This window comes from Symphalangus syndactylus, chromosome Y (genome assembly GCF_028878055.3).
Source record: "Symphalangus syndactylus isolate Jambi chromosome Y, NHGRI_mSymSyn1-v2.1_pri, whole genome shotgun sequence".
Lineage (NCBI taxonomy): Eukaryota > Metazoa > Chordata > Mammalia > Primates > Hylobatidae > Symphalangus > Symphalangus syndactylus.
Window position 1 is genome coordinate 19,973,342 of NC_072448.2, and position 72,089 is coordinate 20,045,430.

General features: G+C 41.3%; 2 protein-coding genes and 1 pseudogene across 4 annotated transcripts in view; all 3 read left to right on the forward strand.

Annotated features, from left to right (window-relative positions):
* Nucleotides 1–19,815: 19,815 nt before the first annotated feature.
* LOC129476754 (testis-specific Y-encoded protein 3-like) lies at nucleotides 19,816–22,505 on the forward strand. The gene is given in 7 exon segments (XM_055269613.1): nucleotides 19,816–19,858; nucleotides 19,861–20,291; nucleotides 20,897–20,974; nucleotides 21,103–21,214; nucleotides 21,315–21,460; nucleotides 21,568–21,649; nucleotides 22,345–22,505. Coding segments are annotated over 7 exon segments (915 nt in total). The 3' UTR covers nucleotides 22,368–22,505.
* Nucleotides 22,506–39,476: 16,971 nt separating this feature from the next.
* On the forward strand, nucleotides 39,477–42,038 carry LOC129476756 (testis-specific Y-encoded protein 3-like; annotated as a pseudogene).
* A 29,825-nt stretch (nucleotides 42,039–71,863) lies between these two features.
* LOC129476753 (heat shock transcription factor, Y-linked) overlaps nucleotides 71,864–72,089 on the forward strand; it is a 1,878-nt gene continuing 1,652 nt past the window's right edge. The window contains exon 1 of one of the 3 annotated variants that reach the window (XM_063635500.1): nucleotides 71,864–72,089. This exon is cut by the window's right edge and continues 358 nt beyond it. In XM_063635500.1, the coding sequence (XP_063491570.1) occupies nucleotides 71,935–72,089 (155 nt within the window). In that variant the 5' untranslated portion in view covers nucleotides 71,864–71,934. The other 2 variants (XM_055269612.2, XM_063635499.1) reach the window with 2 other exon arrangements.

Genomic DNA, 72,089 nt, shown 5'->3' on the forward strand with positions numbered 1-72,089 from the left:
TAGCCAGTTTTCCCAACATCATTTATTAAATAGGAAATCATTTCCCCATTGCTTGTTTTTGTCAGACTTGCCAAAGATCACATGGTTGTAGAGGTGTGGTATTATGTCAGAGAACTCTGTTCTGTTTCATTGGTCTATATATCTGTTTTGGTACCCGTACCATGCTGTTTTGCTTACTGTAGTCTTGTGTTGTTACAGTTTGAAGATAGGTAGCATGATGCCTCCAGCTTTGTTCTTTTTGCTTAGGACTGTCTTGGCTATGCCAGCTCTTTTTTGGCTCCATATGAAGTTTAATATTGTTTTTAACAATTCTGTGAAGAAAGTCAATCAGACCTTTAATGGGGATAGCATTGAATCTATAAATTACTTTGGGCAGTGTGGCCATTTTCACAATACTGATCCTCCTATAATAAACATGGACTGTTTCTCCATGTATTTGTGTCCTCTCTGATTTCCTTGAGCAGTGTTTTGTAGTTCTCCTTGAAGAGGTCTTTTACATTCCTTGTAAGTTATATTCCTAGGTATTTTATTCTGTTTGTAGCAACTGGGTATGTGAGTTCACTCAGGATTTGGCTCGCTGTTTGTCTGCTATTGGTGTATAGGAATGCTTGTGATTTTTGCCCATTGATTTTGTATCTTGAGACTTTGCTGAAGTTGCTTATCAGCTTAAGGATATTTTGAGCTGAGACAGTGGGGTTTTCTAAATATACAATCTTGTAATCTGCAAACAGAGACAATTTGACTTCCTCTTTTCCTACTTCAATACCCTTTACTTCTTTCAATTGCCTGAATGTCCTGGTCAGAACTTCCAATACTGTGGTGAATAGGAGTGGTGAGAGAGGGGGCATCCTTGTCTTGTGCAGATTTTCAAAGGGAAAGAAAGCTTCCAGATTCTGCCATTCAGTATGATATTGACTGTGGATTTGTCATAAGTAGCTCTTATTATTTTGGAATACATTCTATCAATATCTAGTTTATTGAGTTTTTATCATGAAGGGGTTTTGAATTTTGTTGAAGGGGTTTTCTGGATCTATTGAGATAATCATGTGGTTTTTGTCATTAGTTCTGCTTATGTGATGGATTGCATTTATTGATTTGTGCATGTTGAATCAGCCTTGCAACCAGGTATGAACCTGACTCGATCATAGTTGATACATTTTTTGATATGCTGCTGGATTCGGTTTGCCAGTATTTCATTGAGGATTTTTGCATCAATGTTCATCAGGAATATTGGCCTGAAATTTTATCTTTTTTTGCTGTGTCTCTGCCAGGTTTGGATATCAGGATGATTCTGGCCTCATAAAATGAGTTCAGGAGGATTCTCTCTTTTTCTATTGTTTGGAATAGTTTCAGAAGGAATGCTACCAGCATTCCTCTTTGTATGTCTGCTGGAATTTGTCTGTGAATCTGTTTAGTCCTGGATTTTTTTGTTTATTTGTTTTATAGGTTATGAATTACTGCCTCAATTTCAGAACTTGTTATTGGTCTGTTCAGGGATTTGACTTCTTCCTGGTTTAGAATTGGGCGGGTGTGTGCCTCCACGAATTTATCCATTTCTTCTAGATTTTCTACTCTATTTTGTTAGAGGTGTTTATAGTATTCCCTGATGGTTGTTTGTATTTCTGTGGGATCAGCGGTGATCTCTCCTTTATCATTTTGTATTGTGTCTATTTGATTCTTCTCTCTTTTCTTCTTTATTACTCTGGCTAGTGGTCGAACTATTTTGTTGATGTTTTCAAAAAACCAGATCCTGGATTCATTGATTTTCTTGAAGGGTTTTTTACGTGTCTGTCTCCTTCAGTTCTGCTCTTATCTTAGTTATTTCTTGTCTTCTGCTAGCTTTTGAATTTGTTTGTTCTTGCTTTTCTTGTTCTCTAGTTCTTTTAGTTGTGATGTTAGTGTGCTGATTTTAGATCTTTCCTACCTTCTCTTGTGGATATTAAGTGATATAAATTTCCCTCAAAACCCTCCTTTAAATGTTTTCCAGAGATTCTGGTATGTTGTGCCTTTGTTCTCATTGGTTTCAAAGAATATCTTTATTCTGCCTTCATTTCATTATTTACCCAGTAGACATTCAGCAGCCAGTTGTTCAGTTTCCATGTAGTTGTGCAGCTTTCAGTGAGTTTTTTAATCTTGGGGATTGCACTGTATCCTGAGAGACTGTTTGTTATGATTTCTGTTCTTTTGCATTTGCTGAGGAGTGTTTTACTTCCAATTACGTAGTCAATTTTAGAATAAGTACTTTTACTCTGAGTGTAGTTCTGGCTACTGGGAGAACAAACTGTAAGCTGCAAGTAGGTATCAGAATCAAGCAGAGAGACCAAAGAAATGATGATGGCTTCAACAAACGTAATGGCAGAGGAGGTGATACAAACAATCATTTCCTATGACTGTATAAGTTGTGCTTTCCTAACTTTACTTGGCTAAAGGCGTAAGTAATATTCAGATAATGATTTTGAGTATGTAGGTGATCTTTTATGGTATAGAACTTTCCTCTAATTTCCCTCTAGTATTTAATTTTACTATTTTAACCAGAGTTAGAATTATTTATTCCTAAGTGTTATATGGAACTTGGAGTATGGACCATGTAATATTTATTATTGCCCATCAAGTAATATGAAATTTACATGTTATAGAAAAGTATAACTTATATTTACAATTTAATATCTTATAATTTAATATATGTATAAACCACATAACTATTTAACTAATTTATACATGTAAGTATTGATAAACATACAATATATGTATCTGTGTATTTTATAATTAATATACATGTATTACTATATATGTAATTTAGGCATTCTATATTTTAATACTGTATAGTATATGTCTATATTTATTTCTAATATACAGGGTTATCTTTGTTTCCAATGTTTCAGGTACAGCAAGGTATTCCTGTTCTTTGCCTCTTTGGAAGTCACTGGGAACTGGTAGGCCTGGTCAGTGATACCTTAGAAGCCTGTTATGACCCTGTTCTTGTCATCAGGACAGCCCCATACATATGGATGAGATGGCTTATCACGGCATCCCAGAAGACACTGGGTCCTACTTTTTTCTCTACCCTGAAACTTTCCTCCTGGAGTAGAAGACAGTCCACAAAACACACTTTGCTCTAACACAGGCTCTGCCACTTTGGTCTTCCATGGATTCTCAGTACAAACATGGAGGAGAAGACTAAGCACTTTCCCAGTGAACAGAAAGCACTGGAATCCTCATTCAATATCTTTTGGTTCAAATAATAGAGACTTTTTTCATGCCGATAGACTATTACACTTTCAAAGCAGTCACCTCTCCTCTGCTAGCAAATTCCCAATGGTATAATCCTGGATATCTCCTGTTGCCAAACCACGGGATCATCCCAATACAGCTGAACACTGGCGTACTCCTGAAATGGACACTTTTCAATATTTCTTTTTTTCTAGACCCCAGAACTCCCAAACAGCTATTATACCTATATCCTGGAATCTTCCTCAGAAAAATGCAATGAATTATAAGTATCAAACTGTGACTGATTCAGCAAGATCCTGGATAATACATTAGCTAGTATAATTAGGCTTCATACTCTACCACTAGTTAATGCTGGTGGATTCTGGTTTCTCCTTTCTTCCTTTCTTTCTTTCTTTCTTTCTTTCTCTCTTTCTTTCTTTCTTTCTTCTTTCTTTCTTTTTCTTTTTCTTTCTTTCTTTTTTTTTTTTTTTTGACAGAGTCTCACTCTGTTGCCCAGGCTGGAGTGTAGCGGTACAATCTCAGCTCACTGCAAGCTCTGCCTCCCGGGTTCACGCCATTCTCCTGCCTCATCCTCTGAAGTAGCTGGGACTACAGGTGCCCGCCACCACGTAAACTTTTTTTGTATTTTTAGTAGAGACGGGGTTTCACCGTGTTAGCCAGGATGGTCTCGATCTCCTGACCTCATGATCTGCCCACCTTGGCCATCCAAAATGCTTGGATTACAGGTGTGAGCCACCGTGCCCTGCCCCTCGTTTCTCTTTTCAAGTGGGATAGATGGATCTCAAGTTTCTTCTAAGATGGATATTGGTCAGTCTCAGGTTCAATCTATTTATGTTCCATCTCTTGGACAACTTGTAGCTATACCTTGGCTAGAAATTACTCCTAAAGTTGAAACTTGGAAATAGTTTGTGTCTTATAAAACAGGAACAGTGATGCAGATTCAAACACCAAATGTATCATGTAGCTCATAGAGTCAAACCTGGTGCTCAACCAGTAACTTACAACCAGATTCCACCAGTACCTTTCAGAGTTAATAAAATTGAACTATGGGCTTATTCCTCCCTCAATGAAGATGGATCTCAGTATCCTACAGTAATCCATAACTTTGAACCATGGTGTCAGTCAGTCTTAAATATATTTCGATCCCAAGAAATTATAGAAAGTACAGATGGATCCCAAGAAACTATAGAAAGGACTGGATTCTGACAGAAGCTGAGTCAATCAGTTCTGGATTTCTTCCATACTGCATACTCCATGTTCATGTGCTAAGCCAAAAGATGACAATATTAGGTCTTGTATGCAACAGAAAACAAGTATGATCAGGCCTTCACATCAAATGAATATATTTAGTACACTGAATAAACATGAGGCTGTTATACTCAAACCCCAAATGCAGACATAGATCTTAATAAATCCTACCATGAACATAATTGAGCCCCTAATTCACTCTAAAGTTGACACGATGAGACCCTGGAATCAGCCTGAAACCACCATATTCCAAACCCGGACCCAGCCAGAAACTCAATCAGGAAGACTCTTGACTCACCTGAAAGCTGATACAATTAAACCATGGTTACAAACTGAAACTGAAAGAATGAGACCCTGGATTCGGCATAAATATTAAATATTGTGGCCCAGAACACAGACTGAAGAATAGAAAGAAAAACATTGGACCCAACCAGAAACAGATCCAGTTAGGTATTGGGCCCAAACTGGGATGGAAACAGTGGTACCTGGGTCCCAACCTGAAACTGATAAATGCAGACCCTGAATCACACTGAAGCTGATATCATCAAACTTTCATTTCAGTCTCAAGCAGAGACAGTCACATAGTGGAGAGAACCAGTAACTCTGACAGATCACCATTGGATACAGTCTGACACTGAAATAGTGAGGTTTTGGAACCAACCTGTGGCTGATAAGTTGAGACTGGATACATCACGAAACATATGCATTTAGACACTGGCGTGAGGTTGAAAGTGATAAAGTCAGATCATGGACCCAAACTGAAGATGACACTCTGTGACCCTGGATTCAGAAAGACCTTGGTGTAATCAACTCCTGGGTACAAAATGAAACTATTATGTAAACACCATGGATGCAGGGATAGTCTCAAGAATTAAATCCCTGGACACAATCTGAAACTCACACAGTCCCACTGTGGACCCAGACTGAAACTCCAACAGTAAACTATTGGATAAAGATGTTAGCAGATATAGTCACAACATGGACAAAGGCTGAATTTCAAGGATTAACATCCTGGGGACAGTCTGAAACTGATCCAATCATACTGTGGACTATTGCTGAATCTCCAGCAGTGAATCTCTGGATATGTTTTGTATCTGATAAAGTCACACGTTGGAATCAAGGTGAATTTCCAGCCTTATTTCCCATGACAGAGCCTATAGCTAAGACAGTCACACCATGGATCCAGGATAGATTCCCAACAATGAATCCCTGGGCAAAAGCTATAGCTGAAACTGCCACACAATTGACCCTTGATGAAATGCCAACAATAAATCCTTGGACAAAATTGCAACCTGAATATCTAGAAGGAAACAACTGGCTCCCATCTGAATTTAATTCAGTCTAATTGTGGACCACAGCTTATTTGCCAGCAGTAAACTACTAGATATGATTTGATACTGAAACAATAACACTGTGAACCCACGTTGAGTCTCCAGCAGTACATTCCTGGAAACAGTTGGAAACTGATATAATCATGCTAGGGACCCATGCTGAATCGCTAGTGATGAATTCATGGATATATTCTCCTATATCAGATACAGTCATAATAATGTGTATCCAGGCTGAATTACTATTATTACATCATTGGACACAGTCTGAAACTGATATACTCACAAGATGGATTCTGGCTGAAACTCTAGGAGTAGGTCCCTGGGCACATGATATATTACTATCATGGGCCCATGCTGAACATCCACCAGTATCTTGTCAACCATGGATTCCAGGTAAAACTCCAGCAATTAATCCCTGAAGAAAGGTTATCACTGATATGGTCCTACTATGGAATGAGGCTTAATTTATAGAAGGAAATGCCTGGACACAGTCTGAAACTTACATAGTCACACACGGAATCCTGAATGATTCTCCAACAATAAGTTCAGGGACACAGATAATAGCTGATGGAGACAAGCTGTGGACCAAGCCTGAATTTCCAGCCATAAATCCCTGGACATAGTAGTAGGTTTAGTACTATACCATGGATTCAGAGTGAGTCTCCACCAATAAATCCACTTACACAGGATCTATCTTATACAATCAAACTGAAAGGTGAAACCAGCTGAGCTTTACCTCAGTTTGAGGATGGGATGGGGACTTGGAGAACTTTCCTGTCTAGCTAAATGATTGTAAATGCAGCAATCAGCACTCTGTAAAAACACACCAATCAGCACTCTGTAAAATGGACCAATCAGCACTCTATAAAATGGGCCAATCAGTGCTCTGTAAAATGGACCAATCAACAGGATACGCATGGGGCCAAATAAGGGAATAAAAGCTGGCTACACTAGCCCACAGCAGCAACCTGCTTGGGTCGTCTTCCACGCCATGGAAGCTTTGTTCTTTTGCTCTTCACAATAAAGCTTGCTGCTGCTCACTGTTTGGGTCTGCACTACTTTATGAGCTGTAACACTCCTCTCAGGGCCTGTGGCTTCACTCCTGAAGTCAGTGAGACCAAGAACCCAGCAGGAGGAACAAACAACTCAGGAGGCCCCACCTTTAAGAGCTGTAACATTCACTGGGAAGGTCTATGGCTTCACTCTTGAAGTCAGCAAGACCATAAACCCACCAGAAGGAAGAAACTCTGGACACATCTGAACATCTGAAGAAATAACCTCCAGACACACCATGTTTAATGGCTGTAACACTCACAGTGAGGGTCCGTGAATTCATTCTTGAAGGTAGTGAGACCAAGAACCCACCAGAAGGAATAAATTCTGGACACAAAACCTTGGGTCCAAGATGAATCTTCTGCAGTAAATCTCTATACACTACCTGAATCTGATAACATTATTCTGTGGACACAAGCTGAGTCTGCAACAGTAAATCCGTGCACAGATGCTGTAACTTCCAGAGTCACAACATGGCCCTAGGCTGTATCTCCAGTAGTAATTCCATGGACACAGCCTATATCTTCCATAGTTGTACCTTGGACCCACGTCGAATGTCCATCAGTAAATACCTGGACAACATTCATAGCTGATACCATCACACTATGGAAAGGGGCTGAATTAACAACAGAATATACATGAATACTGCTCTGGACTGCTACTGTCCCACTATGGACACAGTCTGAATCTCCAGCAGGAAATCTTTGGACAAAGCCTACAAATGGCACAGACACACCATGGCCTCAGGCTGAATCTCCAGCAGTAGTTTATTGGACAGAACCTATACGTGATATTACACAACCCTTGATCCAATATTAAAATCAAGCATCTATTTTGTGGACACATCATGACATTGAATATACCAATGAATGGGCCTTGCCTGAATTTGGAACACTTATATCCTTGGTAGTGCCCCTGCACTATCAAGCAGCAAAACTATGCTCCCACCCTAAAGCTCTAGCTAGCAGAACTTCGTTTAAAACGGGAGCAGAAAAAAATTAAACCTTGGGCTCAGCCAGAATTTCAAACACTGAGCACATTTACTCTCTTTGGACATGGTAAAATAGAATCCTGGGCTAAACATAGAACTACAGCATTTATAACATGGATCCAATCCAAAACTAATGTGTTCTTCCTGTGTACCCAATCTGAAGTAGGTACAATGAGATCCCAGACCATTTGTGAAGCTGATACAGTAAAACTATAGATCCAGACTGAAGCAGGCACAATCCACCCCTGGACTAGAGCTAAAACTAATACTATCAAACCTTTGACTCATGGTAAATTTCAAGCAGTCAGACCCTGGACCCTTTTCTTGTCTGATCCACTGTTGTATGAGTCTGATACACTATTGTATCAGGTTTGACCATGCCTTACTTTAATACACTGAGTGATTGGTTTCAGACCTAAAAGCATGTAAGAAGAAATGGTACTCAACTTTATTCTCAAACAGTTACTACCTGGATGAAGCCAGAGAGAATGGCAAATAATCCACCCATGGAACCAATCTGAAAAGAATGCAGTCAGACCCTGGACACAATCTGAATGTGATGTTATTCCACCTTGGACCTGTGCTGAAATCAGTACAGTCAGATGCTGGACACATTCTGAAATTGATAAAATAGAACAATGGACTGAGCCTGAATCTCAAGAAATTAGGACCTGGCCTGAGGTGGAATGTTGGTACGTTGGTCCCCAGCCCAAAATGATGCAGTTTGGCCCTAGACCCAACGTGAATACCAAATGGCACACTCCTGGACCCAGAATCAAGTTAGCATAAATTACTCCTGGACTCAGCATGTACCTGCTACTATCAGACCATGGACATATACTCTGAAATTCATCCCTGCCCCCACCCTGAAGCCAGTACAGTGATGAGATACTAGTTCCAGACTCAAATGAATTCAGTAAGATCTTGGAACCAACCTGAAACTGAAGTATTCCAAATTTGGACTGTAAGCCAAGGAATAAAGCCCTGAAACTTGACTGAAATTGATACAGTCACATCTTGCTTACAGACTCAATGTGATACAGCTAGACCCTGGATTCATCCTGATAATCAACCACTCTCTCCCTGGTCCAAACTGAAGTTGGTATATTTTGGCCCTGGACTCAGCAAAGAGCTGCTACATACCGAACCCACGCTGAAACCCAAGCAGTGAGACCCTAGATCAAGCAGGAAACTGATATAGTCAGATCTTCATTTAATATTCAAATGAATAAAGGCAGATTGTGGGCTTATGTAAAATCTCAAGTAGTCATTCATTCCCTGGATCCAGCATAAAGTTGATATAATTCATGCTTTTACCCGGTCTGAAACCTTCCTACTCAGTTTCTGGCCCAAGGTTCTATCTCCAGTAGTCAAACCGTGGATGTTCCTTATAGGAAGAACACTCATATCTTGGATACTGCCTATAACCAAAGCAGACATGCACTGGATCCAGTCTGAAGCTGATATTATTGAATCCTTTGCTGTTTTTAAAGCTTGTAAAGTGAGAACCTGGACCCAACCTGAAACAGAAATACTAAGACGCAGAACCCATTTTAAGTCTGATATAATTGTATCATTTTCTCCTCCTGAAATTGAGCTGAATGAAGAAACACTATTAACTAGTCATTTTGGCTCCTTGTCTAAACATGTACCCTTTTTGCCAGTAAAAACTGTTTCTTTCCCAGATCAGTATTTTATCACTTTGTTAACTGAGATAACTGTCACAGAAAGCCAAGATAAATCATTTCTCTCCAACCAAGCCAGCTTATAAGCATTTGGCTTCCTAGAAGATTTGTTTACAAGCACTATGGCAGGAAATTAAAAATTATCCAGATAAAAGAAAGCCCTGATGTCCTAGGTACCTCTCTTATCTCTCTTTGTTTCTCCTTTTTCTTTTTCTGTTCTGTTCTCTTCTATCTCCATGTACACTGTGTTCTTATTTAATCTTTTCTTCTTGTACATTCCCTTCATTTTGCATTTTCCTATCTTTCTCAGTTATTTTTCCTCTGTTCTCCTCTCATGTTCTCCTATCCATAGCCTCTTCTGCTAATCTTCTTTAGAAAATATCTTTCTTAACATTTATTGAATAGTCCATTCTTTTTCATTCTTGCATGCTGCTTTAGCCATGCTAGAGCATGACTCTTTTAACTTCTGCTGATGCCTGGATCTCAATCTGGACCCAAGCCTAGACAACAACCTCTTAGGCACTCAGAACTCAATGTCTCCCTGGTTGAGTGTCAACTAGCTGTGATGTAGAAAGAAAGTTTCCAGGCTTTCTGGCTCTTCAAGACAGCTGATATTTCTCATGAAAACACAGGCACTTTTGGTCTAGCCAAAGGTTTGGGTTAATATACTTGGTATGAAGACTCTTGCTGAACCCTAAAACCACAGATTGTAAGATAAGAGGTTATGTACTAGATCTTTGCAAAACCAAAATTTAGGTTATTCTATGAATCAGCAGAGATGTCTAAATATTGAGCTTATATCTTATTTTTGCCAAACAGGATTTATGGGCTATGTTTTATAAGTACAATTCTATTCAGAGAGCAGTATTTTAAAGATAGTCTTACTTCTTAGAAATGGTTTATTATTCCACTTAAGGTATATTAATATATCCACACACTATTGGATGAGAGTATAATATATTGGATATAAATAAGATATATATATGTTTATATATATATACTTTAAATTATTATTTAAAAGGAAAGTATGCAGATAACCTCTGTAGTGTATCTGAAATTGTAGGGTGATTAATGTATATTTTGAAGCATTTCCTCAGAATTGAAGATACTGAATTTCTCAAGCATATTCCTAAAAACCTATAATTAGATTTTAGAAATGGGAAAGTAGCAACACTAATCTCACTGTATTCCACATGTGTATTCACTAAACACTAAAATAATTTTTAAAATATGAGCTCTTTCCTGAACCTCAATCTTGAATTTTCTGTTTGAACTATTGGTTTGATATCTCACTAAAATTATATGTTTCAGAAGAAAAGCCCCCTCCAATTTAGAGACAGGTGCTTTATCTCCAAATTTTTCATTATTTATTAATATATTCAAATTATTACATTTTTTGTTGCCTATCTACTTCAGTGATTTCTGGGTAACTAAAATCATAGATATATAAATGTTGCAATGGGGGAGAAAGCTGGGATGATTCTAAATATTTTGATTAAAGAAATTTAAGCTAGGACATAAAGAAACTATGAACTTGGAAAGATAATAAGAGGAACACTTCAAGAAAAATGCATGAGCACAAAATAGGTAGAAGTTTGTCTTTGCTGGTCATATTTAACAATGCTGACTGGGTTAGCACAAATAGGAGGTATTTAAAACTTTAAAAAATGGGCCGGGCGCGATGGCTCACGCCTGTAATCCCAGAACTTTGGGAGGCCGAGGCGGGCAGATCACGAGGTCAGAAGATCAAGACCATCCTGGCTAACATGGTGAAACCCCGTCTCTACTAAAAAATACAAAAAAATTAGCCGGGTGCAGTGGTGGGCATCTGTAGTCCCAGCTACTCAGGAGGCTCAGGCAGGAGAATGGTAGGAACCCAGGAGGCAGAGTTTGCAGTGAGCAGAGAGCGTGCCACTGCACTCCAGCCTGGGAAACAGAGTGAGACTCTGTCTCACAAAAAAAAAAAAAAGAAAAGAAAAGAAAAAAGGTCTACAGATGGTAATTCTATTCAAATTAGCACAATTAGCTTATTTTTCTCCTCAGCTTCAGCAGATCAGATTTCTCTGTGATATGGCAGGCTGGGATCATCAGCTGTGGCAGTCAGGTCTGCAGTGGTTCTATATTTAGCAGCTTGTGGGTTCTCATAGCTGCCCACTGTGTCAGGAACACGTAAGTTTGTGCCTGCCTCTTCCCATGCCCTATAATGTATTATCCCATAATTACACTGCTGAAGGTTTCCCTGTCCAAATTCACTTCTAAAATACAAGACCATCTCACTTGTACAGATAACATTTTTGTTTAGGCTAAAAAGAAATTGTCTCGCAGTGTTTGGCTTATTAGTACCTCTGTTAGTCAATTCCTCTGCAATCCCATTGTCTATGAACTCTTTATCCATAGATTCCTGATTTCTCTGAAGATGAGCTAGGGACCTTATAAATAAAGAAATATGGTAGAAAGCCTGATGTAGGTTTAAGGTACAGGTTTTCTAATGAATGTACTGTAATAAATCTTTGCCTATGCACACGGGAATCCTGAAGACACTGCTGTGATACTGGGTCTGAGGCACCCTGGGACACCAGTGAGAGTGGTGAAGTTGTCTACCATTCTACTGCATCAGAGAGTCCGGTTGGTGAGTGGAGCAGCAAGAAATAACCTGGCATTGCTACCCCTCCAAGATGTCCAGACTCCCATTCGGCTCTTAGCACTCTTAGGCTATCTGAAGAATCTGAATAGTTCAGAATGCTGGCTCTCTGGGGCACAAATTATTACACCAGGTCAGCTTTTTTTTTTCGCATTGGGGTAGCAGTTGTAAAAAAATGAGGTTCACATTTTTAATATTATGTTTCAAGGAGTAACTATAATCACAATTATATACATTACTAATTATGAGATATTTAATCCACACAAGAGACTCACTAGGAGATTTGTTTTTGTTTTATAAGATGATGGTTCTGATGATAACTTCACAGGATTTTAGATCTGAAAACATTTATATGAGTATCTTTCTCTGTACAGTCAATTTTGCAAACCAAAGTAGACATGATTTGTTTTCCAACTCTTTGCCAACTTCAAAACAAAGGAAAAAGAAGGTTTTTTTGATTTGTTTTCTTTTTACCTCTTTATGAAAATGAAGCTGAACTTGATTTGGCATTTGGAATTTCATAAGTAAAATTTACTTGTTACTTTTGAAGAGTGGCATTTAAAAAGTGATTAAAGAATGACGATATTTTCCACAGTGGCTCACTCCTGTATTTCCAGCACTTTGAGAGCTTGAACCAGGAGAAACTTTTAGGCCCAGCAATTTGATACCCACTTGGGCAATAGATCAAGATTTCATCACTAAACTACAACAACAACAAATAGCTTGACATGGTGTTGCACACATGTAGTCCCAGCCATGTGGGAGGCTGAGACAGGAAGATAGCTTGAGCCCAGGAGGTTGAGGCTGCAGTGTGTGAAGATGGCGCCAATGCACTCCAGCCTGGGTGACCAAGAAAGAACTTGTCTCCAAAAAACGGGGGCGGGGGGGTGGGGGGCGGTGCTGGCATGGTGGCTCATGCCTGTAATCCCAGCACTTTGGGAGGCTGAGACTAGTAAATCACCTGAAGTCAGGAGTTTAAGTCTGACCAACATGGGGAAAACCCATCTCTACTAAAAATATGAAATTAGCCAGGAGTAGTGATGTGTGCCTGTAATCCCAGTTATTTAGGAGGCTGAGGCAGGAGAATTCCTTGAACCCAAGAGACAGAGGTTGCAGTGAGCTGAGATCAGGCCACTGCATTCCAGACTGAGTGACAGAGCGGAACTGCATCTCAAAATAAAAAAAGTCACTAGAAAGATAATAAAATACATAAATGTGTGATGTAAAATGTTAATGGTGATAAAATAAACTGAATTTCTTTGTATAAGTTACACATACAAATGTAACGATGAGATAGTGATAAAACAAATCATGGTCTTATCTCAATACTTAGTGTCTACATGTAGCATATATTCTTTAGGATAGTTATAGTCGATTTTCTTTGTAGGAGAGACTGATGAGAATGCAGAAATGTTAAAGTGCAAGTGATGTAACCTTCAGCTGTGCCCACCTGTACTCTGACATAAGCAGTTCCGTTGTTTGTTTCATTACTCAGGCCAAAGACTCTAATGCAAATGTGGTACACGGTCGATTTTTTTTCTATCTACATGATAGAAACTATAACTTTGTCCCTATATAAAAGGATACACAGCATATGCCTAAATGATAAATATAAGTGAATCATTGATCAGTAGGAAACCGTTTTAAAAGTCTTTAATTACAGAACAAAATCTCTGAAAAAATTTTATTGTCAATCTCTGAGTTTTCTTACATGGGTTATTAATCTCTACCCATACTAAAGAGCTAGTATGCTGCTCTTCAAACAAATTAGACATTTTATATAATTCCCATATTCTAAAAATAGTAATTTCACACCTCACAGTTTAAAACGATTCCAACCTTCTTCTATTTCTCCAATTAAAATAACTTGTTTAAGGTTTACACTTCAGGGATTTTTTTTGTAGTAACATTTTTGAAGGTATTTGACCAGGATGATTTACTTATGTACTTATCTGATGTCTCCCTTTCTTCTGAATACATATTTTATTACCCACTTATTAGATCTAAGTTTAAGAAGCTGGAATAGGGATTTAAATCCAAATGCTACATTTGAATTTACAGGAGTCAGTGAGTCCAGGAAGTGTCATTATGTGCAGATGAATATCTGGCAATGGCAGCTGGAGACAAATAGGCTTCACCAATCTCAAAACCCTAGCTACTACAGTGTGTCCACACTTCTACTGGATCTTAACTGCTTCATTAAAAGAAGGCCACCAACTAAACCAGGCCCTTGTGGCTTGGGTGGAAACTCCAAAGTCCTCTAGTCTCCTTAAACAGCCAACCACACTGCCACTTTCCTCAATGATAATTACTGCAGCCCTGAGACTTTGGTAGCCTAGTAACTGTAACTATTGATGCTACAGTCTGGTCACAGTATGATAAAACACCAAAACAACAAAAAAAAATTGACTTAAGCCTTCTACAATCTCTCTAAATATACCTTCAATAAATATGCTTTTTTTCTACATAACAACTGCTTTCTACTTGAACTAATGCTTGGCCTTGTATTGCTTTCATTCTTGAAATTGATTCAAAAGTGTATATTTAACATGAAGGTGAATACAGAAATTCATGTATCAGCAAATAAAATTTTCAAAATAATGCAAAATACAAATGTGAAATTGTATTTATGAACTTTATTATTCTTTCAAATTACATTTTCATAATTACCCACTCACACAATTTTTTATAACTATCTGCATATTCTCAGGTTGGGGAAAAACAGTATCGGAGTTCTGGAATAATTTATGAAAGACAGAATGACAATACTATACAAGGTTAACCTATGTACAATACCATATTTAGTGAGTGAAAACATTACTTTTAAAATGCTACAAAACTATTAAGTAAATAAAATATATTGTGTCAATAATTCTAAATACATGTACATGAAGAAAATAGAATAATGATTAAAATACATAAACAAACAAATGAGGCTGGGCGTGATGACTCACACCTGAAAGTCCAGCATTTTGGGAGGCCAGTGCAGGCAGATCACAGCAGTACAAGACCAGCCTGACAAATACGGTGAAACTAGTCTTGACTAAAAATAGAAAAATTAGCAGGACATGGTGGCATGTACCTGTAATCCCAGCCCCTCAGAAGGCTAAGGCAGGGGAATTGTTTGAAGCCGGGAGGCAGATGTTGCAGTGAGAGGAGATTTTGCCAATTCACTTCAGCCTGGATGACAGATCAAGACTTCATCTGAAAACAAACACACACACTCCCCCAAAAAACTAATGATTAATAGAAAAAAATGTATACTAGAAAAAGTGCTCACAGGCAAACTCACATATCTAACAGAAAAAAAAAAATCCTTGAAAACAAAAGTTCCAGAAGGGGCAAATAAGAAAACAAATTTAACAGCTCACATATAAAGTACAAATAGTGAACTGAAAAGAACCACAGGGGAAAAAACTTCAAAATTTACGACTAAGTACGCTAAAAGAAGCTGAAAGTCCTTCAAAAACTTTCTAGAGTCCATGTCCCTGTATTGCAAAAACGATCATAAAAATTGCCAGGAGTAGAACAATAAAAATGTATCTTAAAACTTGATAAACACTTCAAGCCTCTCCTAACATTCGTAATGGATAATGGATCCTTCTGCAGTTTCTCCATACAATTATGAAGAAATTATTTTTTCCTCAAAATTAAATTAGCTTTTTCATATTCTAAGAAATTAACTTTTATATTAATAGTAGGTGATGTAAGAAAGCAGGTCTCTATCAAGATAACTGACACCAGATGTCCACACCATTACTCAGGTGGGCCTTAATTCCCAGCCAGGTTCCCTCCCTGGACACACACTAAAGGTCACCAGCCATTTTGTAATCTCTTCACATTCCCAGCCCTGGAGGAAGCTCTAAAATACATGTACATGGAGAAAATAGAACATTTCCTCACGCTGGAGCCCAGTGTGGTCTTCCAGATTCCCTGTGAGGTGGACTACCTTATATGGGAAGGCAGGGCAGTGGCAGTGAGGATGGCAGAGAAGATAACATGTCAGGGCAGCCCAGGGTCATCAAAACAGAACATGACAGACCTGGGAGAAACATTCTTAAAGAACATAGACCTAGACGGGCCTCAGGTGGATATCTGCGTGGAGAGGGAGAGGGTCCTGGTTGAGCTCAAACTGAGCCCCAGGTGGTAGCAGATCTCAGGGCAGGAGAGGGAGCTGGCGAGTGATGATGAGACAGCTATCCCTTAAGCTCTGCTTCTCACCCACTGATCTTAGTCACATATGCATTGTAGTGGTTTAAAGTTCCCCAATCCTGAAATGTGGGTGTTGCAGTTCCCTGATGGTCCTTTCTCCCCCAACCCATGGATGGCCTGAGATTGATCACTGCAGTCTCCTGCGTGATCCTTGGGTTCTCCATGTGGGGCACAGATACAGGACTCAAAGGCCTCTCAGTTCCCAGTCCTAGACTGCTTGCCTGGCCTCTGTTCCCTCTCTAATGCTGTCCCTCCCTCCATGGAATAGAACTGCAATGGACTGAGCCATAGGCCCTGGCTGATGATCAAGGGGACTGCAGAAGTGGGTCCAGGACAGTTCATGTCACGGTTCAAGGTGAAATTCCCCAGAGGTAAAGGAATGACCAGTGAGGTCCTTTCCCATGATGCTCCACCTTGGACCCTACCTCAGCAACCTGCCAAAACCCAGGCAGTCATGTTCAGCCAAACAGCTGAATAAGCTCCGGTAGGAGGTATACTGCCTGCAGCTGGAGGCTTGACCTTCATGATCCCAGAACCACTAGATTGCAGTGGAATGAGATGCCGATGCCATGTACCCTGGAGAGAGAGGAGTCAGGAAGGTTCATGCTAGACCTACCCTCCCACATACCAGCTCCCCTACCGTGCTGTGGGGCACTCCTTACAGAGGATGCCAACGCAGTACTACTTACTGATCACTTCAATGTGGAAATAAAGGTTGTGACAAAAGGAAATCTTCATCTTGCAGCCAGTAACAGGGATGCCTGAGTTCCTCCACCTGCCTGACCAAGAAGGAGAAAGAGGATGGATTCAATGGGACCATTTCATCTAGCTGGGCTGAGGTGGCCTGCTAGCTGGAGTAAAGCATGAATTTCCGATTCCCAGCTTTGCAACTGAGACAACCCTGGTCTCCAGGGGGACCTCAAACTGACTCAGACAAAAGACCCCTCCCGTGGACCCAGGCTCCAAAGCCGAGCCTGACCTGCAAATCCATCACTTCATCATGGTTTCTGACCCAGGCCAACATCTCCTGTGGCAAACAATCTACCTCTGGTCAAGGAGTCTCCAGATGATTGGGTGGGCAAGCCTCGTGACGCCCTGCAATTTTGCAAGAGAACAGAGAATGTGGAGCAGGGCTATCTCCCAGAAATTTAGCCTGTCACCCTCCGTTGTTGACCCTCTGTCCCTCTCTGGCGAGGAGGCAACGCCACAATGGTGGTGGTTTCTTGGGTGGTTGGACCCCGGCCAAGACGGCCTGGGCTGACGACAAAAGGGAAGCAGAAGAAGTGGGCAGGTGGTTACACCTGAGGGACGGAGGGGCGGGGGGGGCAGTGGTGGTGTGAGGCAGCTGCTTCTCCGGGTTCATGAGCTGCAGGAGGCCTTTGTGTGCTGGGTGCTGGACATGTTCTTCTGATGTCCGGGTGTGTGGTGTCTTCTTACCCTAGTCTCCCTGAGGGGTGGGCCTGTCCACTTGAGGGAAGCCCTGTAGTTAGAAGTGGCTGCGGGGTTGTGCCTGGCGCTCCCCATGGGAATTGCCTGGGTGCAAAGGAGGTTATGTAGGCTCAGGGTCTACACGCCTTTGGGTGTGGCGCCGGCAGGGGGAAGAAAGTGTATCTGGGGAGCTGGTGCCTGCCTTGAGCTGGTCGGCAGACCCATGCACCACGAACTCGTCTTCAGTTCCTTGCGTTTCTGGGCTGAGCCTGTTGGAAACAGGCATCGACAGCAGGGGTGGTTTAATGGCTGCCAATGGCATACAGCCTCTCTGTCCTCCAGGGACGTTCCCAGGCAAACGTATCCTCCGACTGTCTGCTGTGCGGGAAGGGACCTTGGCGCCACGATTCCCCCTTGTGAGTGCTGTGGTTGGCTCCCCTTCCCTACCACGTGGTCCCAGGACTGCTACAAGCAAGCTGTTCTCACAGCTGCAGGAATGTGGCCTGGGCTCCCACCCTGTCCCCCATCGCCTGCCTCCTGCCTGACCACTTGCGCCTCCCACTTGGCTCCTCCCCCTACAAAGCCCTCCTGCCCCCCTGAAGCCCGATGACTATCCCCTGCTGCCAGCCATCCTAAATTGGTAGCTCCCAGGATATGGCTCTGGCCCAGAAGGCGGAGATGCCCTGTGGCCTGGGGCATTCACGGAGCCCAGCTCCGAGTGAAGGACCTCCAGCGAGTCCATTGACGACCCAAGTGTGCTGGGTCCAGGGCTAGGCTGTGCCGGCTGGCCCTCCTTCTGCCACCCTACGTTGTTCTCCTACGCAACCACCACCTCCACCTCAGCCATTATGTCTTCTTCCACCGTCAGCACCGCCTCCTCTTCCAAGGCCGCCTCCCTGCTCTGTACCCTGGCCGTCCTCTCCAGCAGAGCCTCCAGCCTGAACACAGGGCCATCTGCGATGCTCCCACAGAAACCGGCCTGCGCGGCCCAGCCCATGCCCTGCAAACCCTGGGCGCTGGGGGCCGGATCCCCAACACACCCGCTCCCTGAAAGCCCCACGGACGTCGCCCTGCTGAGAACCTATTCCCACACCTACGAGGAACCAGGTTTCCTGAGGAGCCCCGCTGGGCCCGCAGATCCCGCACTGGCCATAGGGCTCGGGTCCCCAGCAGGCTCAACTGCGAACAGGAACTCAGGAGCCAGAGGCCCAGGCCCTGGGCCTGCAGAGCCCCATCAGCAGTCACCGCAGCCGCTGGGTGTGCAAGGCAGTGCACAACAGCGTGCGTGCAGGCCCTCAATGGCCAACCCTGGCGGCTGGCCTCAAGTGTGCCCAGGGCATAGGACAAGAGGCCCTTTGGAATGCTCGTTGGAGTACAGCATGCTCAGGGAGGAAGCATGGTACTCGGAGCCTGTATTGGCCTCGACCTCCGAGAGTACGTGCCAAGGTTCTGGCCGCTAGAGCAGATCATTTCCACCTCAGCACAAGCAGGCGACTTTCCTCCAACGTCCCCGCCCCTACTCGCTTTCCCCAGACCACCCCTGCGACCCTCGCCCCAGCAACCAGAGAGAGTTCTCTGGATCTGCAGTATTACTTCCGTAGCATCTACCTGGCCTGCCTAACGAAGACAGATGTTGCATGTGTTAATGACACATCGACATGTTCATGGCTTGCACACTCAGGATGTCAGGGCACAGGGCTGCCATGCCCACACTTCCACAGGCCACGCAGCACGCCTGTGCCCGGACGCCGAGCTACCTACCCGGCACAAGCTCCAAGGGCTTCCCGGAGGAGGCTTGGGGAGGCGAGGCGGCGGGGGGGAAGGGTATGGGCGGAGCGGGGCTGGAGATGCAGTCCCGCCAGTGGCTGTGCCGCCCAGGGAGACACCCACCGCCCTCCCATTGATTGGCCACGATGGCAGGAAGGCGGTCACATCGGGGCGGCTCCCTGCGCCCTTCGCGCGCAGTCCCTTAGGGGGCGCCTGGAAGCCCCGCGCATGCGTCCTGAGGGCCCGCTGACCCACGGGTGCAATAAAGCCCGTGGCAGGGTTCCTGTGGCTTGGGTCCGGCAGCACAGGCCTCGGTCAGTGGGAGTGCGGAGGAGGGCACCGTCTTCAGGATGGAGGCTCTACAGGAGGGGGCGGCCGGGGTGGAGAGTGAGCAGGCGGCTTTGGGGGAGGAGGCGGTGCTGGTGTTGGACGACATCATGGCGGAGGTGGAGGTGGTGGCCCAGGAGGAGGGCCTCGTGGAGCGGCAGGAGGAGGCCCAGCGGGCACAGCCTGGCGCTGGGCCCATGACCCCAGCGTCTGCACTGGAGGAGCTGCTGGCCGTTCAGGTGGAGCTGGAGCCGGTTAATGCCCAAGCCGGGAAGGCCTTTTCTCGGCAGAGGGAAAAGATGGAGCGGAGGCGCAAGCCCCACCTCGACCGCAGAGGCGCTATCATCCAGAGCGTCCCTGGCTTCTGGGCCAATGTTGTATCCTTCTCAGTGTTTCTTCTGCCTTTCCGGTGGAGAGGTGCTCTAGGGGAGGTGTCAGTAACTTATGGGCAGCTCGGCGTCGATGTGACTATTTGGGAAACAGAGGTGAGTTGCCCCGAACAAATGTGGCTGTGGAAAGCCGGAGCAGGCTTGGGTACTCTTTTCCTGCATGCGGCAGAGAAACCCTTGGTGATGCCGAGCAGCAGACGTTTGGGGCATCTTTTTGAAGAGCAGAAGCGAGTTCAGACCAGAATAGGTTTTTGTGTGAATCAAGCTACTTTGAAGGGAGTGTGATTGCTCCCCCTTGCTAGTCTGCTCTGGGACTGGGCGTCTTCGGCTATAAGCAGATTCTGCCACTCCTCAGACACCAGCAACTCTGCACATCACGCCTCCCCACGTCAGTGCAGTCACCCTCATAATTATACCTGCTCTGCGAACCCAAGAGGCCTTAGTTTAGGGGGAGGGGGAGGCGAAAGGAGGTCATACGTGGATGCAGATCTGAGAAATCCCGTACCCCAGCCTCTGGGTGCTCTTAGGCCTTCTTCCCTGTTGCTCGTAGCTTTTCCTTCCATGGCATGTAAAGGCTCTTTGACCTAAATCAGATTGCAAACCACCCCCAGATGTCAGCCCTGATCACTGAGCAAGATGAAGACATGCTGAGCTACATGATCAACTTGGAGGTGAGGCCAGGAAGACTGAGGTTAGAGGGTTTAGCGGGGGAGGGTAAGGGAAATAATTCATTCCTGTAAGCAACAGTGGGCACCTCACCCAAAAAGGTATTTAAGCTTTCTGCACCTTGTCCTGACAGGTGGAAGAAGTGAAGCATCCCGTTCATCTCTGCAAGATCATGTTGTTCTTTCAGAGTAACCCCTATTTCCAGAATAAAGTGATTACCAAGGAATATCTCGTGAACATCACAGGTGCCAGGTGGCTCCCAGGATGGGTAGTGTAAGGAAGATGTGGGTGGATCATTGCCAAGGTGATCCAGCCCCCTTCCCACAAAACCTCCTGTCTCTGTAGAATACAGGGCTTCTCATTCCACTCCAATTCAGTGGTATCCGGATTATGAAGTTGAGGCCTATCGCCGCAGACACCACGACAGCAGCCTTAACTTCTTCAACTGGCTTTCTGACCACAACTTCGCAGGGTCTAATAGGATTGCTGAGGTGGGTCCTCACTGGGAAACATCAGGAATGACCCCGGTGTGTTCCCAGCTGCTTGGGTCACCAGTCTGAGCCCTGATGAGGCCTTTCCCGATTGATTCCCCTGACAGATCCTATGTAAGGACGTGTGGCGCAATCCCCTGCAATACTACCAGAGGATGAAGCCACCTGAAGAGGGAACAGAGATTTCAGGTGAGCCGTTCAGTTGGAACTGGAGCTGTTTGATGCCCAGGAGAAGGGGTGGACACACCTGCCTATTCAGGGAGCCTGGGCGCTCATTTCAGAAATGTAGACGTTGAGGCTCCTTTCATACATGTAGAAATTCCTTGAGAGGAAGACAGAGAGCGACAGAATCCAGGACATTCATGGCATTGGGCTGCAAAAGGCACATTTAGAGACTGCACTGCAAAGCAGGTTATAGCTGTGGAGTCTTAAGCCCAGGGGAGCATAGTCCATTTCCAGAATCACTGAGAAGTAAAGCTGAAAATCATTCACTTCAATATGTGGCCCTTGATTCCATGGCCATCAACCCCACCAGCACTCATCCAACAAACCCCATAAGATTGGGCTCCCTCAGTGTGCCTCGTGGTCATCCTTGCCCCAGACCACAAAGGACTCTTTAGATTGATGGATTTCCTTAAGCTATTGCCCCATGAGATTTCTGTGTGCTTTTAGTGTACAATGCATCTTGTTAGCCGACTCCCCTCACAGAGAATACTGGGAAAGGGAAAGGTATTGCAGAGAACAATTCGTAACACATGGTAGGAGGAAGTTTAAGCGATCACAAATAGGGAAGGGATATCCTTTTCTCAGCGGGCCCTACAATTGAAACATTTCAAAGTATGGCTCAGAGAAGTGCGTTTTGACATGCATTTGTGTTTCTCTAGGGGACTCCCAGATGCTGAGTTGAATATGATGGAGCATCGGACTTTACCTAAAACAGCAGAACTCCTGAAAACTTACTACAGTATGCAGGATGTCAGTACTCACGGTCTTATGCGCGGGAACTAAAGGAAAAACAGATCCAGTCACAAAAAATCAGACAGGCAGGGGGGTAAACTTGGATTGTATGGAGTGAAAAATAAACATTCTCAAGGATGTGTGACTCTGTGTTTGTGTGTGTGTGTGTGTGTGTGTGTTTGTGTGTGTGTGTGTTTTTCCCCTGGATTCAGGTGTCATAAGGAATTGATCAATCAGTATGCTTTATTTTCTTCATGGAAATGACCAGTGTGTGTTGGAGCTTGGCCTCTAAATTTGTAGAGTGAGTGGGTGTGGAATGTGTTGGGATTCTTTCTACAGGACATAGTTCGGGAGGTAAAAGCAAAAGACAGCTTGGTTGGAGGCTTGCTTCGTCCTGTAGAGGCAGAGGTAATTCAAGGAAAGGGGTTAATGGGCACTAAGGTTTCCAGGGCCCGGTTTGCTGGGATCTCCAAAATCCTTCATTTTGGGTATCATCATACAGAATAGATAAGCAGAGGATGATGGAAATCTTAAAGTTCACTTTCGTGTTGAACCGACATGTTCTTTTAAAGGTGAACGCATAATCCTTTTCTGGGACAATGAGCCTCTCAGGACTTCTCACGCCTCATGGTGAAAAGAAATGGGCATGTAAGGTGTATGGATGGACTGTGGGAAAGGTGACGGAGGCATGTGGGAAGGCATTCAGGATATGCTTTTTGGCATAGATGACTAAGGGAAAAGAGAATCTTGCAGAAGTGAGGGGAAAGGGGTTGGATTTGCGGAATATAAGATTGCTGGAGAATCCACGCATGGACTGTCTTGTCACTTGATGACCCAGGATATGGACACTCTTGTTGATGTTTACATCTTTATTTGGGTTAAGCTTTCCTCCAAGATTTTGTGTTAGGTGAAGATCCAATAGTGTATGTTGCTAACAACATTACAAGTGCATTTTGTGCTCTTGCAAACTCTAGTGAGGCTCTATTCTCCCCAGTGATTGGCACTGCAGATTGTTTCTGTAGCCCACGGCCCTTTAATTTTCTGTGGCCTTTGCAGCACACTTTGCCTAAGGTTAATAATGTAAAGTAATATAATTTTAGAGTATGTGTTGCAAGCTTCACACAGGAGGACAAAACATTACCGTTTTCATTCACGAGTGGGTGCCTGCTTCCCAGGAAGACCCACTTGTGTGTATCTGTGCACAAGACGAGGGGTCGCCTCTGTCACGGATGGGGGAGTAGGATTTTGGTGTCGGGGGCAGCACTTTCTTCCCTGTTCCCAAATAAAACAGTTCCAACATAAGCATCCATGTTGGGCACACACTAATAGAGTGCTAACATTCCTGTCCCGTATGGACAGTGGTCAGCACGGCTTCTGTGAGAAGAGCTGTGTTGTTTCAGGGAAGAGGGTTCGGCAGTCAAAGTTCATGAATCTCTTGTGCTGCCTTCAATACGCATTCCACACCTCCTGCTCGGTATCAGCAGTGGAGCTTTGAAAATCTATAGGCCAGTTTTGCCCCTGCTCCTATGGGGACAGCTGAAGCTCTGGAGCGGGAGTCCTGTCTTTCTCTGACTACTGTCCCCATGACCCACAAACAGGAGAAACAGGTTTTCTCAGCAAATTATTCTGAAAACAGTGGGAACCCTTTGGCCCCCTCAAGCTGCCCTCTACCTTACTGTGTGCCGGTCAAAGGCACTGTGGTCCAGTACAGTATCCCTATAGTGGGAATGGGGCAACAGATTGCTGTGTGCACTCAGGGCAACTCATATTAGGAAATGTCTGCGGACTTGCCTATAATCAGTTCCTCTGAAATGGTCTTGCCCGAAATTTAGGGCATAGGAAAAAGTTGAGGAAAGGGTCTTGCAATGATTTCTGTAGGAGGTAAATGGATCAGAAAAACACTGTATATAGATGCCAGGGCTAATTTTGGAGCCAGCCTGTTTTAAAGTGGTGATAGGGGAAGAGCTTTTTCCAAGGCAGGCAGCAAACCGGGAACTGTCTACAATGGTTGGGCGTGACATGGGTTCGTGGCTCAGCCATATTGCCACCCCACTGAGTGAAGGCAGCAGACTGGGCTTCTTCCTCGAATCTTACATGCAATTCCGTCTGGTGATTTCACAGGAGATCCATTGTTTTGGTATTATCAGAGAGCGTGCTGAATTATACAGGCTGTCTAACGCTTCTTCCACTCAATATCCGTGCACATGGGCCACAGATGCTAAGGGCACTGACAAATTTGCAATCTGCCTCAGTAACAGAAACACCTCTGTGATTTCTACTGTCAGGGTCTAGGTGTTTTTTCATGTTTAAACTAACAATTGTGTGTTTGTGGTTGTGTACATTCATTACTCTGCGTGGGTTTGTAGCTTTTCTCTGACTCCACCTATGTCTATGTCTGTCCCATAATTTTCCTCACTTCCTGCGGTAATTTGTACATGCCTATCTCTACAACCATGCTAGACATTGTACCTGTGTCTTTGAACATCTATCGCTCTCTCTCCCTTCCTATTTTCCTTTCTTTCCTTTACTCCCCTCCTTTCTTCCTTCGCTTCCTTCCCCACCACACTCTCTCCGTCTGTATCATCTGTCTTTCTATTCTCTACCTGAATTTAGTTTGTGATTCTGAGTCTGCTGGCAGGGGCATCAGATGATCGTTTTCATGTCTGGATGAAATTCCTCTTTTAAAGACTCTCATCTGAAAGAGATGTGTTCTTTTTGTGGGCCATAATGAATGGTTTATTTCAGGCCGATTTAGCAATGACAGTGTTAAAAAAAGATACTGGGCATTGCCGCAAAGCCAAAAGTCACATGGGTTCCACTCATCCCACTCAGTGAACCTAAAAGGTGGAAAAGTGAAAAAGTGCGTTATGCAAAAGGAGAACTTTCAAGTGATTGTGTCAGATCATTTTCCGGGAGGCATCTATAGTTCATAGATCCATGCCGCGTAAACACAAGCGCAGTAATGAAATGTAGATAATGTTCTTCTTTGTCCGTTTCAGTTTTTTATTATTTTTAAGAAACATCTTGCATACAGAATTTCTTCATGACTTGTCATAAAACTGTTGTTTAGTGAACTCACACCTGAGTTCTTCATTGTGTCAAACAATGTCAAAAATCATGATTCCTTGTGACCTGCTGCAGATAAGTGATACGAAATAACAAATGAGACCATATAGAAAGGGCAAATCATGGTCTGGAAACTTCACCAAGAGGTTCAACCTGGCTGAATGCTTGTCAGGGATTCAGAAAAAGACACTTGCACTTGTTATGAAGGGCTTTGAGTGGAAAAGAAGCACTCTTTGTACATTTGTGTCTTTTAACTCGTTTGGGGAGTTTGGTGTATTATTTACAGGGTTCTCTCTGCCTTTTCTCATTCTTCACCCCATCTGGGGCTGTTACTATGTGAAAGCTGGCTTCCTTCATCGGATCTCGTAGGCTCGAATGAAGTTTCGTTGATTTTGATTCTCCTCACACTACATAGTTTTAATTTACCTAAAATGACGCTTTTTTTGTTGGTTATCTGAGAATGGGTCTTCCTCCATCTTCTAGGTTGGACAGCAGCTCCAGTGTCTCAGCCCACTGCAGCGCAGACAACACACACCCATGTGATCCTCTCAACTGAGACTCTCACACAGCTGGCACTAAATGTGCATGCCACTCCTCACAGCTATGCATTAATTAACTAATTGATTACCTTTTGGATGTGGGCCCATGTTGCCCCAGGCTCCTCTGGATCTCGTGAGTGCAGGCAATCCTCCCACCTCAGCCTATCAAAGTGCTGGGATTACAGGAGTGACCCATGGCCCTGGCATGGCTTTGAGGTTTCTGCTTTTTTCTTCTTCCTCCTCAGGTCTTCTTTGGAGACATGCAGTGAAGATTTCAATTCATGGACTATAGCCTCCACACCTGTAATTTCTATCTTTCAACTCATCATCAGCATTCATTGGGATTTTCATTTTCTTTTCCTGTGTCGTGAGAAAGACTTTGATAGAAAAGAAAAGCACTGCTGTATAATAAAATATTTTATGGACATTTATTCTCTTAAGGCATTTTAAAAATTGTATGTTTAGGAATGTCATATGAAATGATACATATTTATAACTTAAGGGGTGATGTTTCAAAGGTCATATACACTATGCATTGGATACATCCAGCTAATCAACACATGCGTGACCTTACATACTTGTCATTTTTGTTGTGGAAAAACTTGACCTGCACTGTCTTAGGATTATTTTACAGAAAGAATTTGTTATCACTAGTTACAGTCAGCATGCTGAACACAATATTTTTAACCTATCACTCCTTTTTAACTAGAAATATGAATTCTTGACCCAGCATTTCCTCAGTGCAACCTCTCAACCCCAGCCATCAGAGTCAGTACCTCTGTGAAGTCCGCTTGTTTGATTTCATATAAACATGAGGTCATGTGCTATTCGCCTTTCTGATACCTGGCTGATGTCACTTAACAAAATGGCACACACACATTCAGCAGATTGACATGCATTGTCACAACTGGCAGGATTTCCTTATTTGTTATTGCAGCACATTTTTCCATTGTGCCTGTGTGTATTTGCCCCAGTTTTTAATCCACTCATCAATGGAGGTACACTCAGGTTGTTTCCGGATTTTGGCTACAGCCAAAATGTAATGAGAGCAGCAATAGTGATCTGTGTACCTGTGGGCGTGCCTGGGTATTCGGAGTTGCTGGGTCATATGATGGGTGGTTCTACTTATAGATTTCTGAAGACTGTTGATACTTAAATAAAAGCCGTAAAGCTTCTTGAAAAGCCTGCACTAATTTACCTTCTCACCAAAAGTTAGCAAAGAATTCTTTTTCGCAGTATCCTCACCAGAAATGAGGGGGGTTTTGTTTTGTTTTGTTTTATGTTTTTGTCTTTTGGATAACAGGCATTCTGACTGAAGTGAGAAGAAATCCCATTGTGTTTTTGATTTGCATTTTCCTGATGGATTAGGGATAATGAGGACATTTTAGGGTGTCTTCTGGGCAACCGTATGTCTTAGTTTCAGAAATGAGTATTCGCAGCCTTCACCCATTTGATTTCATGCCATGGAGTTGTTGAGAGTTCCTTATGTAATGTGAATATTCACCCATTAACAGATGTATGGTGATCCAGTCATTGCTCCCGTCCTGCAGGATGCCCCTTCCGTATGTTTAGTTTTCTGTGGTGTGGTGAAGCACTTTAGTTTGCTATGATTCCATTCTCTAGTTTGGAAGGTGTTTACTGTACTCTTGCAGTCACTTTGAGGTCATCATTGCCCACAGGGATGCCATGGAGCTTCTTCCTTGTAATTTCTTCTGGTATTTGCATCGTTTCAGGTCTGACACTGGAGTTTGGTGAGATATAATCTACTCGTAAAATCCTTTATGTGGCTATTCAGGTTTTCCCCAGCCTAGTTTATAGAACATACCTGAGTTTGCACTGGGCGTTCTTGCTTCTTCGGGAAAAGGCCATCAGCCGCAAGTTCAGTGACTTAGTTCTGGGCTCCTATTGCTTTTCATAAGCTCGAGTCTCTGCTTTTCTTCCAGGGCTATTGTATTTTGGTACGTAAAGCTTTGTAGTAGCATATCATGAAGTTAGTTAGTGTAACGCCTCCAACTTTGTGCTTTGTAGTGGATTGCTGTGGGTTTTCAGGATCTTCTGCCATTTCATAGGAAATTTAGGATTCTCAGATTGCTTTTCTAAGAAGAATGGGTCATGGATATTTTTACAGGGGTTGTGTAGGATCTGAGGATCACTCAGGTAGTATTGATGTCAATGCCATTTAGACACTGTGTGTGTTTGTGTGCACATGCTGAGGGCCAAGAGACACTGGGTGTCCTCACCACTAGTGAGGTGGGCCTCAATGTCCAGTGAGATTGCCTTCCTTGAAACACACAGAAAGTCCCCTTCCGTTTTGCCATCTCTTCATATTTCCTCCCCTGTGAACCCTGTGTGGTACTCCAGATTCCCGGTGTGGTGGCCTGCCTTTTTTGGGGGTGGAGGGTTGCTGGCTGAATGAAGATGGCAGAGGGGAGCAAACATGTCAGGGGAGCCTGGGGTTGTCCAAATGTGACTTGGCAGGCCTGGGAGAGCCACTCTGGGAGGATGCAGACCTACACAGGCCTCAGGTGAGCATCTGTGTGGTGGGTGAGAGAGGCCTGGTGGAGCCGAAACTGAACCGCAGGTAGTAGCACACCTCAGGATAGGGAAGGGACCTAGCAAGGAATGATGAGGCAACCATCTCTTGTTCCTGCCTTGTCACCCATTGACCTTAGCTACTGATGCCAATTAAGCGGATTAGGGTTCCCCCATCCTGAAATGTGGGTACTACAGTTCCCTTCGGGGCCTTTCTCCACCATCCCATGATGGCCTGAGTTTGCTTACTGCAGTCTCCTCCCTGAGCCTTGGCTTCTCTATGTGTGTCCTAAATCCAGGACACACAGGCCTCTCAAGCCCCAGCCCTGGGCTGCTTACCTGGCCTTTTCTCTGTTCCCTCTCTGAGGGCCTAACTCCCTTGGGTGGTGCTGCAGGACATTGAGCCACAGGCCCTGGCGGATGATCTCGGGGACTGGGCAAAGTGGTCGTGACAGGTGAGGTTCCGGTTCAAAGCTCATTCGTCTGATGCCAAGGAATGTCAAACAAGTTCCTTTGCCATGATGTCCCATAGCTGCCCCACCTCATCAATCTTGCCATACCCTGGGCAGTCACTGTCAGCCAATGAGCTGAAGAAGCTCAGTTAGGCAGTGCTCTGTGGGATACTGGGGCCTTCACTTCCATGACTCTAGAAGCACTGGACTGCAGTGGAGCCAGTCACCCTGTCTCCTGGAGGGAGAGGAGTCAGGAAGGCTCACGCCAGGCTGAGCTTCCTACGTACTACCCCCTCTACCATGCCGGGAGGTACTCCTCATTGAGGATGCCAACGCAATACTCCTGAGGGATCATTTCATTGCCAAAGTAAACGTCGTGATGAAAGGCAAACTGCTTCCTGCCACTCATACTCAGGATGACTGAGTTCCTCCACCTGCCTGTCCAAGAAGGAGAAAGAGGACAGTCAAGGGACAATTTCATCTAGTTGGGCTGAGGTGGCCCTCCAGCTGGGGTGAAGCATGCATTTCCCCTTCCCAGCTTTCCCACTGAGACAGCCCTGAGCCCCAGGAAGACCTCCACCTAACCAGGACCTTGTCACCCTCCCCTAGACCCAGGCTTCCCATCCGGACCTGCAAATCCAACATGTACCTTTGAAGGACTTCTTCATGCTTTCTGAGCTACTTGCTCTCACCAGAAATAATCAAAATTTTTAAACTGCCCTTCATGCCCAGTTAAATTTTTCACTTTTTTCTACGTCATGTTTTGGATGAGGCATGTATTTTTACATGTATTTTCACCCTTATTGTACCTCTGTGATAAACTGCTTGCTTACATTCACACCATCATTATCTTTCAGTTTTACTTGTCTGTTCCCAAAGATTCCCTGAAACTAAGAATTCTATTGATGCTTGTATCTTTCAGCAACCAATATGTCAGATAACGGTGCACATTACTGTAGAAATCACATATACATGTCCAGAGGGAGATGAAGAAGAAGAAAGCAAGTTTTAAAGTCTATACATTCCTAATAGTGTATCAGGAACTCACAAATAACAGTGAAATCAAAGATTGATGACAGCCAATTCCATTTCATACATCGACTGAAATATGAAGCTTCAAAGGAGAAGAAATTTAAGAACTTTGTGTTTGTAAAAATTTTCCTATATAGATAAAATTATTGGTAACTTTCTCTCACTAGAAAACATAAACAAAAATCCACATTTTGCATATGTGTAAATATACATGTTTTTATTTCTATCAGTGAGGGCATTGAAGCAAGTAATAAATTGAAAGTAGAATAAAATGATATATAGAAAATTCTCAGTCTCAAAATATTCCATTGAGACTATTAATTTTATGAAAACCATAAAGAATGCTTCATGAAACTACATTATACAGTGCCTTTTAGAATTTAACTCACATTTTAAATAATCAACAATTAAAGGAAATTCTTCAACTAAATTTATTATGAATACCGTTATTTTCCTTGAGTAATCCTGTTGAAATTAATTATTTTAAATAAAACATTGAAAACAAATTATGTTGATTGATTTCACTTTTGATTAAATTGTACCTGTGTATTTGTAGTATCATGAAGTATAACTTTCTCCTCACAATCTTTTATAACACCACTGTTACGGTTTTCTCGGACACCAACATTGCGATATCTCACAGCTTCACTGTATACATACATTACATGCCACCAGAGAGTAGGCTTGAAATATATGGAAAAATTATATTCGTGACAAAATTCTAGGAAAGGGAATGGTGAAATGGAAGAATAATTTCTAACTTACTGTCAGTCAATAAATGTGTATATATTTACATATACACACCTATTTCCACACTGTGAGTTTGCCCATCTACAAATACATTTATATGAGATACCCATAATATATGGGTTGTGTAATCTTTTAATTAATCCACAACTGTATATGTGTGAAATTAGATAAGCAGTTCCCCTTTCTTTACTCAATTTGATGGAAAGCCAAAAAAAGCTGTCAGTTCATTTCAATTAATCCCATACTGTTAACTGCTGATAGCTTCATTCTCCTTATTCTCTTTTGGCACCCGGAAAGTTAATTCTCACTCTAATTCATCCCTCACGGTGCGATCCACAAGAGACTGTCATCTTGCTGTGGATTGTGACCTCTGACCCCACCTGTGTCTTCCTAGAGCTGTCCTACCTTTGCATATGTAAGAAACTTCGTACATGGTTAAAAGGATAATAGTTCAGTGAAATGTCAAGCCATGCTATGAAATGTTCCATTGTTTCTATATCTCGAATTGTCCTTTCATGTTCTAGAGGCAAGAAAAACAATTCAATGTGTTTTTTATATCCAGTCCGATGCACTCTTTCTGAGTAATATGCCAAACCCATCCCTTCAAGGCCCTGATATCTAAACATGGCTGGACGTGTCAAAATCTCTTCTCCTTAATGACCGTCATGTTAATCACTGTTGCCCACAACCGGAATTCAACTGTGAAATCCCCTGGTGGAAATTGCTGTAATGGCTCTAACTACCGGAATGACTATTTGTTATCTGAAAATATCTGATGAGCATTCACATACGCTATGTATGACATGAACATATTGTACACTAACAACATACCATCACTGCCAGTAAATAATAGGTATCCCAAAGCTTTGAACCAAACTGAGCTCAGGCGCTCACACAAACCAAGCTTTTTCCTCCACAGATTTCTTTTCATATCAAAGAACCGCAACTGCAGGCCAGGTGGGGTGGCACTCGCCTGAAATTTCTACATTTTGGGAGGCCGAGGTTGGTGGGTCACTTGAGGTGAGGAGTTCGAGACCAGCCTAGGTAACATGGCAAAAACCTGTCTCTACCAAAAACACAATAATTATCCAGGCCTAGTGGCACTTTCCTGTGGTCCCAGCTACTTGGGAGGCTGAGGCAGGAGAACCACCTGAACCTGGGAGGCAGAGGTTGTAAAGATCAGACTACGGCACTCCAGCCAGGATGACACGGAGAGACCATGTCTCAGAAAAGAAAAAAGAAAAGGGAACTCCACTCGTCCACTCGCTTAGGTAAAAACTCCTGGAGTGGGCTGGGCACAGTGGCTCACGCCTGTATTCCCAGCACTTTGGACTTTGGAAGGCTGAGACGGGGGAATCACGAGGTCAGGAGTTGGAGACCAGCCTGGGCAACATGGCGAAGCCTGGCCTCTACTAAAAATAGAAAATATTAGCTGGGCGTGGTGATGCATGCTTGTAATCCCGGCTACTCCAGAGGCGGAACGTGGGAGGCAGAGGATGTGGTGAGCCCAGATGGTGCCACTGCTCTCCAGCCTGGGCTACACAGTGAGAGTACCTTGTGAGAAACAAAGGTGAAGAGAGGAAAAGAAAATTAGAAAAATAACACCCACTGCAAAATTTGCCGCAGAAAAGATCCCAAATTTCTCCAACTTGTAATTCTATCCTGGAAGCCAAGGTTATTTGGGCCCACCGTCCTGTATTAGTTCATTTTCACGCTGCTGATAAAGACATACCTCAAACTGGGAGGAAAAGGGGCTTTAATTGGACTTACAGTTCCACATGGCTGGGGAGGCCGCAGAATCATGGTATAGGAATAAAGGCACTTCTTACATGGCAATGCTAAGAGAGAATAAGGAAGAACCAAAAGTGGAAACCCCTGATTAACCCATCAGATCTCCTGAGACTTTTTCACTATCACACGAGCAGCATGAGAAAAACCAGCCCCCATGATTCAATTACCCCTCCCTGGGTCCCACCGGCAACACGTGGGATGAATTCTGGGAGATAGAGTTGGAGTTGAGGGTTGAATGGAGGCACACCAATCCATGTCACTTCCCAAGCAATTAAAAATTCCAAATTGAAGAAACATTAATTATAGCAAAAAGTGGCAGCCCAAGAAGGAATTATTGGCCTCCTGTCTCAAGAAAGACTGTGGTCAAGGCCTAGGGACTACTTGTGAAAAGAGTTTCATAGCCGACTCTATCCCAGTTGATCTGGATTCCATAGGACTGTGTCTTCACAGTAAGGGTGAGACTGAACTAAATCCATTCCTATTTCCAAGCTCAAGGAACTTTGATCAAAGTCATCTTGGAACTGATCAGAACAAGGAGGCTAACAGAAAAAAATTGTGACCCTGAGAAATCACGGTCAGAGGTTGGCTATCACACAGACTGTCAAGCCAGTTCCAGATTGCATGGGTATTAGAGAAAATCTCAAAATATAAATCTTCGTGTGGGTTTTCGCAGAGTCGCAGGATCTGGCAGAAGCAAATTTCAGTCTAACCCTCAAAGAATCTACATAAACCTTTTTACATTTGGGATTTCATCATTTGTTTCACGAATGAGAATGGACTTCAGTTTTCATATGTTTTTAGACACTCAGTTTATATATTGTTGGCATCAAACTTCTCCTTGCCTCACAGAATAAGTTTAGGACTTTCCCTTTTCTACTTCATAGAATTCTTCATATATATTGAAATGATCTGCCTGGGGAAAACTATGAGCCTAGTGTTTTATCTCTGGGAACAATGCTTTATTTTCTTGAACATTTATGAGACTATTCAGATTAAATATGTCTTCTCGTATGAGTTTTATTAAGCTATAGATACAGCTTAGTATAAACATAAATAGTGATACTCTAAGCTATATATATATCTATTTATATAGGCAGATTATAAAAATCTATTTGATCTGTTTTCATATTTGTAGGATAAAGTGTTAATCATAATTCCTTATTAGCTTCTTAATCTATACTGAATCTATGTTTATGTATCTTTTACATTCTCAGTTTTATTTGTCCTTTCTCCCTTTTTTTTTAAACTTGCCTGAGGTTTCCACCATTTATTATATTTCTCCCACAACCAAAGGTTAGCTTTGTGTGTTTCACTCATTTTCTCTACATTATTATCCCCTCACTGTAGTGTCTGAGATTCGATTGTGTTGTTTCTTTTCTAATTCTTTATTTAAATATTTAATACAAATATTTTATTAAATAAAGATAGTTATTGAAATATCTTTAATTTAATATCTTATTTAAATTCTATATTAAATATCTAAGTACATTAATTTTCAAGTTGTTGTAGAAACATTTGTCTATAAACACCTATTGTAATGTCACTTTTCCTGCTACTCACAAATTTAATCTGTAATATTTGCAGTATCATGAAGTTCTAAGTACATTTAAATTCCTATTGTGTTAATCCATGGATTGCTGAGAAATAGTGGTTATAATTTCGTTGCTTAACTTCCACTTAATTTTATTTTAGCTCGTGTTAACTCAGTTGAAAAGTCTTTTCTGATTTTTTAAATCCCATATCAAGACTTTTCTTCACATCAATTGTTCTATAAATGCTCCCAGCTTGAAGAACACTCTCTTGTAGGCTGCTTCCCTGCAACAGTCTTGACTGGTTGCCCTCTGGACCTGATTCAGTTGTCTCATCCTGGGACTTCCATTCACTACCCTTCTAAGAATTTATCTTGTTCTTTTCTTGTGTGTCATACTGTCTGCATTTCACATGTTTATGTTTCTTTGTTTACTTCTTTCTTTCGGTAGGAACAAAATCTCTACTAGTTTCTTGAGAAAATGTTCACAGGGAGACAATATTTTAGAGTTGTCCTTATGTCTGAACGATGTGTGTGTTCTCCTTGCACATTTAACTTTAGTCTATTTGGAAATAAAACTTACGTCAGAAATCAGTTTCTTTTAGAATTTTCAAATCACACCTCCAAAATCCATTGCCTTCCGCTTTATAGTGGTGGCGTTGAAATTTTTTTATTTTTTTTTAATTTGACATGGAGTTTCACTCCTGTTGCCCAGGATGGAGTGCAATGGCACGATCTCCTCTCATTGCAACCTCCGCCTCCTGGGTTCAAGCGACTCTCCTGCCTCAGCGTCCCGAATAGGTGGAATTACAGGCAGGCACCACCATGACTGGATCATTTTGTATTTTATTGGAGATGGGATTTCTCCATGATGGTCAGGATGGTCTCAAATTCCTGACGTCAGGTGGTCGGCTTGCCCTGGCCTCCCAGAGTGCCCCTTGGCCTCCCAAATTACGCCTTGGCCTCCCAAAGTGCTGGGATTACAGGCATGAGCCACCATGCCTGGCCAGTGTTTATAATTTCAAATCATCTGATTCTTTATCCTTTGTACCTGACCTGTTTTTACCTCTCTGGAGACTTACACAATTTTCTCTTTGTTCTCACTCTTCTCAAATTTTACATTGATATGTCTTGACATGAGTCTATTGTCATCTATTTTCATGCTATTTTGCTAGGTTTGCACCTTTTAAACCTTTTAATCTATAAATAAGCATCTATTAATCTATAAATAAGCATCTTTAAGTACTGAGACTTTTTAATTATTTTGCCAACAATTTATTCCCCTTTGTTTTACTTATTTATTTTATTTCTAGAATTCATATAATTAAAATAACTGGTGGACTTTATCTTGGAGAAGTAGAGAGCACCACACTGATTCTGTTTGTCTCAAACTGTCATAGATCAAGCTTGTCACGTTTTATTATGGAGAAATGATGTATTTCTTGGTATTCACATTATAACCTGAAGAAGGGCAATGACTGCCAAAAATTGAAATGTATGGGTAATAGTCAGAAGATGCAAGCACTGTATTCTCCGGAATTTTCGCATATGAAAACCTTTAAATTCCAGACAAGTTGATTTAAGCTTCAACATTCCCCCAGCTGAAATGAATCCATTTGTGTTATGTTCTGTGATCAGAGGTGAATAAGACATTGTTTCTGCCTTCAGTGATAGCTCAGTCTAAAGGGAGACCAGTAGAAATGATGTAAAAAGACAGATAACGCAGTTCGTGCACGGTGGCTCGCCAGCACTTTGGGAAGGCAAGGTGGGAGGCTCAGGAGATTGAGGCCACCCTGACTGACAAGGTAAAACCCTGTCTCCACAAAACATAAGCCGGCCATGGTGGCAGACACCTGTAGTTCCAACTACTTGGGAGGCTGAGGCAGGACATTTGCTTGAACCTGTGAGGCTGGGGTCGCAGTGAAGCCAGATCAGGCCACTGCACTCCAGCCTAGGCAACACAGCGAGCCTCTGTTTCAAAAAACAAACAAAACAAAAGATCGCTAAAGTGCTATAAAAACTGAGAAAACGGACAGAATATGTGTGACAGATAACTTGTATGGGGCAGTTGGAAATGAGGTCTCAGTGTACGCTTTTAACTGTTTCACATTTGATTATAAAGAGAAGCAGACAAATCTTATTACTTATGGGGTCACAGACACTTTATAAAGGTGATGAAATTTATGATGATTTTTTCAAGAAAAATTTATATAACGTACATATATATTTTGCTTACTAACTCAGAATGTGCGTCATCAAGAGCTCTTGATAGAGGAGAATGAGTAGTAATATTTTAAGCAGAGAAGAGGAGAAGGGGAGTCCAAACAGAGAAAACGGGGCCTGTCCAAGAGCCTGGAGACACAAAACCTTGTATATTATTGGAATCAAGGTGAATATAACATAATTCAGGGTGACCGGAGCATAGCTGGGAGATGAACCAGTCGTGGCGCGGTGGCTCACGCCTGTAATCCTACACTTTGGGAGGCACAGGCGGGCAGATCACCTGAAGTCAGAATTTCCAGACCAGCCTTGCTAAAATGGCAAAACCCCGTCTCTACCGAAAATACAAACATTACCCAGGTGTGCTGTGGGGGTGCCTGTAGTCGTAGCTACTCAGGAGGCTGAGGCTGGAGAATCAGTTCAACTTGAAGAGAAGAGGTTGCAGTGAGCTGAGATCCCACCATGCAACTCCAACCTGGAAGAGAGATTGAAACTCCATCACAAAAATAAATAAAGAAAAAATAAATAAATAAATAAATAAATAAATAAATAAATAATAAGAAAGAAAAAACAGGCTGGGCTCAGTAGCTCACGCCTATAATCCCAGCACTTTTGGAGGCCAAAGTGGGCAGATCACTAGGAGTTGGGAATTCGAGACCAGACTGAGCAACAGAGAGAACACCATCTCTATTAAAAAAAAGAAAAAAAATTACCAAATAAGTTAGGCACCATGGCGGGGGCCTGTAATCCCAGCTACTTGGAAGGCTGAGGCAGCAGGAGAACCGCTTGGACCCGGGAGGTGGAGTTTGCGGTGAGCCGAGATCGCACCATGGCATTCCAGCCTGGGCAACAAGAGCGAAACTCCACTTCAAAAACGAGCAAAACAAAAATGAAAATAGAAGATAAGTATATATCCAGGGATAAAGTGTGAAGAATCTCCAATGTCAGTCATGTACTTTGTTTACTCAGAGACAACACCAGGATTGATTAAAATAATGCACATCATGTCAACTCTTTTCTACATGTTAGCAAATGTAACTGGAACAGCTAGTACCCATGGAATACTATGTCACATTCTGACTGTAGGCTTTCACTGGCATTCCCTGCAGGTGTTGATTGTGGAGTGCTCAAACCTCAAGCTTATAGCTTCACGAAGGAAAAATTACGTTAGAATGAAACAAAAAGCCCCTCAACCACTACATCAATTGTTTTATTCCTGAATAACTTACAGCAGAATGGCAATCGTCAATGAGCAGACGTGCTTCTCCATCACAGATCCAACTTAGATTCACCTGGGGAGTTTACAAAAACCAGACCGCATGTGATAGAAAGAAAGTGTATCTGGGGAGCTGGTGCCTGCCTTGAGGTGGTGGGCAGCCACATGCACCACGAACCCGTCTTCAGTTCCTTGCGTTTCTGGGCTGAGCCTGTCGGAAACAGGCATCGACAGCAGGGGTGGTTTAATGGCTGTCAATGGCATACAGCTTCTCCGTCCTCCAGGGACGTTCCCAGGGAAACGCGTCCTTCGACTATGTGCTGTGCAGGAAGGGATCTTGGCGCCACGATTCTCCCTTGTGAGTGCTGCGCTTGGCTCCCCTTCCCTACCACGTGGTCCCAGGACTGCTACAAGCAAGCTGCTCTCACAGATGCAGGAATGTGGCCTGGGCTCCCACCCTGTCCCCCATCGCCTGCCTCCTGCCTGACCATATGCGCCTCCCACTTGGCTCCTCCCCCTACCCAGCCCTTCTGCCCTGCTGAAGCCGGATGACTATCCTCTGCTGCCAGCCATCCTGAATTGGCAGCTCCAAGGATATGGCTCTGGCCCAGAAGGCGGAGATGCCCTGTGGCCTGGGGCATTCACGGAGCCCAGCTGCGAGTGAAGGACCTCCAGCGAGTCCATTGACGGCCCGGGTGTGCTGGGTCCAGGGCTAGGCTGTGCCCGCTGGCCCTCCTTCTGCCACCCTGCGTTGGTCTCCTACGCAACCACCACCTCCAACTCAGCCATTATGTCTTCCACCGTCAGCACCGCCTCCTCTTCCAAGGCCGCCTCCCTGCTCTGTACCCCGGCCGTCCTCTCCAGCAGAGCCTCCAGCCTGAACACAGTGCCCTCTGCGCTGCTCCCACAGACACCGGCCTGCGCGGCCCAGCCCATGCCCCGCACCGCTAGGCTCTGGGGGCCGGCTCCCCAACAGACCCACTCCCTGAAAGCCCCACGGACGTCGCCCTGCTGGAACCTAGTCCCTCACCTACGCGGAACCAGGTTTCCTGAGGAGCCCCTCTGGGCCCGCAGATCCCGCACTGGCCATAGGTCTCGGGTCCCCAGCAGGCTCAACTGCGAACAGGAACTCAGGAGCCAGAGGCCCAGGCCCTGGGCCTGCAGAGCCCCACCAGCAGTCACCGCAGCCGCTGGGTGTGCAAGGCAGTGCACAACAGCGTGCGTGCAGGCCCTCAATGGCCAACCCTGGCGGCTGGCCTCAAGTGTGCCCAGGGCATAGGACAAGAGGCCCTTTGGAATGCTCGTTGGAGTACGGCATACTCAGGGAGGAAGCATGGTACTCGGAGCCTGTATTGGCCTCGCCCTGCGAGAGTGCGAGCTGAGGTTCTGGCCGCTAGAGCAGATCATTTCCACCTCAGCACAAGCAGGCGACTTTCCTCCAACGTCCCCGCCCCTACTCGCTTTCCCCAGACCACCCCTGCCACCCTCGCCCCAGCAACCAGAGAGAGTTCTCTGGATCTGCAGTATTACTTCCTTAGCATCTACCTGGCCTGCCTAACGAAGACAGATGTTGCATGTGTTCACGACACATCGACGTGTTCATGGCTTGCCACACTCTGGATGTCAGGGCACAGGGCTGCCATGCCCACACTTCCAAAGGCCACGCAGCACGCCTGTGCCCGGACGCCGAGCTACCTACCCGGCACAAGCTCCACGGGCTTCCCGGAGGAGGCTTGGGGAGGCGAGGCGGCGGGGGGGAAGGGTATGGGCGGAGCGGGGCTGGAGATGCAGTCCCGCCAGTGGCTGTGCCGCCCAGGGAGACACCCACCGCCCTCCCATTGATTGGCCACGATGGCAGGAAGGCGGTCACATCGGGGCGGCTCCCTGCGCCCTTCGCGCGCAGTCCCTTAGGGGGCGCCTGGAAGCCCCGCGCATGCGTCCTGAGGGCCCGCTGACCCACGGGTGCAATAAAGCCCGTGGCAGGGTTCCTGTGGCTTGGGTCCGGCAGCACAGGCCTCGGTCAGTGGGAGTGCGGAGGAGGGCACCGTCTTCAGGATGGAGGCTCTACAGGAGGGGGCGGCCGGGGTGGAGAGTGAGCAGGCGGCTTTGGGGGAGGAGGCGGTGCTGGTGTTGGACGACATCATGGCGGAGGTGGAGGTGGTGGCCCAGGAGGAGGGCCTCGTGGAGCGGCAGGAGGAGGCCCAGCGGGCACAGCCTGGCGCTGGGCCCATGACCCCAGCGTCTGCACTGGAGGAGCTGCTGGCCGTTCAGGTGGAGCTGGAGCCGGTTAATGCCCAAGCCGGGAAGGCCTTTTCTCGGCAGAGGGAAAAGATGCAGCGGAGGCGCAAGCCCCACCTCGACCGCAGAGGCGCTATCATCCAGAGCGTCCCTGGCTTCTGGGCCAATGTTGTATCCTTCTCAGTGTTTCTTCTGCCTTTCCGGTGGAGAGGTGCTCTCGGGGAGGTGTCAGTAACTTATGGGCAGCTCGGCGTCGATGTGACTATTTGGGAAACAGAGGTGAGTTGCCCCGAACAAATGTGGCTGTGGAAAGCCGGAGCAGGCTTGGGTACTCTTTTCCTGCATGCGGCAGAGAAACCCTTGGTGATGCCGAGCAGCAGACGTTTGGGGCATCTTTTTGAAGAGCAGAAGCGAGTTCAGACCAGAATAGGTTTTTGTGTGAATCAAGCTACTTTGAAGGGAGTGTGATTGCTCCCCCTTGCTAGTCTGCTCTAGGACTGGGCGTCTTCGGCTATAAGCAGATTCTGCCACTCCTCAGACACCAGCAACTCTGCACATCACGCCTCCCCACGTCAGTGCAGTCAGCCTCAGAATTATACCTGCTCTGCGAACCCAAGAGGCCTTAGTTTAGGGGGAGGGGGAGGCGAAAGGAGGTCATACGTGGATGCAGATCTGAGAAATCCCGTACCCCAGCCTCTGGGTGCTCTTAGGCCTTCTTCCCTGTTGCTCGTAGCTTTTCCTTCCATGGCATGTAAAGGCTCTTTGACCTAAATCAGATTGCAAACCACCCCCAGATGTCAGCCCTGATCACTGAGCAAGATGAAGACATGCTGAGCTACATGATCAACTTGGAGGTGAGGCCAGGAAGACTGAGGTTAGAGGGTTTAGCGGGGGAGGGTAAGGGAAATAATTCATTCCTGTAAGCAACAGTGGGCACCTCACCCAAAAAGGTATTTAAGCTTTCTGCACCTTGTCCTGACAGGTGGAAGAAGTGAAGCATCCCGTTCATCTCTGCAAGATCATGTTGTTCTTTCAGAGTAACCCCTATTTCCAGAATAAAGTGATTACCAAGGAATATCTCGTGAACATCACAGGTGCCAGGTGGCTCCCAGGATGGGTAGTGTAAGGAAGATGTGGGTGGATCATTGCCACGGTGATCCAGCCCCCTTCCCACAAAACCTCCTGTCTCTGTAGAATACAGGGCTTCTCATTCCACTCCAGTTCAGTGGTATCCGGATTATGAAGTTGAGGCCTATCGCCGCAGACACCACGACAGCAGCCTTAACTTCTTCAACTGGTTTTCTGACCACAACTTCGCAGGGTCTAATAGGATTGCTGAGGTGGGTCCTCACTGGGAAACATCAGGAATGACCCTGGTGTGTTCCCAGCTGCTTGGGTCACCAGTCTGAGCCCTGATGAGGCCTTTCCCGATTGATTCCCCTGACAGATCCTATGTAAGGACGTGTGGCGCAATCCCCTGCGATACTACCAGAGGATGAAGCCACCTGAAGAGGGAACAGAGATTTCAGGTGAGCCGTTCAGTTGGAACTGGAGCTGTTTGATGCCCAGGAGAAGGGGTGGACACACCTGCCTATTCAGGGAGCCTGGGCGCTCATTTCAGAAATGTAGACGTTGAGGCTCCTTTCCTACATGTAGAAATTCCTTGAGAGGAAGACAGAGAGCGACAGAATCCAGGACATTCACGGCATTGGGCTGCAAAAGGCACATTTAGAGACTGCACTGCAAAGCAGGTTATAGCTGTGGAGTCTTAAGCCCAGGGGAGCGTAGTCCATTTCCAGAATCACTGAGAAGTAAAGCTGAAAATCATTCACTTCAATATGTGGCCCTTGATTCCATGGCTATCAACCCCACCAGCACTCATCCAACAAACCCCATAAGATTGGGCTCCCTCAATGTGCCTCGTGGTCATCCTTGCCCCAGACCACAAAGGACTCTTTAGATTGATGGAATTCCTTAAGCTATTGCCCCATGAGATTTCTGTGTGCTTTTAGTGTACAATGCATCTTGTTAGCCGACTCCCCTCACAGAGAATACTGGGAAAGGGAAAGGTATTGCAGAGAACAATTGGTAACACATGGTAGGAGGAAGTTTAAGCGATCACAAATAGGGAAGGGATATCCTTTTCTCAGCGGGCCCTACAATTGAAACATTTCAAAGTATGGCTCAGAGAAGTGCATTTTGACATGCATTTGTGTTTCTCTAGGGGACTCCCAGATGCTGAGTTGAATATGATGGAGCATCGGACTTTACCTAAAACAGCAGAACTCCTGAAAACTTACTACTGTATGCAGGATGTCAGTAATCACGGTCTTATGCACGGGAACTAAAGGAAAAACAGATCCAGTCACAAAAAATCAGACAGGCAGGGGGGTAAACTTGGATTGTATGGAGTGAAAAATAAACATTCTCAAGGATGTGTGACTCTGTGTTTGTGTGTGTGTGTGTGTGTGTGTGTGTTTGTGTGTGTGTGTGTGTTTTTCCCCTGGATTCAGGTGTCATAAGGAATTGATCAATCAGTATGCTTTATTTTCTTCATGGAAATGACCAGTGTGTGTTGGAGCTTGGCCTCTAAATTTGTAGAGTGAATGGGTGTGGAATGTGTTGGGATTCTTTCTACAGGACATAGTTCGGGAGGTAAAAGCAAAAGACAGCTTGGTTGGAGGCTTGCTTCGTCCTGTAGAAGCAGAGGTAATTCAAGGAAAGGGGTTAATGGGCACTAAGGTTTCCAGGGCCCGGTTTGCTGGGATCTCCAAAATCCTTCATTTTGGGTATCATCATACAGAATAGATAAGCAGAGGATGATGGAAATCTTAAAGTTCACTTTCGTGTTGAACCGACATGTTCTTTTAAAGGTGAACGCATAATCCTTTTCTGGGACAATGAGCCTCTCAGGACTTCTCACGCCTCATGGTGAAAAGAAATGGGCATGTAAGGTGTATGGATGGACTGTGGGAAAGGTGACGGAGGTATGTGGGAAGGCATTCAGGATATGCTTTTTGGCATAGATGACTAAGGGAAAAGAGAATCTTGCAGAAGTGAGGGGAAAGGGGTTGGATTTGCGGAATATAAGATTGCTGGAGAATCCACGCATGGACTGTCTTGTCACTTGATGACCGAGGATATTGACATTCTTGTTGATGTTTACATCTTTATTTGGGTTAAGCTTTCCTCCCAGATTGTGTGTTAGGTGAGGATCCAATAGTGTATGTCGCTAACAACATTACGAGTGCATTTTGTGCTCTTGCAAACTCTAGTGAGGCTCTATTCTCCCCAGTGTTTGGCACTGCAGATTGTTTCTGTAGCCCACGGCCCCTTAATTTTCTGTGGCCTTTGCAGCACACTTTGCCTAAGGTTAATAATGTAAAGTAATATAGTTTTAGAGTATATGTTTCAAGCCTCACACAGGAGGACAAAACATACTGTTTTCATTCACGAGTGGGTGCCTGCTTCCCAGGAAGACCCACTGGTGTGTGTATCTGTGCACAAGACGAGGGGTCGCCTCTGTCACGGATGGGGGAGTAGGATTTCGGTGTCGGGGGCAGAACTTTCTTCCCTGTTGCCAGATAAAACAGTTCCAACGTAAGCATCCATGTTGGCCACACACTAGTAGAGTGCTAACATTCCTGTCCCTTATGGACTGTGGTCAGCACGGCTTCTGTGAGAAGAGCTGTGTTGTTTCAGGGAAGAGGGTTCGACAGTCAAAGTTCATGAATCTCTTGTGCTGCCTTCAATACGCATTCCACACCTCCTGCTCGGTATCAGCAGTGGAGCTTTGAAAATCTATACGCCGGTTTTGCCCCTGCTCCTATGGGGACAGCTGAAGCTCTGGAGCGGGAGTCCTGTCTTTCTCTGACTACTGTCCCCATGACCTACAAACAGGAGGAACAGGTTTTCTCAGCAAATTATTCTGAAAACAGTGGGAAACCTTTGGCCCCCTCAAGCTGCCCTCTACCTTACTGTGTGCCGGTCAAATGCACTGTGGTCCAGTACAGTATCCCTATAGTGGGAATGGGGCAACAGATTGCTGTGTGCACTCAGGGTAACTCCAGAGGCGGAACGTGGGAGGCAGAGGTTGTCGTGAGCCCAGATGGTGCCACTGCTCTCCAGCCTGGGCTACACAGTGAGAGTACCTTGTGAGAAACAAAGGTGAAGAGAGGAAAAAAAAATTAGAAAAATAACACCCACTGCAAAATTTGCCGCAGAAAAGATCCCAAATTTCTCCAACTTGTAATTCTATCCTGGACGCCAAGGTTATTTGGGCCCACTGTCCTGTCCTGTATTAGTTCATTTTCACGGTGCTGATAAAGACATACCTCAAACTGGGAGGAAAAGGAGCTTTAATTGGACTTACAGTTCCACCTGGCTGGGGAGGCCGCAGAATTATGGTGTAGGAATAAAGACACTTCTTACATGGCAATGCTAAGAGAGAATAAGGAAGAACCAAAAGTGGAAACCCCTGATTAATCCATCAGATCTCCTGAGACTTTTTCACTATCACAAGAGCAGCATGAGAAAGACCAGCCCCCATGATTCAATTACCACCCCCCCCGGGTCCCACCGGCAACACGTGGGATGAATTCTGGGAGAAACAGTTGAAGTTGAGGGTTGAATGGAGGCACACCAATCCATGTCACTTCCCAAACAATTAAAAATTCCAAATTGAAGAAACACTAATTATCGCAAAAAGTGTTGGCCCAAGAAGGAACTATTAGCCTCATGTCTCAAGAAAGACTGTAGTCAAGGCCTAGGGACTACTTATGAAAAGAGTTTCATAGCCGACTCTATCCCAATTGATCTGGATTCCATAGGACTGTGTCTTCACAGTAAGGGTGAGACTGAACTAAACCCATTCCTATTTCCAAGCTCAAGGAATTTTGTCAAAGTCATCTTGGAACTGATCAGAACAAGGAGGCTAACAGAAAAAATTTGTGACCCTGAGAAGTCATTGTCACAGGTTGGCTATCACACAGACTGTCAAGCCAGTTCCATATTGCATGGGTATTAGAGAAGATCTCAAAACATAAATCTATGTGTGGGTTTTCGCAGAGTCGCAGGATCTGGCAGAAGCAAATTTCATTCTAACCCTCAAAGAATCCACATAAACCTTTTCACATTTGGGATTTTATCATTTGTTTCACGAATGAGAATGGACTATAGTTTTCATATGTTTTTATACACTCAGTTTATATATTGTTGACATCAAACTTCTCCTTTCCTCACAGAATAAGTTTAGGATTATCCCTTTTTTACTTGATAGAATTCTTCATATATATTGAAATGCTCTGCCTGGGGAAAACTCTGAGCCTAGTGTTTTATCTCTGGGAACAATGCTTTATTTCCTTGAACATCTATGAGACTATTCAGATTAAATATGTCTTCTTGTATGAGTTTTACTAATCTATAGATACAGCTTAGTATATACATAAATAGTGACATTCTAAGCTATATATATATGTCTATTTATATAGGCAGATTATAAAAATCTATTTGATCTGTTTTCATATTTGTAGGATAAAGTGTTAATCATAATTCCTTATTAGCTTCTTAATCTATACTGAATCTATGTTTATGTATCTTTTACATTCTCAGTTTTATTTGTCCTTTCTCCCTTTTTTTCTAAACTTGCCTGAGGTTTCCACCATTTATTATATTTCTCCCACAACCAAAGGTTAGCTTTGTGTGTTTCACTCATTTTCTCTACATTATTATCCCCTCACTGTAGTGTCTGAGATTCGATTGTGTTGTTTCTTTTCTAATTCTTTATTTAAATATTTAATACAAATATTTTATTAAATAAAGATATTTATTGAAATATCTTTAATTTACTATCTTATTTAAATTCTATATTAAATATCTAAGTACATTAATTTTCAAGTTGTCGTAGAAACATTTGTCTATAAACACCTATTGTAATGTCATTTTTCCTGCTACTCACAAATTTAATCTGTAATATTTGCAGTATCATGAAGTTCTAAGTACATTTAAATTCCTATTGTGTTAATCCATGGATTGCTGAGAAATAGTGGTTATAATTTCGTTGCTTAACTTCCACTTAATTTTATTTTAGCTCGTGTTAACTCAGTTGAAAAGTCTTTTCTGATTTTTTAAATCCCATATCAAGACTTTTCTTCACATCAATTGTTCTATAAATGCTCCCAGCTTGAAGAACACTCTCTTGTAGGCTGCTTCCCTGCAACAGTCTTGACTGGTTGCCCTCTGGACCTGATTCAGTTGTCTCATCCTGGGACTTCCATTCACTACCCTTCTAAGAATTTATCTTGTTCTTTTCTTGTGTGTCATACTGTCTGCATTTCACATGTTTATGTTTCTTTGTTTACTTCTTTCTTTCGGTAGGAACAAAATCTCTACTAGTTTCTTGAGAAAATGTTCACAGGGAGACAATATTTTAGAGTTGTCATTATGTCTGAGAAATGTATGTGTTCTCGTTGCACATTTAATCTTAGTCTATTTGGAAATAAAAACTTATGTCAGAAATCAGTTTCTTTTAGAATTTTCAAATCACACCTACAAAATCCATTGCTTTGTGCTTTACAGTGGTGGCGTTGAAATTTTTTTTTTTTTAATTTGACATGGAGTTTCGCTCCTGTTGCCCAGGATGGAGTGCAATGGCACGATCTCCTCTCATTGCAACCTCCGCCTCCTGGGTTCAAGCGACTCTCCTGCCTCAGCCTCCCGAGTAGGTGGAATTACAGGCAGGCACCACCATGACTGGATCATTTTGTATTTTATTAGAGATGGGATTTCTCCATGTTGGTCAGGATGGTCTCAAATTCCTGATGTCAGGTGGTTGGCCTGCCTTGGCCACCCAAAGTGGCCCTTGGCCTCCCAAATTACTCCTTGGTCTCCCAAAGTCCTGGGATTACCACCCTCACCAGTTTCAAAGGCCTATCCTCCCAACTTTTCAGAGAGCCCACAGCATTTACAATAAACATATCTCTCTGCACAACAGATAATAGCTGCTTCAACTGTTCTCTGTCAGCCTGAATGTTGATTAAGACCTCAGTAATCACACTCCACTCTGCACAAATCTAAAATCATAAATGCAGATTAATTTATTAGAACAGAAGGAAAGAATTGAAAGAAAAGGCTGTCTTGCTCATTTGGATATTTGTATTTTTAAGCTGTTCAAACATCATAGTATTTTCTCAGCACTCTTAAAGAGACAGTTAAATATTGTATCTTATAAGATATTTAAAAAGATGACTTATGTCGTAACAGGTGCACTCTAAACACGAGAAATATCACTGGCTCATGGAGACCTCTGATCTGCAGGCATATGATTGATGAAGGCTTTCTAATTCCAACAGCATGGGTCTGCCACAAAGTTTATTTTACTCCAAGGCCCACTTTATTGAATTCACTGCCTGTCCTAATTCTATAGATTTCTGATTAGCTGACTTCAAAACTGATGTTTGTAGAAGGAAATTGTTTTCTGACATGCTAACATTTTAAAGCTAATCCTTTTTTTTAAATAAGCAATTGAGTTTGCAGCATTCTCCTCCTGAGATGTTTTATTAGTGTTTGTACTTTAATCTGGTACGTGTCTTTTGGCATCACTCCAACGGCTGGTCCAATTATAAAAATAGAATCAATTAGATTCACTGTGATGTCTGATATAAGCATTCCAAGCTTAGCTTTTAAAACAAAATGGTAGACTTGGCTCTTTCCTGAGTCCTGCAAAGAAAATGTGTTTCTTCTGTAGGGCTTTCTTTACTGTATATTTTTGAGATTTTGTTCCCACTCTTCACATGTCCAAATCCACAATCTCCTAAACAGCTTTTATTGAGAACCACAACCTCATCTCCGCCTTTTTCAAAGCAGTTAAGTCCATCTAGCTGGACGGCCCAAATACAGTTTATTTTCCTCTTTAAAATCTCTCTCCAGTGCTTTCTACAGTACTGCCAATTAAGAGGGCCTTAATAAATCTTCCTTAAATGACAGTGAACAGGCAACCTACAAAATGAGAGAAAATTTTCGCAACCTACTCATCTGACAAAGGGCTAATATCCAGAATCTACAATGAACTCAAAACAAATTTACAAGAAAAAAACAAACAACCCCATCAAAAAGTGGGTGAAGGACATGAACAGACACTTCTCAAAAGAAGACATTTACGCAGCAAAAAAACACATGAAAAAATGCTCATCATCACTGGCCATCAGAGAAATGCAAATCAACACCACAATGAGATACCATCTCACACCAGTTAGAATGGCGATCATTAAAAGTCAGGAAACAACAGATGCTGGAGAGGATGTGGAGAAATAGGAACACTTTTACAGTGTTGGTGGGACTGTAAACTGGTTCAACCATTGTGGAAGTCAGGGTGGCATTTCCTCAGGTATCTAGAACTAGAAATACCATTTGACCCAGCCATCCCATTACTGGGTATATACCCAAAGGACTACAAGTCATGCTGCTATAAAGACACATGCACATGTATGTTTATTTTGGCACTATTCACAACAGCAAAGACTTGGAACCAACCCAAATGTCCAACAACGATAGACTGGATTAAGAAAATGTGGCACATATACACCATGGAATACTATGCAGCCGTAAAAAATGATGAGTTCATGTCCTTTGTAGGGACATGGATGAAGCTGGAAACCACCATTCTCAGCAAACTATCGCAAGGACAAAAAACCAAACACCACATGTTCTCACTCCTAGGTGGGAATTGAACAATGGGAAAAGATGGACACAGAAAAGGGAACATCACACACTGGGGCCTGTTGTGGGGTGGGGGGAGGGGGGAGGGATAGCATTAGGAGATATACCTAATGCTAAATGACCAGTTAATGGGTGCAGCACACCAACATGGCACATACATACATATGTAACAAACCTGCACATTGTGCACATGTACCCTAAAACTTAAAGTATAATAATAATAAAATAAAAACTACAGGTTGAATGAGTTTGTCCTCTCTTCTCTTTTCTCTGACTTGCAGTAAGATAAATTTCATTTTTCCAATACTAAACCTGGTCAGTGATGTAAAATTTATCTGGTTCTTTCCCCTCATGCCTTCTTTAAGACCTTGATTCATCATGTACTTCTTCTTAGTCTGTCTTTGGTCTTCCTTTCTTCATTGGCCACTGAGTGGCTTCTTAATAACACAAATATCTCAATGCTGTTAAAAGGCCTGAAGGGAATGGTGATTTGAACAAGGCATCTGCATTGGAATACTAGTTTGGTTGGCCATACTCTGTTGCTTTATATCTGCATGCCGGAAATAAAACTATACACTTGTGTGCTTTCCATATCTGAGTTTTATCTCAAAATAAAAAGGTAAAAATAAAAACAAACAAAAAGGAAACACATCGAGGACAAGAGATTGATTATGTCTGACACAAACTAAAATGGAGACCAGACCTGAAGAATCTCTTAGAAGAAAAACAACAGTTAGGCCTCAGAAGTCACTTCAACCTTGCTTGATTTGCAAACACAAGCAAAAGTTAACTTGAGCTATTTCTTATAAATGTTTATATCATTAAAAAAAAACTGAATGTAAACTCAACCAATCAGAAGCAGTTAACAAACTTATTAGGACTTTCCAATGGGATAGATCAAATGAGGCAACTGTACAATTTTAACCAGTCAAATACCATCTGCTTTATTTTTGTGTGTGTTTTGTAAAATTCTCCCCATTGTCTTCCCTTGATGGAGCTCCTGAATGGCTTCTAGTTTGGAGCTGCATAATTCACGAAATATTTCTTCCTCAAACTCTTTAAAATGTGCCTCAGTTTACCTGATAGCATTAGAAATATAAGTCATTGGCTACAAAAGGTGAACAATTCTAAAGGCTAGATAGTAACTCCTCTTGTAAGTCAAGCAATTTTCAATGCTTTCTTTTCAACAAAATTGAACGACTTGCAGTTGTCGTGTATATAGTTTTTGGTATTTAATTCATGAAGAATTCAAAGAATTAGTGAAATTGCTTAAAAAAATCCTTCTTCCATTCCTATATACATATTCATGGGAACAAAGTCTCTTTTTGACACTTCCATCCACAGAAAGAAAGAAAGAAAAATTGAATTAATAATGAATCCTGCCTCATTCTGTCATTTAGAAATAGTGTTTTATGTCTACAAGAGAGAATGAGAGTAAATGAGAGGGGACAGGAACAATACCATGCATCTCATTAAGAAATGTATTTTTTTTGTGTGTGTGTGTCTTTGTGTGTGTGTGAAATGGAGTTTTGCTCTTTTTGCCCTGGCCTGAGTGCAATGTCACAATCTCAGCTCACTGCAACCTCTGCCTCCTGGGTTCAAGCGATTCCCCTGCCTCAGCCTCCTGATTAGCTAGGATTACAAGCATGTGCCACCATGCCTAGCTAATTTTGTATTTTAAGTAGAGACGGGGTTTCCCCATGTTGGTCAGGCTGATCTCAAACTCCCAACCTCAGGTGATCCACCAGTCTTGGCCTCCCAAAGTGCTGAGATTACAGGCATGAGCCACCCTGTACAGGCATAAGCCACCATGCCTGGCCAAGAAATGTATTTTAAATAAATATTAACATTGTATGTTTAGCAATTATTTTCCAAAAAACACTTAGCATACTCTTTTCAACCAATTGTATGCTCTATTAATTGAAACTGGCAAGTATGTATATCAAAACAATAAGGGTAGTTTTTTTTTTGTATTGTTGCATTTCATGTTTTTTTTTTATGTCCTTCTTTGTACTTTATGTATTTTTAAATCCTACAGTAGGCACATATCATTTTCCACTGAATAAAGCAATAAGCTATTAAAGTTATTAAAAAATATTTTCTCTTGAAAACACCTCCCTAAAGCTATTTATCTTTTTTCTTATTTGCTTATCTCCTTTTCATCATTATTCACTCATCTCATTTTCCACAAGAATCCTGCCCCTACTATTCCACTGAAAATATACTCTTCAAGTTCAACCTATCCATTACAAAATTTTCTGTCTTTACTTCCTTTGACAGCTCTCCACAACATTCAGTATAGTCAAGTTGACTGAGCCTTGCAAAATGTGTCCCTTGGCTATTCATTCCCTTGTTTTCTTTCCCTTTCTGCTTGCATCTTCTCTCTCTCTTTGATTGGCTTTATTATGTCATCTGCTAGTTGTGAAATGTAAACCCAAGCCTAAATATTTAGGATATCACGAACTATGTGTCTCCAGGTCAGTATATCATGGTTGAATGACCTTCCAGCCTGTATTCGCCATTCAGAGTGTTCCCTGACCTTGAGTCACAGTTCCGTAAATGCCATTTTCAATGGAATATCTTGACACCACCTTAAATTCAACATGTCTAAAACCACGTCTGTTTCTCCAAGTCAGTTTTCCCTCTAGACCATACTTGTTCTACCAAAGAACTAGGTCATAACTTCATTGCTTTTGCAATAGTCTTTGGGAAAAAAACAAGAAAAAGCCACAAAGTGATCTTTAGCTACAGTAGAAAGATGGAAACAGAACACACAGAAAGTCTGAATACAAGAATATTTATTTTTCGAGCTGATTTCATAGACCAAATCAGAACAATGTATTACTATGTTAGTTTAAGCATAGCCATAAAAGTAAATTTGCCTTCAGATTTGGAGTCAGTCAGTCTCTGGAGAGAAATGTGTTCATTACCAATATTAGCAGCACTTTATCCTCCAAATCATTTGGGTTAAAAATCATGGGGAGGTACAATTCTCTGTTTTGAACCCTTATTCAGTCTTTTGCCTACTCTTGTCAAGTATTTTTGAATGTCTTTTGTTGTTTGTTATGTTTGCATTCCCAGAAAATACCTAATTCAGGTCATGTTCATCTTACATTAAGACATTACAACACTCAAACTCTTAACTGATAGACTTGACCTCCACTGTCTTCCATATTCTGTTCCTGTTCATATAAATTCAACCTGCTTTAAAAATTATATTTGGTACTTGATGACTATAAGATAGAGACTGTAAACCTGGGTTTTCAAGGTGTATAAAATCTGATCAGAAGCCACCTTCCAATCTAATCCACAACTGTATTTTTTCACAAACTATGTCTAATTAGCTTTGATAAATGCTAAGTATGAAGGAAATAAAAATGGTGCATACATAGTTAAGGAAACAGAATATTGGAAGCAGAGGTTAGGTGGAATCTAGTGAATGTCATAAATAAGTAGAGAGCCTAGGACAAACGTTTAGGGGTTGAATTAAGTAGGAGCTAGTAAAGGACAGTGATAAAGAGAAGTCAGCGAGGTAGGATGAAAACAAAGTTAAATATGATGTTACAAAAGACAAGGGAAGTTGTTCAAACAAAGAGAGAATGATCAACACTTTAAGAGTGATAGGTGACCATTAAATTGCAAATATAGAAGCCACTGATGACCTTGACAAAAGCATTATAAATGGAGTGGACAGATTCAAATCTGGAGTGATCTACGGAGTGATCAGAATTTCGAGAAAAAGAAGCAGTGAGTATCAACAACAACAGTTTTCTTTTTCTTTTCTTTTCTTTCTTCCTTTTTTTTGAGATAGAGTCTCACTCTATCACCCAGGCCTGAGTGCAGTGGTTCGATCTCGGCTCACTTCAACCTCCGCCAGAGAGGTTAAAGCAATTCTTCTGTACCAGCCTCCACACCTAGCTAATTTTTGTTGAATTTTTGTATTTTTAGAAGACATAGGGTTTCACCATGTTGGCCAGGATGGTCTTGATCTCCTGATCCACCCACCTTGGCCTCCCAAACTGCTGGGATTACACATGTGAGCCATCGCCCCCAGTCAACAATTCTTATAACAGGTTTTGTAGTGAGGAGAGCAGATAAATTAGACTGCAGCTAAAGATTTGGGGTGAATAAGTATTTTCTTATATTACTTTGAAGATGGTATTATTTTAACATATTTGAGTGTTAACAGACATGATCCAATACAGGAGAAACTGATGTTGCAAGGGAAAGGTGGTGCAACTGAAGGAGCAAAATCCTTGGGAGGTGAAAGAGAATGAGACCCAGTGCAATTGTGGAGGCATTGCCCTGTCATAGGAATGGGGACATTTTTTTGGTTTGAAATAAATAAAAGGGGTATATTAACATGAGGCTTGGAGATGTCACAGCCAAAGATGGAGCAGGCTTCTTTTCATACCTTCCTCCCATTTTCTCAGTGAGGTATACAACTGGAAATAAGAAGATTGGGACAGGTGGGCATATAAAGTTTAGGGAAAGGGAAGACATGAAAATGAGCTTATAGACAGTGAAAAAGTAAACTTGCTATAGAAAAACAGTGGAAATTCCAGGAAGTATTGAGACCTAATTTGAGTTTGGAGAGCATTAAACTAGGGTGGCTGATGATTTGATTTTCTCCAGCTCTGAAGGATAACTGATGTGCAGGGCAAAAATGGGACTCAATTTCATGATTTCTGACTCTAAGACCAGCATTCTTTGTACTATACTATATTAATGATATTTTCTTTTAAATTCACTAGAAAAGTCATAGCTCAGGTTATAATTGAGTAAAATATATTCCTCAAATTAAAAAATATATATCCAAGTGGAGGATGAGCAACAATACCTACACAAATAAATTGAAGGAGCTTACAACATGAAGCCATTTGTAGCTTGTATGCTAATCGGCATATATTTCCCCCTGTAAATATTGCAAAATATCCATATGCTCATGTTGCAAAATCCCTCTTGGAGCCTTGTAATCAGGCCAGTGGACCATGTTGTTAGGCACAATCTAACCTCTTTCGTTCTTGGCCCCAAACAAAAGACAGCAGGCTGATAGCACTAGAGCTAATTAGCACACCATTCCTCTTGACTTTTGCTTAGAATGCCTAAAGGAAGCTTCTTTTTTTCTGGCTGGTGATAAAACAAAATCAGTCTCTTTTGCTCTCTGATTTGAGTCATTTATTAATCATCATTCTGCAGACCCACTGAGAAGCAAAAATGTATACACATATGTATGCTTATGTTTAAAATGTTTTATAGGAGGGTATATATGTTTTTTAGCAGGTGTGTGCGTGTGTGTGTGTATGCTTGGCAACACAATATACTGAAAAGAAAAATGGGAGGGGTTGAGAGAAGCGAAGTCTGGAAACTGAGTACAGCTATTCCTGGAGAGACAGAATGGTGTAAAGTTAAAAGGATGGGCTCTGGAATCAAACTTCTTGGCCTGAATCCTGGCTCTGACACTTTTTAGCCACATGGCCCTGGCCAAGTTACTTACCTTTTCTGGATGTCAGTCACCTTATTTGTAACATATAAATAATAGTAGTACTTAAAACAAAAAGTTGTTGAAAGAGTTAAATGAGTTGATGTTTGAAACTCTAGTATTTCCCAGCTGGTAATCCTGGGAACATCATTTAAATTCTTAAGGTTCAGTGTCCTTACCAGTAAAATATACCTCCAAAGCCTCCTCTGCTTTTGCAATTGTTTTTTCCTTTCACAAGATTTTACATTTTCCAGTATTTTGGCAACAGATTTATGGTTAAATAATATTGTACTAGGTACAAGATTTCCTCAAAATTCTGTTACCTATACCAAAGTCCTCATCAGTGGCCAGATAAATTTATGGCCATAAATATTTGATTCAAGAATGTCATATGTTGGCTGGGTGCAGTGGGTCACGCCTGTAATCATAGGCCTTTGGGAGGCTGAGGCAAGCAGATCATGATGTCAGGAGTTTCAGACCAGCCTAACCAACATTGCGAAACTTTTGGCTACTAAATATACAAAAAAAAAATTTAGCTGGTTGTGGTGGTATGCACCCGTAATCTCAGCTACTCGGGAGTCTTAGGCAGGGGAATGGCTTGAATCTGGGAGGCAGGGGTTGCAGTGAGACAAGATCAAGCCATTGCACTCCAGCCTGGGTGACAGGTTAAGACTCCGTCACAAACAGACAAACAAACAAAAAAACAAACAAACAAACGTCATATGTTAACCTGAAAAGCAGATGAGTCTTCCTAAGAATATATCTACATTAATATCCAATTTGGTTTGCATTGTTTGAGACTTTCTCAATGGAATCCAAAAAGGTGTACAACTAATGAAGCTCAGTCTACGTAGTGGATTGCATGGAAGATTCCTCATCTACAGAGCTCAGAGGAATTATAGAATTGTCACAATCAACAGACAGCAATTTGTCTACCTGTCATGTGTCTCCCTGTACTTGCTTCATAATAAGAGTAGTCCTATGTCTTGTTCCCTCTGCATTCTCTTGACCAGAGCAGAGTCTGTGACACTAAATAGGTCTAAAAATTGTGTGAAAAGTGAATGAGGAAATGAATGGAGAAAAGCCTCACTTGACCATTTGTCTCATCTTTCATTTACCTTGCAGCCAATTCTTATTATCCAAAATCTTTTAAGTAATGTTATAATAAACACTTATTCTGATAAGATAGAAGAAGAGTAATGCATATGTTTGAGTAATCAATTCCTGAGCAAAATATTCAGAGGGCTCACAAAAATACCTGATTATTTACAATACCTAAAGTACCATCTTTGCCTATAGCATAAAATGTTGCTTCTTATAACAATTTTGGTGCCCCCCTTCACTCACCTCATACACAATACATGGGGGCATGTGCACAAAGACACACACAAGCACATACTCACAATTTCTTCAATAAAGACTTCAGTAGTGATGAAAGACACATTGTTAAAATGGTAAGGAAGAAAGCAAAACAACAAAATGCTGTTTGAGACTTAAGGCTCTGGGCTTCTGGGTTCCATATGGTAACAGCTTGGGACACAGCAAATACAGATACCAAAAGATCATTTTATCCCTCTATTCTGTGGTTTGTGCAGTTAAGCATGTTAGAAAGAATAAGTAACCAGAACAAATCGCTGAAAGGCAAACAGAGAGCAATTTACAATCAGTGAAGAGAATACTTTCCTCAGGCTTAATATTATTATTATTATTTTAAACCTATACTGCTGGGCAGAACAAACATAAGTGTATAGAACCCAATCACAACAGGTGAAATCACGATGAAATAAGACCCTTAATCTTGGATAGAAAGAAGGTGGTCAACATTCTACAAACAAGGGTGGGAGGTAACTCTACAAGAATCTTTTGGATATGGAAATTCTGGAAATTATTTTTAATACACTTTTGTGGCTTAACTTGGCTAAACCATAAGCTTAAAAATACTCAGGAGTCATTAACTTTGCAAACTGTTTGGAGGATTCTGAGGAGTTAATCCTGGAAGATAGTATAGTGTACCAAAAAGTCACTTACTATAATTTGTTTTATTACAAATAAGCAAAAAGAAACAAAATAGAAAAGAGTTTCCATGCAGTATAGAGGGTGCTAGACGACGAGTCAAAAAAATCTGGAGTCCAGTCTTGGTCTAAAGTAAACTAATTCTCCTTCTGTGTGCTTTCTGTTTCCTCTGAATAAAAAAAGGGGTGATGAAAGGAGATGTGCATTGCATCAGTTCCCTCCAAGCTCTACCATCACTATTTTGAAACTCCTTCCTATTTACAGAACATGCCTTAGTTTACAAAAAGCTCCATTGATGAAACCTTAAAACAATACTGTTAATATAATAGTTATTATCCTCATTTACAAATAAGCAAGGAAAAACTCAGAGTGATTAACACATTTCCCCAAAATCTTCCTTCTAGAATGTTGGAAATCCAGTTCTCATATCAAATTCAATGCCCTTACAAGGATCTTATAGTGACTCCCTAATATGATTTATCCTAATATACATAGTATCTCTCAAAATATAAACTATTATGTGACCCACAGAGAAAGGGGCTTTAAAACAGTAATGGATTAGGCTGGGCCCGGTGGCTTACGCCTGTAATCCCAGCACTTTGGGAGGCTGAGGTGGGCAGATCATGAAGCCAGGAGATGGAGACCATCCTGGATAACGCGGTGAAACCCTCTCTCTACTAAAAATACAAAAAAGTAGCCAGGCGTGGTGGCGGGCACCTGTAGTCCCAGCTACTCGGGATGCTGAGGCAGAAGAATGGTGTGAACCCGGGAGGCGGAGCTTGCAGTGAGCAGAGATCGCGCCACTGTGCTCCAGCCTGGGTGACAGAGCGAGACTCCGTCTCAAAAAAAAAAAACAAAAAAAAAAAACAATAATGGATTTCATTAAACTGGAAATAAATAATTTTAATAAAATATAAGGGTCAGGAAGATATTGGTCAAAGGATACAAAATGTCAGTTAGATAAGAGGGATAAGTTCAAGAGATCTATTTTACAGATAGTATGGTGACTGTGGTTAATAAAAACATTATGTTCTTGTATGTTGCTAAGAAATTAGATTTTAAATATTCTTACCACAAAAAAAGATAAACATGTGAAGTAATGTATATGTTAATTAGCTAGATTTAGCCATCCTACCGTGTATGTTTTTCAAAACAATATGATATACACAATATATAAGTATACATAATTTTTACTAATCAATTAAAATAAATAAATGTTTAAAAGTGAAATAAAAATAAAAAGCAGTTGGACTTTATACCACTATGTTTTTATGTGGTTATTTGAAAGCTCTCTAGCTGAAGACTATCAGGAACACACGGTAGTTGAATAAATTGGGTTTATTACTCATTACAGTAAGAGAGAATGTACACAATAGAGAACTATTTTATCAATGATTGGGGCATCTCAGTAGGAAGATAATAAAAGGACTTGTTATAGTGTTTGGATTTGTACTGGGTGATTTGGCGGAAATATTGAGGAAGCAAAATTTTTCTCTGGATAAAATACTCTCAGGAAGTAAGGGTAATGTGATGATTAGGTATCTTAATACATCTTATCTATTGTAAGGGCAGTCTAAAGCAAGGGTAAAGCTGTAATTGGTAAAAGAAAAAAAGCAGTAACTTATATTAGTCAGAACAGTGAGATAACTGGTCATTTTTGTGACTTGCACAATGTTCATGTTCTGTCTGTGTTCAGACATGATTGCAGAGGGGTCTTGTTTTTGCCTTCATCCATCATGGTCACAGGGTGGCCTCATTAAATGCTGATGTTCCTGAAATGGTAATACCAAGGCCTAGCTGTGGGCACCAAGCCAGCTCCTAGCAACAACTGGGCCTAGCTTGTGAATGTAGGAAGCTGTTTTTCTCTTTCTCAAAACCAGTTAAATATTTTAGTTGAGTGATTTGCCCTGCACCTGGTGAATGAGAAGGAGTTTTCAAAAGCAGAAAAAAATAGAACAAGATATGCTCTTTCTCAAAAGGCATGTTTTCAAACACTATTTCTATATGGCAAATTATTTCTTATACAAAGTTAAAATATAATGAAGAGATTAGGAGAAAATTCTTACAATATGTATAACAAACAAATGACTATACAAATTTTTTCTATAAATAAAAAACCCAATAGAAATATACAGCAAGAATTCACAGATTGATAACTACAAAGAGATGTGTAAAGATATTCAAATTTACTATGCATGAAGTAATATAAATTAAAACAGAGAAGCAATTTTCTTCCATTGGATTGACACAAAAAATGATGAGGGAATAGGAAGTCCTAACACTGTTAAATGTGAACAAAGTACAAGTACTTTACAGGATATTTTGGCAACTTCTAGCAAACTTTAAAACGTGCATTAATTTTTAAGAATTTTCCTTTTAGAAAAAAATCCTACACATGTGTACAAAAACATATGATTCAAAAATGTTCATTGTAACATTTGTTAAACAGAAAAATTGGTGAATAACATTTGAACATCAATAGAGACATACCTAAATTTAAAAATGATGTATCCATACTATGAAGTTGTATGCAGGCAATTAAAATATTTACAAAGATATGTATGGCAAATATAGAGGAAAAACAAAGATACAGATTTAGACAAGAAAATTAATCTACAAAAAGTTCTTAATATGTCATTTATGTCAAAATATTTATGTAGGCTAGTTGCAGCAGTTCATGCCTGTAATCCTAACACTTCGGGAGGCTGAGCCAGAAGGCTTGCCTGAGTCCAGGATTTCGAGACCAGCCTGGGCAACATAGTGAGACCTCTTCTCTCCAAAAACAAAAACAAAAAAGAGCCAGGTGTGATGATGCATGCATGTAGTTGCAGCTACCCAGGAGGCTGAGGTGGGAGAACTGCTTGAGCCTGGGAGGTTGAGGCGGCAGTGAGCTGAGAGCATGCCAGTGCACTCCAGCCTGGGCAACAGAGAAAGACCCTATCTAAAAATATATATATTTATGTATTTGTAATATTTGCATATATGTGTATGACTATATGTATATACACATATATATATAAAGTATGTGTGTATATATATTTAAATGAATTTAAAATTATCTGTAATTGGGCATACCAATTATGAGCTGTTTCCTTTGAGGACCAGGAATTCAGTTGAATTTTACAAGAAAGAGGGTGGGCAGAATGGTAGAAATGTAAGTTTTTCCTGTATATACATCTGTACTGCTTGAAATTTTTATAGGAATATATTATTTTCATTATAAAAAGTTAAATAATAATATATTCTCTTAGGAAACATCTAGCTGAGATGGGGTAACTTGTAATGCAGTTATCTTCCTGGTAGAGACAACTGAAAACACTGGACTGTATACATACATTTATCAATGATTTTAAGTGTTAGAGATTAGGTAGTGAAAGAAAATAATTCCTTAGAGGGGGAAAGCAAAATAAAGCCTTATGATTGTCCAGGCTTACTGCCTGAAAGGAGATTTTGGGCTACATCATAGAAAGGGAGAACCCAAATGGAATCCAGTAGCCTCCCTAAGTTGAGATGACAGAGCTAGGAGTCCAGAAAGGGAAATACAGCTAGAATTTTCAGGGAAGAATACAAGAGAAAAAAAGATACGCACAAAAAATATGACAACTGCAGAGATTTGTTGAAGGTCCTCCTCAGTGCTAGTTGAGCTTGAATCAGTGCATAAATGGGAGGAAACTAACTGAGGCTGGAGAAATAACTATCTAAAAACAGTAGAAGAAACAATTCTTAGTGCTCAAACAGTTCATGTTCTGATAAGTCAGAGTGAAAAACCTTTTACTTCACATGACATTAGGTAGGTTCCTCAGAGGGTATCACCACAGTAGTGGGAAACAAAAATAGCCCAAGATTAATACCTAGTCTAACAAAGTTCAAAAACAAGCCTTGAAAGAATCAATGTTTTTTTTTCCAATGAAACTTAAAGCATCTCAGATTTAAGTGTGAAAATAATATTAGGAGAAGAAAAACAGCATCAAAAAAGTAAAATCCATATCGTCTGACATCAAATAAAAAATTACCAAGCATGCATGAAGCCAGGAAAACAAGAGAAAAGCCATTCAACAAAAAGAGACCAGAAAATGGCACATATAGAATGAGTAGACGATAATATTAAAACAGCTACAGATATTCTAACTCTATTATATATGTTCAGTAAATAAGAGGAAAGGTGGGCCGGGTGCCGTGTCTCATGCCTGTAATCCCAGCATTTTGGGAGGCCGAGGCATGTGGATCAGGAAGTCAGGAGATTGAGACCATCCTGGCTAACGCGGTGAAACTCTGTCTCTACTAAAAATTCAAGGAATTAGCAGGGCTTGGTGTGACATGCCTGTAGTCTCAGCTACTTGGAAGGCTGAGGCAGGAGAATCGCTTGAACCCAGGAGGCAGAGGGAGCAGTGAGCCAAGATTGTGCCACTGTACTTCAGCCTGGGTGACAGAGCAAGATTCTGTCTCAAAAAAAAAGGAAGAGGAAAGGTTGGACATGTTAAGTAAACATATGAAAGACATACCAAAATCAAACTTCTATGGATATAAATTACAGGTCTGAAATGAAAAATAAACTGGGTGTATATATAGCCGATTCAACACTGCAGAATAAAAGACCAACACTACAGGTTGAATTTTGTTCCCCCACATTAATATGTTGAAGTTTCAACCCCCAGTGCCACAGAATGTGACATTATTTTAATACAAGATTCTTGCAGATGTGAACTAAGATGAAGTAATTAGGACAAGACTTAATCCAATACGACAATACTACTGGCATTTTAAAAACTGGGAAATCCGGATGTAGAGGCACATACCCAGGTAGAACGTCATATGAAAACAAAGGCAGAAAAGTCACTGAATCTAGCTAGGCAAGAGAGATTGTAGATTCTGAGAGCCCTCAAAAGAAACCATCCTTGTCAACACCTTGATATTAAACTTACAGCCTCCAGAACTGTGAGAAAATACATGATGTATAAGCCCTCTAGTTTGTGGTGTTTTACTATGGCCACCTTAGCAAACTAAAGCTACCAGTAACATTGAAAACATTAGAAGACTAATTTCCACATTAGATGCAAAGAGGAAATATTATTTGAAAACAAATCTAGAATACCTATATAATATGATATGGTAGATTTCAGAGGCAAGAATATCACACGCAAAATGAGGGACACTGTAAACTGATAAAGGGAGAATTTAGCAAAGAAATGTAAGAATTTAAAAATTTGATATTTAGGCATCCAAAATAACTGTGCTTCAAAATCAACATTGCAAAAATTAATAAAACTTAAAGGAGAAATAGGCAAATTCACAATTATAGTCAAATATGCCAATATTCTTCTTTTAATAAATAATAAAAGATTTGGAAAAAATCAGTAAAATATACAGACTTGAAAAACAATATTAAATAACTTGACTTAACTGACTTTGGTATAACACGTGACACAACAACTGTAGAATACAAAGTGTTTTCAAGTGCACACAGAACATATACCAAGATAAACTAGATACAGGATCATTAAACAAGTCTGAATAAATGTAAAATGATTGAAGCCATGCAAAGTACATTCTCTGACCACAATCGACTTGAACTAGGAATTAATATCAGAAAAAAAAGTCTAGGAAATTCCCAAGCATTTTAACACTAAATAGCATAGTTCCGGAGAGGAGATGGATCAAGGAAAGAATAAGATGCAATTAGAAAGTAATTTGAACTAAATGAGAATGAAAAGACAACCTACCAAAATCTGTGGCACTCAGATTTAACAATATTTGGAGGTAAATTTATAGCACTAAAATTTCTACATCAGAAAAGATAGGTCTTAGCCAGGCGTGGTGGCTCATGCCTATAATCCTATCACTTTGGGAGGGCCAGGCAGGGGAATCACCTGAGGTCAGCAGTTTAAGACTGGCCTGGCCAACATGGAAAACCTGCCTCTACCAAAAATACAAAAATTAGCAGGGCATGGTTGTGCATGCCTGTAATCCCAGTTACTCAGGAGGCTGGGACAACAGAATCACTTGAACCTAGGAGGTGGAGTTCGCACTGAGCCAAGATGGTGCCACTGGACTGCGGCCTGGACATCAGAGAGAGACAAAAAAGATTGCTCTTATAACAACAAGAGCATCTATATTTCTATGTTTAGAAAATAAGACAAAAGAGCAAATGAAATCCAAAATAAAAAGAATGAATAAAATAATAAAATTAAAGCAGAAATGAAATAGAAAACAAAAATATACTAAGGAAAATCAATGTAATGAAAAGGTAGTTCATTGAAATAATTAATATAACTGATAAACCTATAGCCACATCAATCTGGAAAAAATATACACATTAGGAATGAGGTGCCATCACTAAAGTTCTACATCCATTAAGTGGATAATAATTAAATGTCATAAACAACTTTATACAAATAAATGCAATAACTGAAATGAATGACAAATACCTTGAAAAGACAAGCTACCAATGCTAACACAAAAATAAATAGATAACCCCAATACTATATCTAAAAACAGAACTGAAATTTTTAAATAAAACTTTCACACAAAGAAAATGTCTGGCCCAGATGACTTTGCGTAAGAATTCGAATGAATATCAAAAGAAGAAATAATGCCAACTCCACACAAAATCTAGAAAATTAAAAGGAGAGAATGCTATCTAACTCATTATACAAGCCCAACATTACCTTGATGCCAAAGCTAGACAAAGAAATTACAAGAAAATCACAAACTAATGTCTCCCATGAACAAATTCAAAATTTTCTAACCATTTTTTTACTAAAACAGTATACAGAATGGATAACATATCCATAACCAAGTGAGTTTTATGCAATGTTGAATTAACTTTAGAAAAATAATCAGTATCACTCAGTATCATTAACAATTAACAGCCTATAAAAGAAAACAAGATATTCTTAATAGACACAGAAAAAGCACTTGACAAAACCCAACATCCATTCTTGATAAAATTTCACTCTTAGCAAATTAGCAATAGAAATGTAATTCTCCCATCTGATAAAAGGCATCGGTAATAAACCCACAGCACCATACGTAATGATAAAAGGTTGAATGGTTTTCCCTTGAAGACAGAGAAAAAATGAAGATATTAGTGCTGACTACTTCTCTTCAATGTTGTATTAGTGGTTCTAGCCAATGTAATAATGGAAGAAAAAGACATAAAATCTTTCCAGAATGAAAGAAATAACACTGCTTATTAATAGACAATATCATCTAAATTTAAAAAAATGTTAAAATCTACAAAAATCCTCTAGAACTAATAAGTGGATTTTTCAAGGTTGTGGAATCTAAGCTCAGTATAAAATGATAAAACAATTAAAACAATGTCACTAACAAACAAAAATATAAAATACATAATAAATTTGACAAAAACTATATAAGAAATATATAACAGAAACAACAAAGTATTATAAAAACAAATTAAAGAAGACCTAAATACATTGAAGCATATTATTATGCATAATATGATAGGGGAAATATCATATATTGATATAGCATATGAATAATGGAAAGGGATAATAGGTCCCTTTTGGGTTCAACTTTAAAAGTAAAACTTTAAAAGTAAAAACACAACTGTAGACTTGTTTTTTACAAATGGCCCATACAAAATGACCCATACAAAAATGGTCTGCATAAAATCCTGTGGAAAAGGATAGTCATTTCAACAAGTTGTGTTAGAAAAATTAGATATCCATATAAAATCAAACCCTAAGAGCTGTGGCATGGCTCTACCCCAAAAATCAAAGTGAGAATGTTTTTTGCAGCCTTGGGGACTCAACCTTCACTCGTGTGTCTGGACTGTGGGACAGGAGTCAGATAATATTATTCTGAGGCCTTAAGATATAATGTTGTTTGTCCTGTTTTGTTTTGAAACCAAAAGCAAACTATCACCCCTTTCCTCTTACCTAATTTTATCTTTTGGATTGGGAATGCCTATCCCATGACTGTCTCACCATGGTATTTTGGAGACATATAACTGGTTTGATTTCACAGGCTCACAGTTGGAGGCAAATTTGACTCCAGATGAATCATACCTTTAGTATCCCCCATATCTGATTTAAATAATATTTGCATGTTCTAGATCAGACTTTGCATGTAGACTTTAAATGTTATGCTGGAATGAGTTAAAACTTTTGGGATACAATTAATGTATTTTTGTATGTGAGGAGAGCATGAATTTTGGCCCACCACTAGTGGAGTGCTATGGTTTGAACGTGTCCCTTCCAAAATTCACATGCTGAAATTCACCCCTATGGTGGTGATATTAAAAGGTGAGGTCTTTTGGGAAGTGATTAAGTCATGAGGGACAGATCATTATAAAAGGGAAGGAAGGAACTAACTTAGACCTTTGGGCTTTTCTTCCACATGAGAATACAGCATTTCTCCCCTTCAGAGATGCAGCAACAAGGTAATAGCTTAGACAAAGTGTGTAACCCTCACTAGACATCAAACCTGCTAGTACAAATGGTTATCAAGACAGACACATATATCACTGAAATGGAGTACTGAGTCCAGAAATTGACCCATACATTTCATTTGACTGGAGCTTTCCCAGGCTGGCATTGCAGTAGTGGCTGTGTAGGCCTGGGGTCTTGGAGGTGGCCTTCACCCAATAACCCCAGTAAACACTGCTCTAGGGGTGGCTGTCTGCAGTATCCATGACCCCTTTGTTCCACTGGGCATTTTCCCTGTGGAGATCCCCTTTGGTAGCCCTGACCCCATGGCTGAACTGGGCATTGCCCTAGTGGAGGGAATGATATGGTTAGGCTTCCTGTCCCCACCCAAATCTCATCTTGGCTTGTAATCCCCCTAATCCCCACACATCAAGGGTGGGATCAGGTGGAAGTAATGGAATCATGGGGGCATTTGATAATGAGTGAGTTTTCATGAGATCTGATGGTTTTATAAGGGGTTTGATGTGACCCAGTGGGAAGTAATTTAATCATGGGAGTGGTTACCTCCATATTGTTCTCATGATAGTGAGTGACTTCTCACCAGATGGTTTTATAAGGGGATTTTCCTCCTTTGGTCAGGACTTCTTCTTCCTGCTGTCATGTGAAAAAGGACATGTTTGCTTCTCCTTCCATTATGATTGTAAGTTTCCTGATGCCTCCCCAGCCCTGTAGAACTGGGAGTCAATTAAACCTCTTTCCTTTATAAATTACCCGGTCTCAGATATGTCTTTATTGGCAGTTTGAGGATGGACTAACACAGGGCTCTTACCCCTTTACTCAGCACTTCTTTCTGCTGCCTTGTCAGAAGGTGCCTGGCTTCCTATTTCCCTTCCTCCATGACTGTAAGTTTCCTGAGATTTCCCCACCCATGGTGAGCTGTGAGCCAATTAAATCCATTTCCTTTATAAATTACCCAGGCTTAGGCAGTTCTTTATAGCAATATGAAAACAGACTAATACAGGCATTCTGCAATGGCCCTTATCCTGCAGTATTTCTCTGAGTGGACCCGAAGTTTCTCTGGGGCATTCATTGAAAATTAGGAGGTATCCATACCTCCACAGCTTGTTTGATCTGCGTGACTGCAAAGTTAGCACTACATGAATGCTGTCAATGTTTATAGCCTGTACTTTCCAGAGAAGCTGCCCTTGCTGCACTTGAGCCACAGCTGAGACTGCTGTGGAGCACTGCATTGGAATGGGGGAAGCAGAGACTTGAGGTGGGCCTAGGCAGCAAACCCTGAGGATCTTCAGTCATTCCAGAACCCTTCCTTGAAACTATTCTGCCCTCAAGGACATAGTTCTCTGTGTCTGTCATGAGAGAGGTGTCCTGGAAGACCTCTGTTTTGCCATCAGGATCATTCCTCAATTATTTCGATAAAAGCAATCTGGCTTCTTTCTACCTACACTAATCTCCTCATCAGATGGTCACTTGGCCACACACTTGGTTTTGTCTCCTAAACATAGGTTTTTATTCTTTACTAGGCGAGGTTGACAATTTTCCAAATCTTCACGTTCTTCCCTTTTTAATTCCCTAAGAATTATAAATTCAATCTTCAATATGTTTATCTTTTATTGCATTTTACCATAAGCAGCTAAGCCATGCCATCCAGCACCCTGAACAATTTGCTTATAGACATTTCTTTCACCAAATATTCTACTTTATTCTAGTTCATTACTCTAAATCCTGCCTTCCACAAAACAGAACATGGACACAAGTTCACTAAGTACTTTGCCATTTAGTAACAAGGATGGCTTTTCCTCTAGTTTCCAGTAACATATTCTTCATTTCCATCTGAGACCTCATCAGAATGGCCTTTACTGTTCATATTTCTATGAACATTCTGTTCATGACCACATAGGTAATCTCTAAAACTGGGGCTTTCTCTATAGCTCTGCTTTTCTAAGCTGTCACCAGAATTGCCCTTACCATTCTGTTCGTGGCAATCTAAGCTTTTACTAGCCTGCACCTTAAAATTCTTCCAACCTCTACCCAGTTTCAAAGCCACATTCACATTTTTAGGTATTTGTTAGAGTAGCACATTCACTTATCAATACCAATTTGTTTAATTTGTGCACCTATGAAGTACCTTAGATTTAGTAATTTACAGTTCAGGAGGCCAGGAAGTTCAATATCAATGCACAAGCAGATTAGGTGTCTGCTGAGTGCTGCTCTCTATTTCTAAGATGGCACCCTGTAACTGCATCTTCCAGAGGGAAAGAATGCTGTGTCTTCAGCTGCCAAAAGAGAAGAACGCTGGTCTTCTATGGCTTTTCCTTGAACATTTCAAGCTGCTTCATACAACAAGGCTGTTGAACTTGGCTATCTCCTCTGCCCAGAACACTCTTCCTCCAGGTATTTACTAACCTAATTCTTTATGTCATTTAAATGTCATCTCTCTGTAGAAGCATTGTTCACCCCCATTCCTTCTGCCAACTCTCTACTCCCTTTTCTTTTATTTACAGCACTGCTTGAAATTAAATATTTGTTTGCTCTTGAGTTGGAAGCTATATGAAGGTGGAAACATTTGGTTAGTTTTATTCACTGCTGAATCACCCAATGCCTGGAAGAGTACTTCACAAATAGGAAGCTCTCATGAAACACTTGTTGAATGATTGTATGAGTAATTGTGGACTTACACTAAAAGTGAAAATAAATAAAATGTTAGCTCTTAAGGCAAAAAGATCTTCAGGCAAGGACTGCCAAGTGAATCTGAGCACAGAGCTATTGCAGCCAACTAGAGAAAAGGAGAAACTTGGAAGCTTGGAAGTCATAGATAAGGAAACACCAAAGAAGACTTTGAAGATTACAGATTAATCCAGTATCTTATGACTAGAGGAGAATGTGAATATTTGTCTTAAGAAGAGATGGTGAGTGGGAAAGTGATGTAATTAGATATGTTCCATGCATATCATAATTGTTGTATATAATTATTGGTATTAGTGCCTTAATTTACTCTTTGATAAGCATAGGTCCTACCCTTTCCTCATCAGTTTTCTTCTGAGTTCCCAATATAGTGGATAGTTGAATAGGAAAAATCTGTTTATTTAACTTCGTATTAATCTACTCATATATAACATGTGTGTATATATATATATATATATATATATATATAATGTGTTTGTATATTATATATAATCTACATATATATACATACATTTCTACTAAGTTTATGTTCAATTTTAGCAGTAGTTTCTTTTTCTCCAGTTCTTAATAAAGTAACTAATATTCTGAGGAAAATAGAGTTAAGATACTTACGTTAGGCTGGCCTGGTGGCTCAAGCCTGTAATCTCAGCACTTTGGGAGGCTGAGGTGGGCAGACCATTAGGTCAGCAGTTCAAGACCAGCCTGGCCAACATAGTGAAACCCCATCTCTACTAAAAAGTACAAAAAATTAGCTGGGCATGTTGGCAAACACTACTCATGAGGCTGATGCAGGAGAATTTCTTCAACCCAGGAGGCACAGGTTGCAGTGAGTCGAGATTGTGCCATTGTACTCCAGCCCAGGCAACAGTGTGAGACTCCAAAAAAAAAACTTATGTTAACTACTGAGATTAACTTTGTTAAGTATTTTTAAGTCGTATCATTTCATTCACTTCTGCAAGCAAATGTCATTGATTGTATTTTTTTTGAGATAGGGTCTGACTGTCACCCAGGCTGGAGTGCAGTGGCATGATCTAGGCTCACTGCCACCTACACCTTCCAGGCTCAAGCAATCCTCCCACCTCAGCCTCCTGAGTAGCTGGAACTACATACAGGTGCACACCCTCACGTCCAGCTAATTTTTTGTATTTTTGGTAGAGATGGGCTTTCACCATGTTGCCCAGGCTGGTCTCAAATGCCTGAGCTTAAGCAATCTGCTCCCTTTGGCCTCCAAAAGTGATGGGATTACAGACACGAACCACTGCGCCCAGCCAGTTGTATTCATTTGCAAGCAAATTATTGAGGAAAATTGGCAATAAATATATATACATATATATTTTAAATTTCTCTACTTTTTCTTATTTTGAATGTATCTCTTAAATGATAAAAGTACCCATAGACTTAATGAGAAGAAAAAAAACAAAAATATTAAATTTTCTCTTCAGTAAAACATTTTGAAACTATAAATAAAGAATAAAGCACAAGGTGAAAACAAGCAGGAAAGTAGCATTTAAAAATGCATATAAATAAATGTTATCTTCACTGATATCTTCATTTACACCAGTAAACTATTACAAAATCATTTTTAAATCTGCATTGCCTTTAAAAAAGGAAAATTCAGCGTATCTTTTAAAAATCACCAAAAATATACTTGCAAATATGTTTAAAGATATTTCCGAGATGTTTTTATTGTGATGTTTTTCTTTCATACACAGAAAGCAATTGAGCATTTTCACAGAAAACTTGTTTTTTAATAAATTGGTGGCTGATTGTGCAGGTGTGTGAATGAATTTTCAGAGGATCCCAGCATTCCTGGGGGCTCATCCTTCAGTAGACAGATTACAGGGTAGAAGCAGAGGGTTGCAGTCCTCTGAGTCCCCTTTAAATGCCAAAAATGTGAAAATACCTCTCTGATTTGCCTATAGCCATCCACAGAAAAACTTACACTATAAAAAAAATGTAAAGGTTGGTTGGGGTGGCTCATGCCTGTAATCCCAAAACTTTGGGAGACTGAGGCGGGTGGATCACGAGGTTGGGAGTTCCAGACCAGCCTGCCCAACATGGTGAAACCTAGTCCCTACTAAAGATAGAAAAAATTAGCCAGGCGTGGTGGCATGTGCCTATAATCCCAGCTTTGTGAGAGGCTGAGGCAGGAGAATTGCTTGAACCCGGCAGGCGGAGGTTTCAGTGAGCTGAGATCATGCAATTACACTCCAGCCTAGGCAATGGGGGAGACTCTGCCTCAAAAAAAAAAAAAGACAAAAAAAAAAGCCAAATGTCACTGGTATTTTTATAAGATCCAGCAGTAAGTAATACTCAGGATGTTTTGTCCTCTAAGTTTTAATTGGCAATGTTTCTTCTAAACAAATATGCAGAAATATTTTTTAAATAAAGCTTGGGGAGTTGTATACAAAGCACCCAGACAAAGCCATTTTAATGTTTTGGAAGAGAACAAGTTATATAACATTTATATTGAATTCAAGGTAATTTTCAAGTAATGAAGTGTCTTACCTCATCTTATTCCAGTCTCCTCATTTTACAGATTTTACAGCCTAGAGAAGAGAAAAAACTTCTGGCAATCCATACTGCCAAATAATGAGAAAACTAACAGTGGAAACCAGGTCTCCTGCCCATGAACTCACCAATCTCCATCCTTTTATCTTTTCACTATACCACTCAATTTACTTTTGGATGCAAAGTAGAAAAAATATAGTGAAAATGTGTATAAGGTAAGTTCTTGATTTTTTAACTAATTATTCTATTTAAGCCTAGGAAGAGAAAAAGAATTTTATTTTATAGTTAATAAACTAAAACATACATTTTTGTTAACCAGAAAGGCAGAAACTAAGTTGACAAGTCCTGTGCACAGTATCATTTTCAAGCATATATCTGATGAAAAAAATATTGAAAGGAGCACAAACAACTGTTACATGAAGTGTATAACAAATTGGTAAATGCTTTTGATCCTTCCATCAGGAAGGGACAATGGAGTAGATAACCTCCATACAACTGTGGGAAAATACCCACTGCTTTTTATTCTGGGAAGCTACTTTCTAAATGCAAACACAAAAGAAAAGTAAAATAAATTAAGCAACTCATTCACATACAGCTAAGATGAAAACATGTAGTATATAGTTTACAGATTACAGTGTCAAATGTGAAGTCAATCCCTACCAGAAGAGAAGAGAGCCAGCTAAGTAAATCAGGGAAGAAAAACTGGATAAGCAAGATGTATTGAAAAGCATTGTGGGCTACAAATTATGATAGATTCAGTGAGGTTAAGTGCAGTTTTTCAGGTCCTGGACTTGGCTTCAGACCTCAACTGTACAAAATGGGAAGTACTGGCTTACCAGTAATACATTCAAATAAGACTTAGGGGTTTGAGTAGATAGTTAACATGAATCAATTACCAGTTAAAAATCATATAATCTTAGGTACATATACACTGAAATATGATAACTGTAATAGGAGAAATTCTAGTTCCACTCCACTGTGTGCAGTCACAGGTAAATTACTTAATTTCCACATGCCTCAATTTCCTCATTGTCCAAATGGGGATTCGAATTCCACACTCCTTGTCATATTGTAAGGATTAAATTAATTAATACAAGTAAAGTACTTGGCACAGTACTCGATACTCAATAAAGGCTAGCTTCCATTACTATTAATTATTATTATTATTCAGCTCACCCTAAGACACTGAACTCAGTGATAAATTTTTTAAAACAAGTCCTATTTTATACTGATACCATTATTTTCATAGCACAAAGATTATTCCTTACAAAATCTATTCTTTAACAGAGATTTGGTTCTTGGAGCCAAATTTAAAAAAATGCCACTTAGACACACATACATATGTACTTCTCTTAAAACATTTTCTTGTTGTTATTATTTTTATTATTGTTGTTTTTTGAATCTCCCACTCTTTGGGATCCCCTTACAAGTAAGTCACCCTCTTTTAAAATCTGTTTCATCATTAACATTTATCAGATATTTACAGACATACCAAATTAAATCATTATATATTCTTCTGATATGACTGAAACATGTTTTGAAGAGATATGCATAAAAATAACTTTTCATTCTGAAATATAATCAGTTTTATTCATATTTGTCTTCACCTTAATTTTTGAAGGTAAGTTTCAAATAATATAAAATTATATTTGAGTATACAATTGAACGGAATTTAATATGTTTATGATGTTGTACAATCATCGTCTATCACTAGTTCCTAAATATTTCTATTGCCCAACCAGAAACTCCATATCTACTAAACAGTTCTTCTTATTTCCCAGCCCCTGACAAGCTATAACCTACCTTTTATCTCTATGCCCATGTCTTTTTACCACATAGGTTTTGCACTGCATCAGTTTTCAATCCAACATGCCACACTGGTTTTAAAATCGTGCATATTTCTTTTTATTTTTCTTTCCTTTTTTTTTCTTTTGCATTTTGCAATTACTAGGCCCTATGCTCCTCACACCAATGTAGTTATAGTGTGTGTGTCAGGAAGAACATTGGGTTTATTTCAAGGATTGAGGACATCATTTTCTTATTTATTTAAATAATGCTGCAGCGAAGAGATTTTTGCAGCTTACATTGTGTAAGTGAGCGGTCTATATTTTATTTTCACTGGATACATTTCCCAGATTGGGAAGGAAACCCTTTGTGCTAGATTTTGTTGGTTGCTCAGAGACCAAAGTCCTCTCGTGATGTCATTGTTACTCAGATTGGGAACCATTGTGATGGTCTAGATTACTTTACCTGCCTAGGCCTTCTGAAGCAGCATTTGAAGCTGCAGTCTTGAAGTACCATGCAGGCTGGAAGAGTAGCTAAAGAAATATTTATTTGAGATGGCACATGTTTCTTCAGAAACTCAAGATGTTTCTCCCAAAGATGAATTAACTGGTTCAGAAGCCTCCGCTAGGTCTCCAGTGTGTGAACACACCTTCCCTGGGGACTCAGACTTACGGTCAATGATTGAAGAAAATGCTTTTCAGGTTTTGTC